The following is a 72,089-nucleotide window of genomic DNA, read 5'->3' as shown; positions in this document are numbered from 1 at the left end:
TATGACAGCAGCTTTCTCATCAGAAATGATGGAGGCCAGAAGGAGGTCCCACAACATTTTAAATGTTGAAAGAAAAGAATTGTCAACAAGAGTCTTATACAAAGCAAAACCCTTCAGAAATGCAGGAGAAAGGAAGACCTTCTCAAGTGAAGAAAAGCTAAGAGAATTTGTCATCAGCCAACTACCTTTACGGAATGGTTAAGGGAAGTTCTCTAAACAAAAAGAAAATGATAAGAGAAAGAACTTTCAAACATCAAGAAGGAAGGGAAAACATGATAAGGAAAAATATAGGTAAGAACAATAGGCTTTTCTTTATCTTTTGAGCTTTCTATATTATTCTTCATGGTTGAAGCAAAAATTATAACACTGTCTGATATGGTTCTAAACGTATGTAGAACAATTAATTTAAAACAAATATATTATAAATAGTGGAGGATAAAGGGACATAAGTGGAGGTAAGTTTTCTATATTTCACCTGAACTGGTAAAGTGACGACATCAGTAGACTGCGATAATTTATATATATATATATATATATAATGTAATACTTAAGGCAGCCATTAAAAAACTATACATAGAGATATATTTAAAAACACTGGAGATAAATCAAAGAGAATTCAAACAAATGTTCAAGTAATTCACAGGAAGATAGGAGAAAGAAAGCAAACAAACAAAAATCAAGGAGAAGAAAAAACAGAAAACAAAAAATAAAGTGACAGACTTAAACCCTAACCTATCAATAATTACATTAGATGTGAATGGGCTAAATACACCAATTAAAATACAGAAAGTGACAACTGGATTAAAAACATGACCCAACTAAATGCTTTCTAGAAGAAAGTCACTGTAGATAGTAAGTTAAAAAGTAAAAATAGAAAGTTAAAAGGTGAGAAAAGATATATCATGTAAATATTACTCAAAGCAAATCAGTAATGGCTATATGCATATCATATAAAGTAGATTTCAGAGCAAAGAAAATTACCAGAGACAGAAAGAGATAGAATATGATGATAAAAGTGTCAATGTATAAATAATACATAGCAATCTTAAATGTATTTACACCAAACAACACAGCTGCAAAATACGTGAAGCAAAACCTGATAGAACCAAAAGAAGAAATAGACAAATATAAATGGAAATTAAAACAAAACTTTCTCAACAATTGATAGAATAACTAGGTAGAAAATTAGCAAGGATAATAGAACCCAACAACATCATCAACTGACAGGATCTAATCTACTTTTATAAGACTCCATCTAACAACAGTAGAGTACACATTCTTTTCAAGTTCTCATTAAATGTATATCAAGATAGGTCTTACACTGGGCAATAAAATAATCTTCAAAAAGTTTAAAAGAATTGAAATCATACAGCGTGTATTCTCTGACCACAATGGAATTAAACTAAAAATCATTAACACAGAAAAAATCTATAAACTCTTGGAAACTAAATAAAACAAGTCTAAATAATCCATGGATTAAAGAAAAAGTACCCAGGAGAATATAAAAAATACATTGAGCTGAATCAAAATGAAAATACAACATATCAAAGTTTGTGTGGCACTAAAGCTGTGCTGAGAGGAAACTGGCAGCACTGAATGTGTGCATTCAAAAAAGAGGAAAGGACTCATATCAATAATTTAAGCTTCCGTTTCAAGAACCTAGAACAAAATAGAGCAAAATATACTCAAAGCAAGCAAAAGGAAAGAATAAAGATAAAAACAGTATTGATGAAATTGAAAACAGAAAAACAACAGAGAATATCAATGAAACAAAAAGCTGGTTTTTGAAAGGATCAATAAAATGACAAACTTCTGCCAAGACTGATACAGAAAAAAAGAAGACACAAATAACTAATGTCAGAAATGGAACAAGGGATAACTGTACCGACTCTGAAAACGTCAAAAGGATAACAAAGGAATGCAACATAGATAAATTTGTTACTGTAGACTAAATGGACCACTTTCTTAGAAAATACAACCTATCACAATTCACCCAATATGAAATAGGTAATATGAATAACCTTATGACTTTTAAGAAAATTGAATTCACAATTTAAAAATTCTCCCCAAAAGAAATCTCCAGGCCCAGATTGTTTCACTGGAGTTCTATCAAATGTTGAAGAATTGATTCTACATAGTCTCTTCCAGAAAACAGAAGAGAAGGCAAAATTTCCCAATTAATTTTATGAAACTAATACTGCTCTACCAAAGCAGTAAAAAAAGAAAACTAAAGACTAATATCCCTCATTAATGTAGGCAAAACAAAATATTTACTAGAATATTAGCAAATATAATTCAGCAATATATATAAAAAATTGTGCATCATGACCAAGTTGGGTTTATTCCAGGGATGCAAGGCTAGTTCAACATTAAAAAAAAAAATCACTGTAACCCACCATATTAAAATGACTCAAGAAAATTCATACGATCCTATCAATTGATGAAAAAAAGCACTTGATAAAATTTAAACCCATTCATGATAAAAAGCTCAGAAAAATAAGAATAAAGGGGAACTTCTTCAACTTGATAGGAACATTTACCAAAAAAATCTACTGCTAACATTATACCTAATGGTGAAAGACAGAATGCTATAATCATGAGTTAGGCAAAGATGTCCACTCTCATCTCTCTTATTTAACACAGTACTGGAAGTTCAAGCCAGTGTAATAAGGCAAGGAAAGGAAACAACAAATATGCAAATTGAAAAAGAAAAAATAAAATGGTCCCCATTTGTAGATGACATGATTGTCTATGTAGAAAAATTCCAAGGAGTCTACAAAAATACTCTTAAATATTATAGGGGAGTTCAGCAAATTCTCATGTCACAAAGTAAACATGCAAAAATCACGTGTTTCTATACACTAGCAATGCACACACAGAGATCAAAATTGGAAATGCAATACCACATCAATAACTCAAAAATAAATTAAATACTTAGGTAGGTATTAATTTATCAAAACATGTACCAAACTTTTATGCTGAAAATTAAACAATGTTGAATGAATTTTTAAAAATCTAAATATATTCAAATGAATGGAGGGACATAACGAGTTTATACATACTGAGTCACAATGAAAGACTTAATATAGGAAATATATCAATTATCCCCAAAAAGATACAAATATTTTACAAGCAAGATACTTTGTAGGTACGTACAAGATTATTTTAAAACTCATATGGAAAGGCAAAGGAGCCAGAATAGCTAAAACAATTTTGAAAAAAAAAATAAAATGAGAGGAATCATTCTACCCAATTTCAAGATATTGAAAGTGTGATATTGGTGGAGGAGGACACATAGATCAATGAAACGGAGTAGAAAATCCAGAGACTGACCTACACAAATATGTCCAAGTGAATTTTAAACAAGAGTGGAATAGCAATTCAGTGGAGGAAATTCAACTTTTTCAACAATTCACATGGAGCAATTGAACATCCATAGTCAAAACAACGAAACTAAGTATCACATCTTATGTGAAAACTAACTCAGAATGGATTACAGATTTAAATGTGAAAGGTAAAATATGAAAATTTTAGAAAAATGTAGGAGAAAATATGTGGTACCTTGGGTTAAGCAGAGAGTCCTTAGACTTAACACCAAAAGCATGATCCATAAAAGGAAAAAATATGTAAATTGGATTTTATCAAAATTAAAGACTTTGTGATAAGCTTGTGAAGAGAAAAAGGCAAGTTACACAGTGGGAGAAAATATTTGTAAACCACATATTCAACAAAATATTATTATCTAGAACACATAAAGAACTCTCGAAACTCAATAGTAAAAATAGAAGCAATACAATTAAAAATGGCGAAAAGATACAGAGGGATATTTCATTAAAGAGAACATTCTCATGACAGAAAAGCACATGAAAAGATGTTTCACATCACAGCCATTAGGCAAATGCAAATTAAAACCACAATGAGGTATCACTGCATGCCTATCCAAACGGCTAATAAAAAAAAATAGTGACAACACCAAAAGCTGGTGAGAATGCAGAGAAACCGCATCACTGACCTGCTGGAGAGAATGTAAAATGGTGCAACTACTTTGGAAAACAACATGGTAGTTTCTTTATTAAAAAAAAAAAAACCCTAAATACGCAACTACAATATAGTCCAACAACTATACTTCCGAACATTTATTCCAGAGCAATAAAAAGCTTACATTTACATAAACGCTCGAACATGAACGTGTCTAGCCTCAAACTGGAAATAGCACAGATGTCCTTCAACAGGTGAGTAGTTAAACAAGTTGTGGTATATCCATATTGTGGGATATTACTCAGCAATAAAAAGACAAACTATTCATAACAGCTTGGATGAATATCCAGAGAATTATGCTGAGGGGAAAAAGCCAATCTCAAAAGATTACATGATCATATTACACGATTCCATTTATATAACATTTTTGATATGACAAAATTATGGAAATGGAGAGTATATTATGGTTGTCAGGGTTTTTAGGAAAGGGGTAAGAGTATGAGAAAAGTTCTCATGGCTATAAAAGGTCAACATGAGGGATCTTTGTGGTGAGGGAAAGGTTTTCTGTCTTGACTGTGTCAATGTCACTATTTTTGCTGTGATATTGTACTACAGTTTTGCAAGGTATTACCATTGAGGTAAACCGGGTAAAGAATACATGTGATCTCTCTGTATTCTTTCTTACAATGCCTATGAATCCACAATTACCTCAAAATAAAGAGATTTAAAAAGAAATCAGACTTCAAAAAAATTAGATGAGATAAATGCAAAATAAATACAAAAAGGGTAGAACTAATGCTAAATTATTGTTATATTAAATATGTAATACCCCATTTTAAAAAATTCTAAAGCTAAATAAAATAAAAACAAAACTCATTTATATACTTCTGATAATAGACATCCTGAAACAGAAAAAACAGAATTTGAAAGAAATAGAATGGTAAAAAAGAACGCACCATGAAACACTAACTAAAAAAAACAGTTGATTTAGTTTTCTTATATCAGACAAAAAAGATTTTAAGGCAAGAAGTCTTACTAGAACTAGAGACGGACATTTTATATGATAAAAGTGAGAAGTTGTAACAATCCTAAATATGTATGCACCTAATAACATAGTTTCAAAGTATAAAAAACAAAACCTGACAGATTTAATAGGATAAACTGATAAATTCATAATTACTGGAGATTTTAACAAGCTATTCTCACTATGTGATAGAACTGTTAGTGAAAAAAAGCAAGTTGCAAATTATGTACAATAATGGTATTTTTTTCCTTTAAAACAGTATACAAATACACACAAAAAAGGGGTATGGAACTGGAAGGCGATTGGGGAGAAATTAATTTATCCTCTAAATTGCTTGAAATGTTCCAGGAAGCATGTATTAATTTCCTCTGAACGTCTAAATATGATTTTCCATTTTTTCCTATTTAATTGTCTCAGAATTTCATTTATGAGTATTACTAGAAACAAACAGTAATGAAAATATTCATTGAATTTTCTTCCCTATCATTACTTACATCCTCCTAATGTTTGTTTGCATCAACTCTTTGTCCAATTTGACAATATGCCAACTGAGTCAGGACCATGTCTAATTCTATAATTGGGCTGTACACACATTATTGCTGCCTAGCAAATGCTGTGATACAATCAGAGTAATAAGATGGGTAGAGTTTCCACATCTGTTAAACAGATACAAGGGATGTTGTAGACATGTGTTTCTGATGCTTTTTAGCTTTAATCTACTATTAGATTAATCACCTACCAAGCTGAACATGTAATGAAAACCATTTTTCTAAACTATCTACAAATCTGGTAGGAAGCTGAATTTGAAATGGGTTCAGCATTGGTGTACTGAAAAAAATAAGAAATGGCTGGGATGGAGAAATTATGCAAAGAGGAGCTCCTAAGCAGATAAGGAGCCCAAACCTTCTTTTCTCAAAGCAAAAATGGATGTTATTTCCATTATTACAGGACTTCCTTTCTGTGTCTTTTTTACTGTTGTGTTCTCAGTGCCTTGACATAATAGGTGCTTGTTTGAGGTTCAGATGTATCCCTGAAAATATACGTTGAGATCCTAAGCTCTGGTAGTTGTGAATGTGACTTTGTTTAGAAAGAAGATATTTACAAGGGCTGGCCCTGTGGCTGAGTGTGGTTAAGTTCCTGTGCTCCCCTTTGGCAGGCCAGGGTTCGCTGGTTCGGATCCTGGGCACGGAGGAACCTATGCACTGCTCATCAAGCCAGTCTGTGGTGGCGTCCCACATAGAGGAACCAGACGGACCTACGACTAGGATATACAACTATATGCTGGGGCTTTGGAGAGAAAAAAAAACAAAAGAGGAAGATTGGCAGCAGATGTTACCTTAGGGCCAATCTTCCTCACCAAAAAACAGCATACCTTTAAAAAAGGGAAAGAAAGAACATATTTGCAGATGTAATTAAATTAAGATGAGGTTTATTAGGGTGGTCCTTAATCCAATATAATGGTGTCCTTTTAAGAAAAGACACAGGCACATGAAGAGAATGTCATGTTATGACGCAGGCAGAAACGGGAGCGACGCAGCTTCAAGCCAAGGCATGTCAAGGATTGATGGTTAGCAACGGAAGCTAGGAAGAGGCAAGAAAGGATTCTACCCAGAGTCTCAGAGGGAACATGGCCCTTTTGAAAACTTGATTTCAGACGTCTAGCGTCCAGAACTGTGAGAGAAGAAATTTCTGTTTTTGTAAGCCTCCCCGATTGTGGTACTTTGCTACGGCAGCCGAAGGAAATTCATACAGTACCTAGTAAGTAGATGTTTAAGAAAATATAGGATAAATTATATTTTCTTGTTAAGACATTTAAAATTTATTAGAATATTATTATCAATAGATATATGATACATTTACTTTGGAGGAAATGAAAATATCTGGGAAAAGTACCCTCTCATGTCATTTGTGTTTTGGGAATTTTCATTTTCCTGGTATGTTCCATAACCAATCCCAAGTTATTTGTATACAGCTTCATAGTGAATTAGCTTCATGGAGACACATTTTGTGGGAGAAACACAGAAAGCTGAAAACACAACAAAATAATTCTGAGATATTTTGTGTGCCTATTTAAAGACAGTATCATTAAAACTTTCTTAAGTGCCATTGGTTGACCAGGCACTATGAGTTGGTGCTTTCACATACAGCATCTCATTTAAATTTGAATTATTAATTTTTCACAGTTTTTGAGGTTCAAGAAGTATAAAGCCTTTCCCCAAACACTGTAATAAGGGACAGTAATTAGATTCAAAATCAGGTGTTCTCAGCTCTAATTCAAGCTTTTATGTTATTGCACAAATACAACCTATTTGGTTAATTAATTCAAATGTTAATATTTCATTAAATAAATACTGATTGGACCTTATGATAATCAATGTAGTTTTCTTTAAATCATTTTACAAACATATTTCATTAGTATCCTCAAATCCTTTTTGAAAAAGTGTTTGATTTTTGAAAAATGTGATAAATTGTCAAATAAATCTTTTTTTTTTTTTTTACCAACATCTCCTATTTACCCCACTCCCCAACCCCTGGTAATCACTTCTACTCTCTGTTTCTATGAGTTAGGCTTTTTTAGATACCACACGTAAGTCATATCATACAGTATTTGTCTTTCTCTATCTAACTTATGTCACTTAACATAATACCCTCAACATCCATCCATGTTGTTGTCACAAATGGCAGAATCCCTTTCTTTCTCATGGCTGAATAACATTCCATTGTGTATATGTACCACATCTTCTTTACCCGTTCATCTTTCAAAGGGTGCTTAGGTTCTTTCCATGTCTTGGCTATTGTAAATAATGCTGCAGTGAACATGGGTATGCAGACATCGCTTTGAGATCCTGTGTTCATTTCCTTTCAATGTTATCCAGAAGTAGGGTTGCTGAATCGTATGGCACTTCTATTTTTAATTTTTTGAGGAACTTCTATACTGTTTTCCAGTGTTTCTATACCAATGGTCATTCCCAGCAATAATGCCCCATGGTTCCCTTTTCTTCACATTCTCACCAACACATCTCTTTTTGATGACTGCCATTTTAACAGATATGAGATGATATCTCATTGTGGTTTTGATTTGCCTTCCTTGATCATTGGTGAAGTTGAGCACCTTTTTATGTACCTGTTGGCCATTTGGATGTCTTTTTTAGAAAAATGTCTATTCAGTCCCTCTGCCCATTTTTAAATAAATTCTTTGTTTTTTTTGCTAATGAGTTGTAAAAGTTCCTTATATATCTTCAATATTAGCTCCTTGTCAGATAAATGATTTGAAAATATTTTCTCCCATTCTGTAGGCTCCCTTTTCATTTTGTTGATAGTTTCTTTTGCTGTACAGAAGCTATTTAGTTTGATGTAGTTGCCCTTATTTATTTTCACTTTTGCTGCCTGTGCTTTTGGAGTTATGACCAAAAAATCATTTCCAAGGCCAACATAAAGGAGCTTTTTCCCTATATTTTCTTCTAGGAGTTTTCCAGTTTGGGGTCTTACATTTAATTCTTTAATTCATTTTGAGTCATTTTCTGTGAGTGGTGTAAGATAAGGGTCCAATTTCATTCCCCTGCGTGTGGTTATCCAGTTTTCCCCACACCATTTATTGAAGAGACTGTCTTTTCCCAGTTGAGTATTCTTGGCTCCCTCGTCACAAATTAGTTGCTTGAATTTGCGAGGGTTTATTTCTAGGCTCTCAATTCCGTAGTGGTATACCATGGATGATATGCTTTTGTCTCCCTTCTCTTTATCTTTTGCTTTATGGTTACCATGGGGCTGACATAAAACATCTTATAGATATAACAGTCTAGTCTATGTTGATAGAAACTTAACTTCGATTGCATATGAAATTTACCCTTTTACTCCCCTGCCTTTCATGTTTTTGATGTCACAATTTACATCTGTTTATACTGTGTATCCATTAACAAATTATTGTAGCTATCACTATTTTTCATACTTCTGCCATTAACCTTTATACTAGAGTTAAGTGGCTAACACGCCACCATATTTCCATATTAGAAAATTCTGAATCTGAGCATATACTTATATTTACCAGTGTGTTGTATATTTTAACATGTTTTCATGGTACTAATTAGCATCCTTTTCTTTCAGCTTGAACAACTTCTTCCAGCATTTCTCGTACGGTAAGTACAATGGTGATGAACTCAGCTTTTGTGTTTTAGGGGAAGTCTCTATCTCATCTTAATTTCTGAGGACATCTTGGCTGGGTTAAGTATTCTTGGTTGCCAGTTTCTTTCTTTCAGCACTTTGCACATATCCCATTCTCTCCTGGCCAGCAAGGTCCCTGCTGAGAAATCTCCTGATAACCATAGGGGGTCCTTTCTATGAAAGAAATATTTTTCTCTTGCTGCTTTTAAAATTCACTCTTTGTCTTTGATTTTAAACAGTTTTATTACGTGTCTTGGAGAAGATCTTTTTGTATTGAAATTTTGTAGTGACCTCCTAGCTTCTTATACTTGCACGTCAAAATCTCTCCCCAGGTTTGAGAAGTTCTCAGCCACTACTTCTTTAACTAAGCTTTCCATCGCTTTTGGCTTCTCTTTCTTCTGAGACTCCAATGATATGTACATTGTTTGATTTAATAATATCACATAAGTCTCATAGAATTCTTCATTCCTTTTCATTCTTCTTTCTTTTTGCTCCTCTGATGAATAATTTCAATTGATCTGTCTCCAAGATCGTTGATTTTTTTCTTCCGTTTGGTCAATTCTGCTATTGAGGTTCTCTATTGAATTCTTCAGTCATTGTATTCTTCAGCCACAAAATTTGTTTGGTTCTTTTTTTGTGTTTTCAATCTTTGTTGAACTTCTCATTTTGTTCTTGTGTTGCTTCTCTGATATCATTAAATTGTTTATCTATGTTCTATTGTAACTCTCTGAACGTCTTTAGAACAGTTATTTTTGAATTCTTTGTCAAGCAGTCCCTGTATCTCCGTTTCTTTGGGGCCAGTTACTGAAGGTTTACTGTGTTCCTTTGCTGGAGCCATGTTTCCCTGATTCTTCGTGATGCCTGCAGCCTTGTGTAGGTGTCTGTACATCCGAAGAAGCTATCAGCTCTTCCCAACTTTACGGACTTGCTTCAGTAGGGGAAGACTTTCAGCTGAGGATGGGGGCACACAGGAGCATGCTGTGACCCCAGGTCTCGTGATTCAGGGCACCAAGTGTGCGGGGGGTGTGGCATCAGCAGGTCCAGAGAAGCATAATATCTCTTTAGCTTAGGCCCCTGAGGCTTACCACATTGACAACCGTATGGTCTATAGCAAGCACTGCAGGGGATCCACAGTGGCTGCAGGGACTGTTGGAATTCTCAGTGGTGCCTCCAAGTCCAGCAGGCTGGGACCAGGGCAGGCAGTGGTGGTGGCTGGAGCTGGTGGTGTGCGTGCACTTGGCTGGGGAAGCCAGCTGCAGGTGCTTGTGTGGTGGTAGGCACTGATTGCAGACACAGATGTAGTGCTGGGGGCCAGGGCAGGCAGCAAGGGTCAGGGCCAACTGCAAGTGCACTGGCAGCTGCAGGGGACATTGGCTGTTAGTGTGCACTACTGTGGCTGCTGGATTTCACCACAGGCACAGGGCAGTGGAGGCCAGTGATAGGGGTTGGGCCAGTAAGTGAACAGCTGGAGGAGCTAGCTGCAGGTGAGTGCAAGGGTGCAGAGCAGTGACGGAAGACAGGGTTTGATCCAGGCCAACAAACAGCTGTGGGAGTCCTGGCTGTTGGCATGCTCTCCCAAGGCTGTAGTCTCCCCGCAGGTGTGCGTATGGAAGTGAAAGTTGGTGACAGGCATCAGGCCAGCAGTGCACAAGTGCACTGCTGGAAGGGCTAGCCTTGGGCACCCCCATGGTGGTGGGGGTTAGCCCCGGGAGTCTGTGCTGGCATCTCGCACTCATGTAGCCGCAGAGGCCTGGGCTGGCTGCCAGTGCACTTCCCAGGCCCCCGCAGCGGCGAGAGGGAGGGATCAAGGAGGGTTAGGGTGGCTGGTTTCAGGGAATATGAATCCCTGGGGAGTGAAAACTGGTGGAATCTGCAGGGGGTCCACGGCAGCTGTGCTGGCCATTGGTTTCTTCAGCAGCAAAGGTTGCTGGGTTTGTGTGTAGAGCGGGTCACTAAGAACCGATCGTGTCCGCTGTGTGGCTGCTACTGGTAGTCCCTGCTTTTCTTCGTTGGTCCTAGCTGTCTATATCTTAGCTTTACCGAGCTGGGCTGAGTGAAACTGAAGCAAGACCTTGGTGTCGTGCCCCAAAAGGCTGGGGAAGCTGGTCGCTCAGCCCGCTCTTCCCCCAGTGGAGGGAGCTCTTTCTAGCTGGAGAATTCCCTCTTGGTGCTCAACAATGCTGGCTCTGGAGGTGGCATGATGCCAGCAAGAGGAAGCTGTCCTTCTTCCCTTTTGGTGCAGTCGTCCTCAGGTTTTTTGTCCTGCTGTGTTGCTGAAGTTTCTTAAGTGGACTCCAGAGGTCTCATAGAGCTCTTTTTGTTTGCGAATAGCTGTCTAATTATTGATCTTTGTGGGAGGAATGGAGGCTGGGGTTTCCTAAGCTGCCATTCAGGGACATCACTCTGATAATTTCAAATAAATCTTCATCAGAAGACAGTCTTTGAGGCAATGTGGTGGCCCAAAGTTGAAGCACATGCAGATCCAGCCTGCAACATGGATTTGGTAGAGACTATAAGCTAAATATTCAAATAACTATAATGCAATGTTGACATTGCTATGGTGCTGGCAAACTGCTTTGGGAATTCTGAGAAGTAATTTGTAAGTCTGAGAAATAGTAATTTGGCTGTAGTAACAACTTGCTCTCTTCTAGGCATTGAAATAATCACTACCAACTTCTGTAGCAGGGACTAATATTGTTCCCATTGCACAGATGAGGCAACTGAAGCTTAGAGAAGTGAAGTAAATTGCCCAAAGTAACATTTCTGTTAAAGGCAGAGCTAAGATTTCAACCCAGACCTGCCTGACTTTAGGGTTCATGCTTTGAACCACATCTTTATTGCTCCTTACTGTAGGAAGCCTTCTCTGAATTCCCCAGTGTCAGGATATGACTTCATGTACGCTGATATTGTTATGGTTGAGTGTAAGTCGAAACTTGTATCTCATAGCTAATACTTCCAGATTGCCCATTGTCATTCTTATTCTCAGTGTATACTGGGTGCAATGAATGTTTGCCACAATCTAGAATGAATCCTTTCTACCGGTTGATCTCAATATATTTGGAAATCTGTTGTATTCCCTCTAAAATGCAATAAATATGAAATTTCTCCATAAATTTATTCTTGTGGTGTTATTGTCTCCAACCTTTATCAACATTTATTCAGTCTCAAAGTCCCTTATTGAGCAAATATCGCTTAGGCTCATATTTTTCACCTTAGTCTGCCTGAGTATCCAAAAAATACAACAGGTACCAAATAAAGGCAGCCTTTATACAGACAAGGCTGGTGAGAATGTCCTGTTGGTGGTAACCGGAGAGTTTCCTAGCACTTTTCCTTCCGTTACCCAAATTTCCAGCTCCAATTTTCTACACTTTGCCCAAACTCATCCGTGAACCCATTACCAAACCACTTGCTGGGGCCAATGCCTGGCTGTCTGTGGAATGGACACAGAAGAGCATGGATCCTGAGGAGTCACTCACCAGTCTTCATCCTCACTGTGCTCAGATCCATATGAAACAGTACCAGGAAGAAACGGCTTCTTAGGGCCCCTTCTACTTTCTAGTTTTCGTTTATCATAGTTTTGATTGTGAGTGACAGGAGACACTGAGACCTGCTTCCCTCACACTGTCTGTTGCTAGGACGTAAAGAAATGGAGAGAGGGATAAGACACTTTAGTTTAGAAAAAGCTGCGTGGGCAAAAGCTTCGAGGTGGGAAAGCTCAGAGAAGGTACCAGGAAGAGTTTTCCTTTCTGTTTTCTTGGACTACAGAGGTTCCATGAAATGAAATTGAAAACTTATTCAGGAGGATAAAAGGCCACTTTAAAAAGAATAATACAACAAATATCAAGGTGATTTTTTCTTTTTATTGATAAATTTTTGTAAAGTTGAAGGATTATCCACTTGTGCTTTAAGTGAAAACTACCTTGTGTAATGCCTTACATATAAAAGACACTTAAGAAACTTTCCTGGAGGAAATGAGTAACTAATGAGAAGAGAGAATTCATGATCAAAAGGGGTCATTTTCTATCACCGTTACTCATCAGGTCACAAAATATGCATCTCTTTTGGAATTTCTCATTGGAATCTGTTTTATGTTTCATGTACAACAAAGGTCATTGAGACCACTTTATATTTCTAGACATACATAACATTTAAAATGTTTCATAAATACTGATAGAATAAGAAAACAAGCAAATTTAAATAGTTCAAAATTTTAAAGAAGAAACTCATTTCCATCGTAAAACAGATATATCTGTTAAAACTGGGTATAATTGGAAGGCTTTCCAGCTTATCCCAACCTCTTATGTATCTAAAGATTGGAAAACTGTCAGATGTCTTATTACATAAAACTAATACATGCTGTATGAATAAAAACTAAAGCATATGGGGCAAGCAAGCATTGCATTCTAGTACCAGAGATCATGCATGAAAGCAAATGAGCATTAATCCGGGATTAATTTGCAGTGGAATGCTATAAAACTTAGTGAATTTCTCCAAGACACATGAGCAAATCTTAATTATTTTTTTCCTAACCAAAAATTAATTAACATTTGAACTGGTTAAACTTTGCTTGTCTACCATGACACTTCAGTCGAGAAAGGGTAACTAGTTGAATAGATACGGTGATATTTTCAAGTATGTAATCATGACTCAAAATATCTGGCAATGCCATAAAATATAAAATACACATGTTTAAAAAAACAGAGTTATTTGCAGGACTTGAGGTGGTTACTTTTAGAGCCACCTAATGCTGAAGACTGATGTAGGATTATAAACACTGAGTCTTTAAATCCCCTAGTCGTTCTCAGCTCCCCAAAGATTTTCTTTAACTTTAGACAGAGATAATTAAAATTCTCCAGAAAAGTAACATTACATTTTTGGCAGGCATTTCTGAGGTACTAAAAATGTACTTTTGGAAAGAATTAATACTAACATATACGATAGTTAAAACTTCCCAATTCCTAGTATAACTAAGGCTAAAAAAGTAATTTTCTTACCGACACAATAATTTAGACTTAATCCCCTTCAGGGGAAATAGATTTTAAATGTAGATGTACAAGAGAATTATACTGCCCTTTTTCGAACTCCTGGAGTCTTTTGTTAGCTGAAAATATTTCTAAGTAGAGTGAATCATTAGATCTTTTTCAACAATTTCACCATTAAAGTGTGTAATAGAAGGGAAGACTGCTAAGGAGTTGCAAGAAAGGAGACCCTGAAGGAATGGAGGGGCGTTGGGTTCAGTAGGTGGAGCTTCCTGGCCAACACATGGCATGATGGGAAAAGAGATATGAGGACTGCAGCAAAGAGACACCCGCTGCCTTCAAGTGAGAGCTCATGGGAGAAAATAAGTCTATATGGGTGGAGAGGGCACCGCGGGCCAGGGGCCTCCAGCACTGGTCCTCTCTCTACTTGCATAATTGCTGTCAGAGATCTCATCATATGTCTTTATACTTCCAGTCAACAAAGAGACACTATCATCTGTGGTTGTCGTAATTCCTGCCGATTTCCTTTATAACACCTGTAGGAGAAATGTATTAATCAATAAGCTTTCTGTAATAATTTTTAGCATTTTAAAATATCTTGTTTTACTGGAAGGAATCTGAGATTCCGCATGAGGAGATAAATAATAGTAGAAGCCTGAGATTGGGGCTCTCTTATTCGGAGTCTTGTTCAATAGCCCAGTAGCACGGCCACAGTCTCAGGTGACCGACAGTTCCCTTGTTAGTAGAATCTCCAGCCTAAACTCTGGCTTCGATAAGTAAACAGTGGGATTTTGCCAGTGGATGATGGGAACTCCCTCATATCAAAGCCTGATGCCATGCTAAGGTTTTTTCAAATAGGATGGAGAGAAAACAACTATAAATCAAGCTGTTCTTTGTGCATCTAATTCAAAATCCCCTTGTGTGGTGAGAAAATAGGAATGTTTATGTCTAATGGAGGTTATAATAGTAGCTGTATCAGATGTAGACTGGCAGAAACTGTTCTATGTGGGAAAAAAATTCTGAAATATTGCTTTTGGAATTTGCAAAAGAAAATAAGCTACTATAAAAAAAACCAATAAACAAAAAACTCCAGCAGAAATAATTAAATTACTATGGGTAATAATGTATTCTTTTTTTTTCATCTAAATTGTATTTGTTCATAAGAACTACTGAGATAAATATATCTATCATGTGTCTACACAGAAATACAAATAGGTCAGCATGATTTGGAGTCTCTTCAAAGCAGAAAATACAAAATAATTATTTTTTCTATCTCCCTGTAACTCGCAGTTCTTACCAGACTTAAAGAGAATTGAACTTGAGTAATAGCTCCATTAGAGCTCTTTTCCAGGAGCCAGTTCCCGTGGTCTCCCTGGGTCCAGCTGCTGATGACTCACAGAGGAAGTGGTAGAGATTAGGGTGTATGGGGGAAAAATCAGAACAGCACAGAAATAAAGCAAATCAACCAACCATTACCTTTTGTGCCAAACAGAACAATGGCTTAACTACTGTGGTTCAGAAGGATCCGTCTTATTCCACTCATTTATGCTATTTCTGTTGGAAGGACCACCAGGAAACCTGTGAACCACTATGGAACACACACCGGAATCCATGGCACATCTCAATTAATATTCCCTCCCAACTCAACTAGAACAATGAAGAACATCAAGCAGTTTAATCTCCGGCAATAATTCCTTTTGTTAGGTTGAGAGGTTTTCCCCTTGAATTAGGTTTTAAGATCGGATTTTCAAAATTAGTTAGTTATTCTCCGTATTGTAAAGCAGAGAGCCCACACTTTATCAACACATGCATACGTCTAGGTAGAAAATAATGAAGTCTGTGTGCTAGTTGTTGCATGGCTGCTATCGGTAATTTTTACTTGCTCTGAAATAAAATCAGCCTTTTATTAGCAAACAATTGTAACTAAACTGCACAGTTGTTAAAACTCTTCTTTCAATTTTCCTTAAAGGGTTGGAAATGTAAATGGGTCCATTATATCACCCAGCAGAATTAAATTTGATCAGGGAGATTTTAAAAGGCTACCTTGCGGAATCTTAGCATAGCAACTGACGAACTGAAACATTTCATGGGTTAAAAAAAAAATGCGTGTTCTCAAACACTTATGAATATATCTAATATATATATGAAAAAATGTATCCTGAGAAGATAAGTAATATTATTATTGTTTTGTTTAACCACAGTGAGCTACAGACACTGGCTGGCATAGAGACTAACTTAACTCTTTGTTGACTGGTTAAAAATAAACAAACAGAAGATCAAAATCATTAGTCTATCCTGAATACCAGCAGATTATTTGTAATTTTGATAATATTTAGAATGCTAATTAAGGGATGACTGTTCTTTTTATGATCAGGTCCATATAGGGGGTAGCTGATAAATTATCTTCAAGTTACACAAATTTTAGAAACTCTGGTTTTAGTGTGTGATGGGTAGTATTTCTCTGATAGAAGTAATGGCAGTTTCCTTATAACGTCATATGCTTAGATTATTTAAAATAAACTTTGTAGGATATTTCCTAAAAATTAGCCTCAAAATGTACTTTCTTGTTGTTTAATGATATAATGAGAGAAATTGTTTTATTGAGGCTCTTATATAAAATGCAAACCTTTTAAATGTATGAAATGATTTATAGATAAAACATTCATGCTTTATTGACACAGAGACAAAACATTCTTGTTTATTGATGTGAATAAACTTAGAAAAATATGTTTTGCCAATTCAAAAAAAGTAATATTAGAATTTTAAACAATGTTTTATTGATCTGATTGAATTCAAGAGATTAACAAATCCACAAAATTTTAATATTAAAAAAATTTATTATTGATGATCTTAAATGACTTTGATTTGTAAATAAGTCTATTTAAGTGGTGTCATTTAAATGGATCGATATTCTTTATCATTTTGGCAACATGATTTGTTGATTGGTTTGTCTTCCTAATGCTATCTCTAAGTACATCGTAGAATCAGCAAAAACTGAAAAGATTATATGTATATATAACATATAATAATATGTATATAATATATATTATACATATGTTATATATATATCAAACAGTATTTACCCATATTCCCTTGGGCAGTGAAAACCATTTGAGAAATTTTCTAAAACTAGAAAACAGCTCAATCACATTTTTAAGTAACGTCTGATTTGATCAGCCACAGAGAAATGTCCTTACACTAGAACATCATTCACTGAAGTTTGAAAATCAAATAGCCAGAGTCTTAAGGCCTCTTCTCTGTCTCTGGACTTCCAGTTGCACTTACTCTGATGCAAAGCATGGACCTAGTGTCTATGGGAATTGGTTTACGCAGGGTGCTATTCATCAGAGTTCTCAAAGCAACATTTACAAAAGCATGTTTAGTCATCCTCACACTCTGAATTTACCAAGTGCTTCACAATCGCAGCCTGGTCTGGGTCCCAAGAGATCTCACCAAGCTTAATGAGATGCTTTGCCCCTGCCTACTCTGAACTGCCAGTTTCTCATTTTAGGCAGAGAGAATTAAACTGGGCAGGTTGTCGGCTGTCCATCAACTGTGGCCACCAAGCCCTAGGTTCTCTAGGAGAGAGGCTGAGAGTGGGGAGAAGGTGATTGTCATGACTGGGTAATAGTGTGTGGGAACTGCTGGGTTAATAATAGTGTGTACTCGACAAATGTTTATTGTGCACCTACCATGGGCAAGGCATTGTTCTGGGCATTTACAGTTTTAGAAAGAAATGGGAGCTGTATAAAACCAAGAGAAATTTTGTTCTGTGAAGTTTAGTGGACATAAATCCCTAATATGACAGTTTTTAACCTGCAAAGATGCTAATTGCATAGACTTAACTATGTTTGTGTTCATACATATATTTTATACTACTAAAGGTATTTTACAGCTATAAATAATTATTATAATTTGTACAGAAAAAATATTTACTTCCTACCACAAGATAATTATCAGATATTTTTTAATACATAGTTTTCACTATTATATTATGACCTTCTGTCCATCATATGTTTCCTTTCAAGTAATTTTGCAACGAACGTATGAGAATTTCACAGTGTGGCTTCTTTGAAGGCAAAACCCACTGTGTATTTTCTAGCCTATTGTTAGTACAGTATCTTAATATTTAATAAAGGTATGTTGAATGAAAGTACATTTCTACACGAGCTTATATATGGGTTCAGGAGTGTGCATTTTTACTCACACGGGTGAGTGTGTTTGAGCTCACATATACATCTAAACACACTTTACAAAACTGAGTACATTGAATGGGCAAAGGCCCCACTGTCTACAGCGGTGGTCTTTAAACTTTTTTGATCAAGCTTTGCTTTGCTTGATTTGTCCAAATACTTGCAAAAGTGACTATTTAGTTTTAATATGTATATTTATCCAATTGAGCTAATATATTTTATTGTTGTGTATGCATTTTCATTTTATTAATGCATGTAGTATACTCAAAGTTAGATTGACATTTATCTAGAATAAACAAAAATTCAAAATATCTACTTTATTAATGTTACAAATCTTATCTCTATCATTCAAATAATATTTGATAGAAGCAACGCCATTCATTATTGTTAACTATTTAAAATTTTTTAGTTTAACAATTTGAAATGTAGGTATTTTAAAGCTCTAGTTTTAAGCTTAATTTATTTTGATATCTGCGTAATGATTGTCAGTACTGAAAAAGATGATACTTCTCAAAGACAAGTAGTCCCAAATGGAAGAAGTGCATTATTGGCCCCTCTTACTAAATCAGGATGCTAATTTTTCAGTCCCGTCTCCAATTATGCAAAGATTTTTGTTGAAATTCATTTGCACTTGCATGTTGAGTATGTTCAGCTGCATTTTCTTTGCAGGACTCTTATAAAGTCACTTGTCAATTTCGAGGGCTAGCTTAATTAAAACTAAATAACTTAGTCCACAAATCCACTTAACTGTGCACTGTATGAAAATACAACAAAAGCAAAGAAATGCCTGATGATTCCTCTGTTGATACCTCCATGCCGTGAGCTCCTCTCTGCCCTAGGACACACTGCACATACATGCCACATGGCCTCTGTGTGAGCTCTTGACACAGGACAACATGAGGACAGGAATGTCGATTACATATTAAATATTAGTAAAGTTTAATGTATTTCTTCTTTTTAAACAAATGTAAATATAATTTAAAGTTCAAATATTTTGTTTTCATATCTAAAGGGGCTGTCTAGCCCTCCAAGGTGGAGGCACCCTTCGCCAAAGACCATGGGCCTTAACCTCTGATAACCGCAAATTCACAAAGCCTACCAAGAAAAAGTGTTAAATTCTTCCTTTATAAACATGACAATTTTTGTCAAAACATTAATTTTCTTCACTTTACTGAACGTGGATAGGTCAAAAGAATCGGTCAAATCTAAAATGTGTCTACTTACTAGGTCCAATAAATGTATTTATAAATCCATCATGGCAAAAGGCATACTCTTACTCTATGAACTGTCATCTCTTAAATTACAGTTGTTCATAATTTGTAAAAATACAATTTCAATTGCTAAACCAACTGTAAATTAAAGTGCTTATTAAAAAAATAATAATTCTCTAATTTGAGGCATTTCTGTACATTTTGTTTAGAAATATTAAATTTGTTTCTAACTCTATCACCATATTATATGGCATATATATTACTGCCATAATTGTTGATATTATCCTTAATTTATAAGTGGTTTCATTGATATAAAATAACTTTCTCCAGTTCTTTTAACCAAAAATTAAATATTTTACTCCCAACCCATTCATCTGCACGTTGTGTTCACTCACACACACACACAAAAACCCCTATGCATGAAATATTTAATTCCTCTAAGTTATCTTCAGTAGCTGCTGTGCTCATTCATGGCAATTTCTAATTAATTTTAAATGGCATTTAATAGCCATTGTCCCAACAAGTACGGATGAATTAGGAGACATAATGCTTGTATTGTACAAAGACTGGCCTATGTAAACTCTCAAATTAAATCCACACTGTCGTCAAAACTCATTTGATGTTTGCATTTCCGACTTTGCAGACGAGATGGTCTCAAAAGGCAGAATAGGCTAAAGATGTGTTGGACAACTCTATAAGTACAGTCTCAAGACTCTTGTCATCTTAGCTGTCTAAATTACTTCAACAGGACTCAAGGGAATTTAAGAGGAGAAATGACATGACAAACAATTATATTCTAACACTCTATTTATAACAATGCCCTTTCAGATTATAGTTCCTCCAGACTGACACATCACTGTAATCCCATGGATGAATCAAGGGACTTATAGTTAGATCGTGCACAGCTTGCAGACAAAGGAAAAAAACACGAATGAAGAGCTGACATTCAGGAAATATAGAGCGACTCTAGGATAAATTCAGCTGGGATGAGCTTAATTTATCAATGTCAATAACAACGGTGAACACATCGCAAGAATACATGCATATTAATTGAAAATAATTCAGATGAAATCACTGCAGTTTGACATTTTGAGATAGGCACTTTATCTTTTCAAGAAAAAGAGCACTATAAAATCTTTAATCTGAAAACACATCTTAATTGCATGTTATCACCTCCTAATTGCTTCTATATTATATTAAACATTTTGCTAATTACTAGCCTGATCGTGGTGTAAATAGCTTGAGGCGAGAGCTCACATCCAGCTGAAGACGACCGGGCACAGGAGGGCCTGGAGGAAGTTCAGCCCCTGGTAGATTCCTGGACTCCCACCTTCTCCAGGGACGGCCCACCTCAGCTCAGGGCTCTGGGGAGACAAAGCCATGAGGAAGCAATGCTGAAGATGAGGGACGTTTACTCCTCCGTCAGAGTCTAATGTTGTTCTTGGAAAAAGTTTGCGTTCTTTCTGCTGTTACAGATATGCTCTTTCAGGTGGTGGCATGTGGGCTTCTGACTTTATGATAAAAACAGGCTCAGAAACAGACAGTATCGTGTCTACTTTTTAACCTTGAACTTGGGGACTTTGTCAGGATAAGATGCTGCTAAATATCAATTCATTGTAGGGAATCTTTGGCCAATATCTATGTATAAACTTTTATGTGTATTAGAATTTAGAGTTCTTCCTCAAAGTAATGAATAATTTAAAATGAGTATAATGTCTGTGACTAAATGGCAAATGTTTCTCTGAGAAAAAAAATTAACGAAAGTAGTTACAACATTTTTCATATCGTAGAAAATACAAGCAAGCAAAAAGATAATAATAGGCTTTCTTGGTAAAAAAAAAAAACAAACAGCAAACCAAAAAATAAAAAGAACAACATTAAAGCAATGAAATAGTGTTTTTGGCACAGATGAGTTCATTAGTTCACAGAGGACACCGGTTAGTTCATTTTTCCTAATGAAGCTTTCGCTTAGGCAGAAGTTACTGCTCACCTCCTGCCAGTTCCCTTTTCCAAGAGCTTGGCCAAAGTTGTCAACTCTTTTTTTTCTGCTTGTCCTCCTCCTTTTATTCTTAGATAATAATGTCTAATGTCTAATGTTCACAAGAATTTAAGGAATTGCGATGATTCTACAATACTTTTCGGGAGAAATATTTGCTGGGACACAATAAAATGTTCAAAATGGTAGAAACTGTTTAATACATCTATTCCACTTACTAAAAATTTTTCTTGTGAAATTTGTACTGGAAGACTACATTTTATTACTCTTAGCATTATTATTATTATTCATAGCATTATTAATTAAATTAGTTACAAAAACCATGATGCAATAGAAAATTGACACATTGTGACAGTCATTTGGGGTATTTTTCAATATTCCAGTTTTCCTGTTTTCAGGAATATCACAGGACGGCATCTCTCTCTCCCCCTTGTGGTTAGGTTATGGTCGTGTGACTTTGGAGACAACAGTTAGGGATTGAATAGTGCCCCCTAGAATTCATATGTTGAAGCCCCAACCCTCAGTGTGACTATATTGGGAGATAGTGTCCCCAGGGTCATATTAAAATTATATGAAGTCATAAGAGTGGGACCCTAATCTGATAGGATTGGGGTCCTCGTAAGAAGAGGAAGAGACACCAGGTCTCTCTCTCTACCCGAGCTTGCACAGCAGAAAGGCCATGCCTGTGAGGATGCAGTGAGAAGGCAGCCGTCTGCAAGCTAGGAAGAGGGGCCTCAGAAGCCAACTCCGCCAACTCCTTGATCCCTGACTTCTGGTCTGGTCTCCAGACTCGTGAGAAAATAACATTCTGGGTTGGAGCCACTCAGGTTGTGGTGTTTTGTTATGGCAGCCCAAGAAGCCTAACACAGCAACTCACAGCAGGCAATACTGCCTGAGGGAGAAAAAGAAAGCTTTTTTATTTGTTTGTGTTAAGCCCCTGAGAATTGGGACTTTTTGTTACCATGGCACACTGCAGCCTAACCCAATTAATACAAAGCTATTTTTGCTTATCTGTATTTGCTTATCTGTTTTACAGAATATTTGCTTTGTAACAAGCAGAAATGTATTTCATAATATAAAAAAGAAAATTTTATTATCATTAAAGAGTTATTAGGAATAAACTAGATTGTTACTCTAACACAGCGTAATAAAATAAATGGCCTAATTATCAGAAAACATTTTAGTTAAATTAAGCCATCTCTTAGTTTCTCCTCCGTGGTGCTTTGCTGCTTCTCTCCTTTGTGTGTGTGTGTGTGTGCACATCCATGCATGCACGCCTGTGCATCATAAGTTCTACTTTCCATGTAAACTTTTGCTGGGATTGCGTGTTCCTGCTCCCACTATTACTGATATAATTGACTCTAAATGTTTGCTTCCTTAATAGTTTGCAAAGACTTTTGGAAGCAATTCTTCTGATTTGTTTTCTTTTTTAATCTGGTTACACTCTCTGCATCTGGGCTTTTGGCTTCCACATTACCATTGATCTTTCTTTAATTATCCAGAGGACAAAGATCGTCTTGAATAAAGAAGGAGAACATAATGAGGGAGAGGAAGTCAGTCCCTCCTCTTTTCGTTGAATGATATCCGCCTGATCTTTCCCAGGTACCTTATTATTTTTTCTCTTTTAGTAACAGCTTAGTGTTGTTCCAAAAGGTCTTTTTTAAAAAATACTGGCTTCTTCTCCTTGGTTTTAATTGTCTATAATACTTATTTTTATGGGAGAAAAAATACCTAGACTAAGATTCTGATTGTTTTTGTTCCATTTGTAAGCAATTTGTTGTCTTTACCCATGTCTGCCTGTATCCCTGCCTCCCTCTGGTCCTAAAATGTGGCTTCCGACAATTTTTGTCACGTCATTCTCTGTTATGTTTAATTTTTGTGTTTTTTTTTTTTTTTGGAGGAAGACTGGCCCTGAGCTAACATCCGTGACCACCTTCCTCTACTTTATATGAGGGACGCCTGCCACAGCATGGCTTGCCAAGTGGTGCCACGTCCACGCCCAGGATCTGAACCGGCAAACCCCGGGCGGCAGAGAAGTGGAACATGTGAACTTGACCACTGCACCACTGGGCCAGCCCCTGTTATGTTTAATTTTAAAAGGAATTGTAATACTGACATCACTGGGTGGTTTGGAGGGTTAAATGAACAGAGCCAAGTCCACAGTGGACTTCAATAAATATTAGTTCTCTTTTGCTTCCATTTCTCCTGTAAAATTATAGGAAATTAATTAGAAAATCATTGTCTGCATTCAATCAAGTGTATCATCTCATCTATTTAATCCATGACTGAATTGTTTCTTTTAACCATCACTCTGTGTGGTTCCTGACAGCCACATCTTTCATTATTGCTCCCGCCTTTTTTTCCTTCCTTTTCCATTTTCTTCCTTTTTTCTTTTTTTGGAGTATACGCTTCGAGATCCTGTGGAATCCTGTGCTGTTTAAGATTTGAGTTTGTGTATTTGACAAACCAAGTAGTTATTCAGAAGTAGTTGGAATTCCTATTTCTGCACACTGAATTTTTCTTCTGATATATCTGAACTTAGATGAGTGGAAGTCTTGCAAATGTTTTTTTTAAATGTAAACAATCGCTCGTGGCTGAGACGTGGACTGATCTTTCAACTCGGCTATTATTAATCGACTGACTCGCCACAGAATGTGGAAGCTTGCAGAAGCTTCTGTTTAACAAGTTTATTTCATATTCCTAGCACTGTAGTGCACGTATTTGCTTGAATATGTTATCTCATCCATATTTAAATGTAATACAATAGCTAGTAGTTCCTGAAAGAAATGATACTAAGTAGTAAAATATGGTCCATTGGTTCTGTTCCAAATATGTAAGTATATATGTATATATATTTATGTAGCAATTTTAATAATAATATAAATTATATTAAATATGTAGCCACAGAGCTATGCCCTTCTGAACAGACAAATTTTCTTCAGAGGACACTGATAGTTCATTTTTCCTAATGAAGCTTTCTCCTTGCCTCCTTCCAGTTCCCTTTTCCAAGAGCTAAAGCCTTTGTTGGCCTTTTTTTTGAAAGAGAGAACAATTTTACTGAGATTACAATTCTGAATCTTTTCAATCTGGCCTGAGAGAAAAGTAAGTGAAGATTTAGTCAATATGGCAAAATGAAGTGAATATCGTTATTTTTCTAGAATCATATAGTTTTAAGGTGGAAAAGGACTTGGTGATCATTAGATCTTCGTATTTGCACATAATAAAGATGAGACAAACAGAGCCCAAGTAACTTGTCTAAGATAGTTCAGCAGAAGTATTGAGGCCTGACTAAACGATTCTGTCACCAATCGTTTAATTTGTCCTGTATACTATCCAAACAGAGGAGCTGGCCTGTTGTCATTTCCCTCCACTACATACAGCTTGCAGAGAAGCCATGCGAGTTGTGTGTAAACAGTAAGATTCAGAAACCAGTTCTGGGAGCATGAAATTGGCAATATACGTGAAAACAAGTTGTTAGCAATTATTCAGAGGTGTTAGGCAGCACAGACTAGAAGTCAAATTACGTTGGCTTTGTTTCGAGCCAAAGAACTTCTGAGGACCTTAATTAGTGGCAGTTTTGCTCTAGCAGTAGAGATATTCCAAACTTTTGGCGATTTTTCTTTTTCTTTGAGGTATGTATGTAAATTGGTGTGTTAAATGCTATAGCTGTGTTTAAAACCTACAGTGATTTTTTTTCTCAATTTTTAAAGCAATGTAACTAATGTTTTCCTACTGCTAAAGTCATTTCTCTTGCCTCATAAATTGGAATTTAATTTTTCTAAAACATTACTTTCATTATATGATTATTCTTTGAAAAGTCAGAAGCTCCTGCTGCACACAATAGAACCAAAATTTCCCCAGGCCACACCAGGCTCTGGAAGAAAATGAGATCACATTACCATGGATAACTGGAATCCCGTGTCTCTTGGCCTCACTCCTTACACAGGACCCGAGCCCCTTGCAAACGACGTACCCCACCCAAGTCTTTCCATGGGTCCCCTCAGGGTGTTTTGCTCTCACTCAAGGCAAGTTCACTCCCACAGGGCACAGTTGCTACCCTGCTCCCTTTATAGTTGCCCTAGTCTGTTACTTTTGCCCCCCAGGCCCACAGGCAGAGCAAACTCGCAGTTCCTTTGGGCACCTCAAGAAGCCAGATGCTCTGACTGCAAACCACAACGCCCTTCTCAAATTAGACCTGCTCTGTCCTCTCTGCCCTGTCACTTTATTCTCCTGCTGGGGGTCTCTGCTGCTCTGAAGGACAGGGAACTCCCCACAGTGCAGGCAGATACCAGTGATGCTCAGATGCCACCGTCACTCTGTTGGGTACCAGCCTTTGCTGGGTACCACCACCAATGTCCTATAGCTGCCAGCAACCCAGGTCTCCAGTAAAGAGTGGCACATGCTACAGCCCTGAAAGAGCTATTAGTATTACTGTCTCCTCCCCAGTAGGCTACAAGGCTTTCTTTCTGTTTTCATTTATTTTTATTTTTTAGGATAGCAACGGTTGTAAGAGAGGAAAAAAGTTGTGTTTCGTATCAGTGAAACTGCTGTTTCCCATAACAGTGGCCAATGACTTCAGTGTGATCTGCTCCAGGCATGGTGTCCCATGGGAGTCACCATGCTGCCTGTGACAGCTGAGCTCCACCCACTGGTCAGGCAAGTTGAGTTTTCAGAGATGCTCTTAGGTTTCCATGCCAACATTGAAAGCCCAGGTCTGAATCTCACCTTGATCCTCAGTACAGAGTGAAGTCCACACATTTGCTTAGTGTCCACAATTTTGCTCAATTCCACTTGTTCAAACTAGTGACCTAATCCCTTTTCGCCTCTGGGATATCCTAGCTGCCAAGCAAACAGCGAGTCATCCCCCACATCAGTCTCTGTTTCGGTCTGCGTCAAACTTAGCCAACCAGTACAGCACTTCTCCGTAGTCTCAAAAATGAATCCACTCACACCAGGGTCCGAAGAGAAGTTTCTTAGAAAATTTCAGATGGTGCAGGCAGGGTTGACTGCAAAGCCCCCGAAAATATCCGACCCCCTCCCTCCTTCCCCTCTCCCCTGGGGCTTCTCTTTCTCATGCTCCTCCGTTTGGCGTAGGCCTCCCAGACTTCTGACTCTACATAAAAATTTGTCTTCTGGCCTTTCCTAGCTCGTTCCCTTCTTATACGGAGCAGTTTTGCTCCCTCTTATTTTTTACCTTCAATAGCATGTACAGTAGTCCCCCCTTATCTGTGATGGTTACGTTCCAAGACCCCTAGCGGACGCCTGAAACTGTGGATAGTACCGAACCCTGTATACACTATGTTTTCCCTATACATACAGACCTATGATAACGTCTAATTTATAAACTAGGCACAGTAGGAGATTAACAACAATAACTAATAATAAAATAGAACAATTCTAACAATATACTGTAATAAAAGTGACTGTAGAGCTTAGCAACATTGGCATATGATTTTTTCTTTCCGTAGTAAGTTGAGAACTTTCCCCTTTTCACCCAAAGGAAGCACTTCATGGCTTCTCTCTGGCATATCCGAATTGCCAGCATCACTACTCTTGCACTTTGGGGCCATTATTAAGTAAAATAAGATTTACTTGAACACAAGCACTGCGATACCACAACAGTCCATCTGATAACCCAGATGGCTACTAAGTGGCTACCGGGCGGGTTGTGTACACAGCGTGGATCCCCCTGACAAAGCGATGAGTCATGTCCTGGGCTGGATGGAGCTGGACAGCAGGAGATTTCAGTACACTACTCCGGACAGTGTGTAATTTAAAACTCATGAATTGTTTATTTCTGGAATTTTCCATTTAATATTTTCAGGTCAAGGTTGACTGTGGGTGACCAAAATGAGGAAAGGGAAATCGCAGATAAGGGGGGACTGCTGTATTTCTATTCACCATGTGCTCAATGTGAGCAAACACTAACTTTATCCTCCTTAGAGGGTAGTGTCCTATCTCACTTTGTCCTCAGAAAATTGTTTGCCGTCTTCTACACTATCCTTGGGTAAATGTAGAGATATAAAATGAAATTTTTTGGAGGCACTTAACCTTATTAGTCTCTTGGATCCTAACGGGTGTAATCAAGCTGCAATAAGGCCCCTTTTGGGGTCCTGCTGTGTTAGTTTGCATGGGCTACCATAACGAAACACCACAGACTGGGTGGCTCAAACAACAGAAATTTATTTTCCCACTATTCTGGAGGCTAGAAGTCCAAGATCAGGGTGTCAACAAGATTGGTTTCTTCTGAGGCCTCTCCCCTTGGTTTGTAGATGGCCGTCTTTTCCACATGTCCTCACATGCTCTTCCCTCCGTGTGTGTCTTTCTCCTATTCTCCTCTTCTGATAAGGACATCAGTCACATAGGATGAGAGCCCACCCTAATGACTTCATTTTAACTTAATTACCTCTTTAAACACCTATCCCCAAATGTAGTCACACTCTGCGGTACTTGGAGTGAGGACTTCAGTGTATGAATTTGGGGGAGAGGACACAATTCAGCCCATAACACCTGCTTTCCTGCCTGACCTGGCTGTTTAGATATTTTTGCATGCTCCCCTCAGGGCATCCTTCCTCCTTACTACACCCCAGCCAGGCAAGGAGCTTTCAAGCATGAGCCGAAATGACTGGTGATTCTCTGGGGCACTGGGGAAGGCATGGCCATCATTGGAGTGAACTTTTTCCTGGGCCATGCCCCATCTCTCTGACTCAAATTCACTGGGGAAAGATTTTCATCAGGAGGACACCCTGCCTCCTTCATGTCACCACTTTGACAAGTTTTTCTCCTGCAAGGAGAGGGATTAAGAAACCTACCCCAGTCTTTGCCACTTTCCCATTTCCCGGTCCAGATTAGAGTAGCTGGTCCTGTTGGTTCCTCAGCTCATTTTCCAGCAAGGAAGGCCAGAGGAGGAGTATCCTCACATGCAAATATTCTTAAGATATCCATTTTTGCCATAATTAAAACCAAAAAGTAGATGTTTCTAAGATACAGGCATTTGAGGAATCCTTTATTTGTCCTGTTATATCTTATTTTCTAAGCATTCATTATACCTCTTTAGAACTTTTGCTCATTCCCTCATTTATAATCCTGTACCCATTCTGCATTCTAATGTCATACCTACCAATCCTTTAAAGCTCAGGTGTTCTATTTGAAGTGTTCTCTGTAACTCTAGTCTCCCTCTTGCACTTCCAATGATAGCTATTAACGATACATTTCAATCACATTACATGAAATTACAATAGTACCCTTTTACTTTTTTTTTTAAAGATTTTATTTTTCCTTCTTCTCCCCAAAGCTCCCCAGTACATAGTTGTATATTTTAGTTGTGGGTCCTTCTAGTTGTGGCATGTGGGACACCGCCTCAGCATGGCCTGATGAGCAGTGCTGGGTCTGCGCCCAAGATCCTAACCAGTGAAACTCTAGCTGCTGAAGCAGAGCACCTGAGCTTAACCACTCGGCCATGGGGCCAGCCTCTAGCACCCCTTTACATTTGAACTTTAATTGTTTATATCCTGTAAAGACCTCTTCTAATGTTTTTCAGTATTGATCTAGTTTTGGTTTAAAGCATTAAACCATAGGAATTATTTTTTTGACAAAGTTAAATTTTATTTCATAATTTAGTTGTATTTTTATTTTTTAAACAATTTCCTTAAAGTCGGAGGAAGAACCTCTTTGAAATCCCTGTAGCATCACCTTATTCAATATTTACTGTCATTAGTAATTTGTTGACTAGTAACATTTGGGAAATCTATTCTGAAAAGAAAAAGAGGACATATTCAGGCCAACTATCTAATACTTAATGACAATCCATTAGTATTTATTGGATAATTACTATGTCCCAGGCATCATACCGGGTGCTGGGATATAAAGATTATTAGTCGTGAAGACTCTATCTAGCAAGTAAGAGATCAAGACCAATCGTGACTTGTCCAGAGTAGAGAAGGAAAGTCATATGTGGAAAAGAAATGAAGAAAACAGGATTTTAGAACCTGTTATAGTAAAACAGTATAAAAGAATGTGATAGTGGAAAGATGAAGGGAAACTTTGTAACACAAATTCCCTTATGATTTTCTCAGGATGATTCTAGATCCTAGGAGGATAGTAGAACTGCCTCTCAGGAAGGACAGAATAACATCCTGTCTCCAGAAGCACCCTTTCCACAGAACTCTACAGGCTTTAGCCACAGACTCTAATGACTTCATCCCACTTCATGCCTTGCTCCACATCTGAATTATTGCCAGCATGCACATGGCGGGTGATTTCACGCTCAGTAGAGGGACGACCGTCCTCCTTGGAACTTTGTGGTAGAGCTTTTAGTTAGTAGAGTTTGTGATATTTTGCCATATCTCTTGACAATGTGGCTATCACTAACCTTTAGGAAAGATGCTCTAGGATACGAGACCCGCTTTCTGGCATGTCTTTCTCTGAGGGCATCCAGATCTTTTATAAACATGAATAGAAAATTTAAATATTAATTTTACAATACTGGGAAATAAATAATAAATGAAATCAGATAAAATCTTTTCCTAACTCCTCTCCAGAGCTTAGAGAATCATAACACAAAGTCAACAATATAAGCAAACACATTGAAACGTTCTAGGGTGGCTAGATGATGAGGAGACAAGAAAATGAAGAAGTAAATGGGGAAGAGAACAATAGGAAGCATGTGTTACAAAGAATAAAGATATCCTTTGGCTGTTGGGACTCTTGAAAGCCTTAAAACACCCCCATAGTCTACAACTGCATACACAGAGTTAAAATCCAAGAGTAGTTCTTGACATGTTTTTATAGATTTCGTAAAATCACATTCAACAAACAGGAAGCTGATGACAACTTTAAGACACAGTGTTGAGTATCTGCCAGAGGAGGGGTCCTAACATTGTTCACCATAGGCCAGTCTACTCTAAGTAAAGTTAGTGAGTTGTATGTGCACATCACTATCCAGATTTGGATAATCTGCAGTTCAGATCTTGCTTCATTTGGATAAGGACCTACCAAGGCAAATTATCTGTTGGTTCTCATTCCCTGAAGGAAAGGATCGTGAACAAAATAGTTTCAAACATGCGAGTAATTTAATTATCACTAAAGATGAGAGCTGCATTGCCACTGTTGGTGATGTAGTTTTATCTCCTTTCAGTTGTCTGGATGTGTCATCAACTTGGATGCCATTTTACAGGATATCTTGTCCTCATTATATGCAAGGTTGAAATAATAAGAGGTCATATTTCCTGAGTGTTATTATGTCAGATATCAGATCCTATCTTTTTTATAGGTACTTTAAAAAAATTAATTTGTAAAGTAGATTGTCTAATTTTACAGTGGGAAAAAAATGGATGCTTAAGGAGGTTATGTAAATTGGCCAAGGTAACACAGACCAAGGTAATATATTTGGGGTTGGTAGTATATCCAAAGTTCTATGCTTACCAACCATATCTTCCCTGATATGCATTCTATAGCCACTGCCGAATTATTTCTGGTGATAAGAAGCTGTTGATGCATAAGATACCAGATGTGGGAGCAATGATGAATTTTAGATTTTTCCTTCTCATGTTAATCATATGTCTTTTTTCTTTCTTATTTTTACCCATGTCTCTTACTACACCTGTGGAGTTACACAGACTAATCTTTCACAAAATGAACTTTACATATATAAAAAGATGACACCAATTTTATAAAACCATGTTTTGATTTTTCTGCAATAATCATCCTTAATTTTTAAAAATTTGTCCTTCTGTGGCAAAATTCCGGGCCTAACAAAATCATGTTTTACACTATTTTTAACATGTTCCAGTCCATAAAAATCTTTCATAAGTGTGCTGTCCAGATATGAGCACAGCCTTTCGGACGGGGTCTGGACCAGGGCAGAACTAGGAGAAACTAATGCTTACCTCCATATGGATTCTCCATATTAATTAATGAAGCCAAGGACTGCAATAGGTTTTTTGATAGACATATGACAAATTGATGTCATATGATGATTCTTTAGAGTATGTTGTTACCAAATCATCACATCTTTTATATATTTACACTTGTTAGTTTTCTTCCACCGGTAATATTTTGAATCTTAAGAAAGTGAATTCCTACTTTTAGCTCCAGATTTACCATGCTTTTTCAGTCTGTTAAGAGCTCTTAATCCATGATTCCGCCACCCAACACATTAGCAATTACATTGGACTTTGGGCCATCCATATATCCACACAAGTCTTCTATATCCTTAGCCAAATTTTTGATTAAAATATCGATTGAGACAGGGTTAGCATCAATAAAGAAGATAAAACAACAATTATTCTTATTCTAGGGAACATTTATGGAGTGCTTTTTATGATCCAAGCACTATGCTAAAGTAGGGTGCATGCGTTATTTCATTTGGTCCTCAAAACATCCATATGAAGTAGGTTCTATTATTTTTTCCTTTTTTTGTTGAGGTGAAATCCACATAAGATAAAATTAACCATTTTAATATGTGCAATTCAGTGGCATTTAATGCATTCACAAAGTTATGCAACTAGCACTTTTCTCAAGTTTTAAAACTTTTTCATCACCTTGGAAGAACACCCCGTAGCCTGAAAGCAATCATTTCCCAAATCTCCTCCTTCTATCCCCTGGCAACTATTAACGTGTTTTCTGTCTCTATGAATTTGCCTATTCTGTATATTTTGTATAAAAGGAGTCATATAACATTTGTACTTTCGTGTCTGGCTTCTTTCACTTAACCCAATGTTTTTGAGGTTCATCCAAGTTGTAACATGTAACAATACTTCATCCCCTTTCTATAGCTAGATCACGTGTATATTTATTTATGCATTCATCTATTGATGGGCATTTGGGTTGATGGACATGTTTATCTATTATGAATAATGCTGCTATAAACATTTCTGTACACGTTTCCTTGTGGACATATGTTTTCATTTCTTTCAGATGTATACCTAGGGGTAGAATTGTTGGGTCATATGGTAATTTATGCTTAAATTTTTGAGCAACTGGTGAACTGTTTTCCACAGTAATAAATGAAGGTCCCAATTTCTCTGCCTCCTTGCCACTACTTATTTTTTGGTTTTCTGATTATAGCTCTCCTAGTGAGTGTGAAATGGTTTCTCATTGTGATTTTGATTTACATTTCATTAATGACCAATGAAGTTGAACACCTTTTCATGTGCTTTTTGTCACAATGTTGTAGAAATGTCTAGTCGGGTCCATTGCCCATTTTTAATTGAGTTGTTTGTCTTTTGTTGTTGCATTGTTAAGTGTTTTTTATGCATTCTAGATATTAAACCTTTCCATAAGTTGTCTTATTATTTTCTTGATAATGTTTGATGCTCAAATATTTTTAATTTTTGTGTGTGTGTGTGTGAGGAAGATTGGGTCTGAGCTAACATCTGTGCCATCTTCCTCTATTTTTTTGTATGTGGGACACCACCTCAGTGTAGCTTGATGAGCTGTGGGTAGGTCTGTGCCTAGGATCTGCACCCACAAACCACAGGCCACTAAAGCAGAGCGTGCGAACTTAACTACTACGCCGCTGGGCCGGCCCCAAAAGTTTTTAATTTTTGTGAAGTCTAATTTATCTATTTTTTTCTTTTGTTGCTTGTACTTTTGATGTCAAATCTAAGAATCTATTGTCAAATCTCAGGTCATGGAGATGTTTTATTCTAATTTATAGTTTTAGCTCTTATATTTAGGTAGTTGATGGATTTTGAGTTAATTTTTATATGTGGATTGAAGAAGAGGTCCAGCGTCATTCTTTAGCACATGGTTATCCATTTATTCTAGCACCATTTGTTGAAGAGATTACACTTTCCAAATAGAATGGTCTCTTCTGTTTAGACAAAGAATTGACGTCTTTGTCTAAATCAATGGAGCATAGATACTGGGTTTATCTCTGGACTCTATTCTGTTCCATTAGTCTATATGTCTATCTTTATTCCAGTATCACATTCTTTTGATTACTGTAGCCTTATAGTAAGTTTTCAAATAAAAAATGTGAGTTCTCCAAGTTTTTTTTTTTTTTTTGAATATTGTGTTTAGCGATTTAGGGTCCGTCGCAATTCAATATGATTTGGATTATAGGTCTTTCCATTTCTGCAGAAAAGAGATTGCAGTGAATCAGTAGATTATTTAGGGGAGAATTGCCATTTTAGCAATCTCAATCCACGAACATTTGATGGTTTTCTATTTAATTAGGTCTTCCCTAATTTCTTTCAATTTTTTTTTGTAGTTTTCAGTGCACAAATCTCACTTCTTGGTTAAATTTATTCCTAGGTATTTTATTTTTTTAGTTCTTTTATAAATTGAATTATTTTGTTTCTTTCTTTCTTTTGAGGAAGATTAGCCCTGAGCTAATATCTGTGCCCATCCTCCTCTACTTTATATGTAGGACACCTGCCACAGCATGGCTTGATGAGCAGTGCATAGGTCCGTGCTCAGGATCCAAAGCAGTAAACCCTGGTCCACCAAAGTAGAGTGCGCAAATTTTACTGCTACACCACCAGGCCAGCCCCTGAATTGTTTTCTTAATTTCCTTTTTGAATTATTCATTGCTGGTGTATAGAAACATGCCTGATTTTTGTATGCTGATCTTGTACCCTGCAACTTTGATTGGTTCTAGTTGTATTTTTGTGATTCTTTAAGATTTTCTCCGTACAGAATCATGCTGTCTGCAAATAGAGGTCGTTTTACTTCTTCCTTTCCGGTTTGGATACCTTTAGCTCTTCTTCTTGCCTAAGCACCCAGAGTAGGTCTTCTGTTACAATGTTGAATGGCAGTGGTGAAAGTGGACACCCTTTTCTTCTTTCAGATCTTGGTGGTAAAGCTTTCAGCCTTCACCACTGAATATGTTATTAGCTGTGGATTTTCATCAATGTCCTATGTTAGGAAATTCCCTTCTATACTCACTTTGCTGAGCATTTTTATCATAAAAGGGTATTGAAATTTTTCAGATGTTTGCTGTATCAATTGAGATGACCACGTGGCAATTTCTTCCTCTTTGTTCTGAGTATATGGTGTATTACATTAATTTGTTTTCTTATGTTCAACCATTCTTATATTCCTGGGGTAAGTCCCAGTTGGTCATGATTTACAACCTTTTTAATGTGCTGTTGGATTTGGTTTGCAGGTATTCTGTTGAGAATTTTTGCCTCAATATTCAGAAGGGAGATTGCTCTATAGTTTTTTTTTTCTTGTGATATCTTTGTCTTTGGTGTCAAGGTAATGCTGGCCGCATAGAATATGCTAGGAAGTATTCCTTCCACCTCTTCTTGTTTTGGAAGAGTTTGAGGAGGTTTGGTGTTCATTCTTCTTTAAATGTCTGGTAGAATTCAGCAATGAAGTTGTCTGGTCTTGAACTTTTTGTGGGGAGGTTTTTAATTACTGCATTCATCTCTTGTTTTATGTCTGTTAAGATTTTCTATTTCTTCTTGAGTCAGTTTGGTAATTTGTGTGTTTCTAGAAATTTGTTTTTTTAATCTAGATTATTAAATTTGTTGGTGTACAATTGTTCACTATTTTCTTAATTCCATTTTTAGTTTCTGTAAGATTGGTAATAAAGTTCCCACTTGCATTTCTGATTTTGGTTATTTGCATCTTCTCTCCTTTTTTCTTAGCCTAGCTAAAGGTTTGCCAATTTTGTTGACCTTTTCGAAGAACCAACTTTTGGTTTTGTTGATTTTTCCTGTTAATCATCTTTGTGATGCTAACGGTGACATTATTTTTCCCAGAAAAATAAGCAAAACTCAGGAGGAGCTTTTGAATAGCTGTTGTATAAATTAATTTAACATTTGGAGCATATCAATTTTGCAGCTGTAGAGACTGAGTCGATTACTTCGATAACTGGTCTAAGATCTATGTTAGTGTTTCTAAGTGGTGACTTTCTTTTTCCATTGAAGCACGCCTCAGTTTCTCTACAACTAGGTCAGCAGATTAGAAGATAGTAAAAAAATGTTCGTGGAACCAAAATGTTATAATTAAATGTACATTGTTATTAGGAAAGGCCCTACAGTCTGATGGTGTCAGGGAGATGTTATAAAACCTGTTGATTTTCCCAGCTCTCTTTAGTATTTCAGCCAAAATGATATTGTACTCTTGGATTCCACTCCTTTGCCAGAGGTAGATAAAACTATTCTAAATAAGTACAAAGCTTATAAAACACAAGGGGAAGAAACCACCCTCAAATACTTGAAACAGAACATAAACAAGAAGCCAAGCCAACTGGTAAAGTAAAATGGAAATTTTACTGATGCAAACTTCTTGGTTTCCGTCCAATTGTAGTTTTACTTTGCTGCCTTAGGTCTGTGGTTGTTGAATGCCCTCCAGCTGTAAGTCTGAAATGGAGATGGGCAATCCAGTAAACTCGCTCTCAAATTGCCCTAAACACAAATCAGATTAGAATCAAGCCTTTTTGGAAATTCAGAGAAAAAGTGAAGAATGGTGTTAAAATATGTAGCTTTCATTTCCATCGAATTCCATTTTCCTGATTCCCATTGGGGTAAGTGTGTTGAAATTCTGAAAGAAAGTGTTCATGTGACACGTTATCCACAGAACTTAGCAAACCAAATGCAACTTTGTAAGATGCCAAAATCATAAGTGCTCTGAAAAGATTCCAGCCCCTACCTTTTATGGAAAACGCAACTGGTTTTAAGTACTACTTGTTCTTTAAAATATCACAAACTTTTGGAAGTTAAACATTTCTAGCTTAAGTTTACTGTAGTGTTATAAGCATATTCTTTCAAAAGAAATGCCAGAAAAACAGAGATATCTATGTTATTTTTTTTCCAGTGTGATTTCTGTGCAATTTTTTGCCTCCCCCAATCCATTATTATATCCAGTAAAACAAGACAAAACAAAACAAAACAAAAATAGATCATACATCTGAAATATAAAGACTTTAAAAACATTCCAGGAAAGAGGCCAGCCTGGTGGCTCAGCAGTTAAGTTCACATGTTCTGCTTCAGCAGCCTGGGGTTCACTGGTTTGGATCCTGGGTATGGACCTACACACCAATAGTCAAGCCACGCTGTGGAAGGCATCCCACATATAAAGTAGAGGAAGATGGGCATGGATGTTAGCTCAGGGCCAGTCTTCCTCAGCAAAAAGAGAAGCATAGGCGGTAGATGTTAGCTCAGGGCTAATCTTCCTCAAAAAAAAGAAAAAGATTCCAGGAAAGAAGTCTTAGAGTTGGAAGAAACCCTACTAAGTCAAATGTATTCATTTACCGATGAGAAAACTGAAATCTCAAAAGGCCAAGACGTGGTCTGTGTCAGCTAACTTGTCAGTGGCACAGTCAGGGTAAGAAGTTGGTTTCTAGTCTTGTGGAAGTGGGGAATTTCTGCTTCTTAATTGATATCACCAATTTTCATTTCATGCCTTATACAATCTAGAGCATTTCTAATTAATAATTTATTCTGTTCTCTTTTTGACTACATATTATTTTAACGGTAATGTGAGTAAATTCCAGTAATAAAGCTGATTTCAACATTCAGGTAAATTCATTTAAATAACAATGGTATTTAAATCTGCAATTTTAACTTAAGGCTAGTTAATTTTTTTTAATTTATCTTACTATTTCCCTTAAAATGTGTTTATTTATTGATGTTTAGTGTGATTTGACAATGATATGATTCATTATTTATCATTTATGTTCTGCTTCCAAATAGGATATAAGAAAACTGGTGACATTAAAGAAGATATAGAATGGTAACCCAAGAAAATATGGGAAAGAACAGAAAAGCCAAGCAGTGAAACAGAATAGAGAAATAATTATGCCAGAAAAAAATAATCTATTCGAGGCTCTTCCAAAAAATTTCTATTTGAGCTTCCTGAGAACCAAGGGAAAAGAGGAACAATGTGGTTTATAGAGCTCTTATTGGACAAAAAGAGATGGTCTACGTTTTTTTGTCTTAAGAAACTCAGCCTGAAAACACACGATTATCACTGTTTTAATGATTTTACTTTTTCCTTTTATCTGTTTTCTTAGTATGAGCCTCCCAAGAAGAATTAATCATGTGAATCTTAAATAAAAGATAATAAATAGCATAAGGCATAGGATCCATTTTTTTAGTCATTTTATTATTTGTCTTTATTTTAAGATTTAAGGTAGATATTTTGTTCATGACTACTTCCTGCATAGATCCTGGGAGAAAGTAGTGGCATTATTTTAAAATCAGATTATTGTACATAATCCCATAAAGGCATTTTTGTGTGGAGCCGTGATAACAGGATGAGGTTCTGCAGCTTTCTGGTGCTGTACTGTAATGATTAGAATGTAGAGAGCAAAGAATAATTATATTTCATAAAATTGCATCCAACAGCATAAGTGTAAAACTACACTTAAAAGTTCTTCTGTGAACAAAAGACATTTTTCTGTCTAAACGCATTATAAAAACTTCTGTTTGATTTTCAAAAGGACAAAGAAACTTTTTCATTAAGAGCTGAATATTTGCAACTTTCTGTGCCTTAACGCATTCAGGTCAATTATTATAAAGTGAGGAAAATAGTTTTTTATAATCTTTGTGCAACTGTGCAACTCAAAAGTGTTCACACATTTTTTTCCAATGTTCAAAAGCAATTATCACAGAGAAACAAAGCAAAGGATTGTAAAGATATTATTTTAAATTGTTAAACCAAAAGGAGCTTATGCCTTCAGGGTCTGCACCCTCCACCAGCGGCCACAATGAGAATAGACCTCTTCCATGCTCCTGAAACGTCAGGTCTGTCCCTCACATGTGCTTTTTGGAACTGGCTCATTTTGGGGACAGAGCTAGAAGTTTTCACTCTCACAAATTCTGCTAAACATTCTCTATTCTCTCTCCTTACGTTTATTACCTAACTCCTGGAACGCAGGCTCTTTACCACCCTCAGCTCGACCCGCGCTGCTCTCCTCCAGGTCCCCAGAGCCTTCTAACACAGGGTCTTCCTTGCCTGAGTCAAAACCAGTCTCCCTCAGCTTTCTTGACACTCACCTGCTGACTCCCCTTCTCTATCTCTATTCATGGTTTTCTTCCCTTACTCTGCCGCCTTCCTCTTGCGGAAGCTCACGTTTCTGTTTTGATACCTGTAATTTCAGCTTAGCAGTCTTATTGAGTCAATCACTTTTATAGCTTTTATTGTTTTTCCTGATTACTTCTAAATGTAGAACTCCGTTCACAACCCACCGCCTTTGTCTCTGTGCCCAATCTCAGTAGCCTACACGACTAGTCCATGTCAGGGGTACTCAAAGGCAATACACCCAGCAGACACATTATCTCTCTCCCAGCAAGGCAAACACTCCTTTCAAATAACTTCATTTGTCAGAAGTGCTAATATTATCAATCTCTTAAACTGGAAAGCCCAGATCATGTTTTTCCTTCATACTTTATATAAACTAATTTTAATATCGCCATCTGTTCCTTCCAAATGTATCAGAAATCAGGAAATCCCACAAAACTGATTTAAACCAAATCACCACGTTGAGCACAGAACTTAATTCTCAAGAGTAATAAGTACTGGTTTACTCAATTCTGACTGACCTCCCCGGGTGCTCACCCAGCCTTTTATTTCCTTTCACGGGGTTCCACTAACATTCCAAATAGAGGTTATTCAGGACTTCTTTCCACACAACCTCATAATCTTCATTCTACCCTATTTTTCAGTGAATGATCTCAGAAACTATTATGTGGAGATGATGAAAACATGGGACCTAATTCTCTTAGTCACTCCATCAGAATTTATTGCTCAAAGATTAGACTTGGAATCAGACTAAATTAAATTCAAATGCTATCATTTATAGAAAGCTTAAGCTTTTTATGCCCAAGGAGAGTTCATTTTCAGTGGTGTTTCTCTTACCTGGAATATCGTGCATCCTTCCATATCTGTTGGAAGGTTTGTGGCAACGAGTAATAGATAACCCAGCTGTGGCACTTTGAACAAATACTGAGTGGGGAGGGGGGTTGTTACACAAAAGGAAGCCTGAAGCCTTGGAGGAGCAGATGCTGGTGCTGGTTGAGCAGCCCTATGAGGTGATCCCGATGCTCTGGACGTTCTGTAGGCAGCCATTAGCACATCTGCATTCCAACAGGAAGAGGCGAAAAAGGAAAAAAGTATGAGGAGGACAACAGCTGACTTTCTCTTAAACGTCTCCGTTAGAGCTCTCATATGAAGTTCCTCCAATGAAAGCTGCCTGGGCAAGGGGATTATGTTAACCAATAACATCCATATGCTGCCCTCTGTTTATCTAAATTATAAAGATTTTTTCAAATCCAAAATTTACCTAGAATCTCACCCCCTTCATGAAAATTTCTCCAACTGCTGCTGACCACACACGTCCCTAATTCCTGCAGATTTCCAGTTGACTTATAGCAGTCCCACGCAGTAAACCACTGATATCTTCATGTCCTGATAATTTTCATTTAATGCGCTGTTTTCTTAAAATTTAAATGTACACTGGGGGCAGAAGCTTTGTGGTGGTCTCTTTTCTGTCCACAGGGCACAGAGCACTGTGCCAGGCCCACTGTGGTACCCCATGTGATTTGAAGATTTACATTCAGGCAAGCTCAAATCTGAAATCGGAAACCACTCATTTTAATTGTGCAATCCTGGCAAGATCTTAAGTTTTCTTTCTTTCTCTTTAAATGTGAAAAAAGCAAAGAATTCACAGGGAAAATATGAGAAATCAATATACTAAAATGTATCAAACATGGTACGTATTTAATAAGTATTATTTTCCTTTAAATGTCTGATTATGGTTGATAGAAAGTATACACATATACATTCTACTTAATATGATATGCAGAACTTACATTGTTAAAAGCCAAAGACTCAACACTTTCGATATTAATCCCTTTAGAATTCCTTCTGTGAAATAACAAACAAACAAACTCTGTTTTCCCTAAGTTAAAATGTATTGCAATTTCATTTAGCACTTAGTTCAAGGCTATTAAATATATATTCACGATTGTTTTCATTTGAGATAGAGATTTAGGTAATCATATCACGGCAACCTTTAAAGATAATATCTTTTCAATAGTTATAGTCTTGCTTTGCTACAGTCAGAGCTCAAGAGGTCTTACCTGACAGAAATCACCCCGTTTTACTCATAGAGCAGCCTCACTGGGGGGACACTGCGATGTGCGAGGTCCTGAAGTCGCTTCCCCAAGCTGCATCTTAGTGTTGTCTCTATTTTACAGCCCTATGTGTTGTTGTTAGTTTGGTTTTTCCATTAATATTTATATCTTGGAAAGTCACTGGAAGATGGTGAGGATAATCCAAACATATCTAAGTAGCAGTGGAGAAAAAATTAGCAAAGGGCTTTGACAGGTCTTTTTTTAAAGAAAAACTAGAAGTTCCTACATTTTAGCTAAAATGTCAATAATTTACACTTAAACTACATCCTTAAAAAATAAAGAAAAATGAAAATGAGTTTTAAAAAGTTATATTTTAGGGGTCGGCCCTGTGGCCTAGTGGTTAAGTTCAGGGCGCTCCACTTCAGCGGCCCTGGGCTCAGCTGTGGCCATGACCCATTAGCAAAATAAAGGAAGACTGGCATGGATTTTAGTTCTGGGCAAATCTCCCTTAGCAAAGGAAAAAAAAAATTATGTTATAGAGTTATTAAACTATACATGAAGGTAGATAAAATATTACAGCCCTTCCTGATTTCATTAGCCAGCATCAAAAACTCGACAGAGAATCTGAATTCGCAGACACTTTGTTAGTTATCTATTGTTGCAAAACAACCACCACCACCACCTAGTAGCTTAAAACAATAAAAATGTATCATCATAGTCTCTGCAGGTCAGAAATTGAGGAGCAGGTTAGCTGGGTGGTCCTGAGAGTCACTCATAAAGTTGCGGAGAAGATGTTGACTTGGACTGCGGGCATCTGCAGGATAACCAGGGCCACAGGATCCACCTGCAAGGGGATGCTGTCACACGGCTATTGGCAGGAGGCCTCAGCTCCTCCAGGGTTCTTGGCAGGAAGGCCCATTTACACACCACATAAGGCTGCTGGAACGTCCTCGCGACATGGCCACTGTTTCCCCACAGAGCAAGAGATGCAAGAGAGAGGGCAAAGAGGAAGTCACAATCCCTCCTATAGCTTCAGGTTGGAAATTGTCACTTCTGCATACTCACTTTGTTAGAAGTCAGTCACTACATTCAGCCCACACGCAAGGAGAGAGGAATCAAGCTCCACATCTTGAAGGGAGGAGTGTTGAAGAATTTTTGAACATATTTTAAAATGACCACATTATGTCCACCCACTTTCTAATTATCACTCCAATTATTTTGAAGGAATTCCAGATGGTACATCGTTTCATCAATAAATACTTTTAAAAAAAAACCCTGAAATCACAATGTCATTCCCACAACTGGAAAAAAATAATTTTTAATATCACCAAATATTCAATGTGTTCAAATTTCTTTGATTGTTTTCATAATTTTTTTATAGTTGGTTTTGTTTGTTTGAATCAGAATCCAAATAAGGACCACCTGTTGCATTTAACACCTTTTGAAGTGGTGTGAAACCCTCTTTTGATCGTCCAATGTGAAATATACTTACAACTAGACAAAAATATAAGATGAGATTCTTTACAAGTGGTCTCTTGAATGATATGCACGCACTGCTTTGTTTCTACATTGCTCATTCTTCTTTTCATAAGGAACTCTCAAGAAGTAACGAGCAGATTTTCATAGGTTACCTTTGAACCTAGAATTTGTGTTACCGCTTTGGTTATGTTCCTAATACGCCACCGGTGTACACTACAGGAGCGAGTGGAAATGGAGGCAAGGATACGATGACAGTTAATTGTCCATAAGCTATTTATCCCGAGGAGCACTTATGCATCTGTTACATATTTAGGTATTTGCTACTTGTAGTCTTTTTCATTTTTGAGGGGAGAAGCATCTATACCTAAAGCACCATAAAAAGGGAAAATGCTATCAAGGGGCTTTAAAGTAGCAAGTCAAAGAAAGTACGGTTTTTTGTGTCTCGGCGATGAATGGCTCCACTCATTTCAATAGGGATTTTGTTTTATATGTACTGTATTAGGTTTGTGCACTAGACACTTGACTCCCATTTCAGAATGAATTACTTTGTTAAATGCAGGTAGTTAAATAGGATAGCTACTTTAAGAACTGAATTCTTCAATAAGTACTTTTATTTTGTTTTATTAAGTATTTTATAGTGTTATCTTTTGTTCTTTCTTTAATATGTGTGTATATGTATGTGTCATACGTGTGTGTATACATGCCCTTTATATATAAATATCCATGTTATATATGTGTATACATATATACTCAGAAAATATAAAAGTAGCACGTAACATTTTTCTCATGCCCTGTTTTTTATTACATTTCAAAATTAATTATGGCTTCAGATACCTATTTGCAACAGTGAATTTTTTAAAAAATACAATTATAGTTAATCCTGCATAAATGATATTCTAAATGTAAAATGTTCAAAATAAAAAAATTTGAAAGGGTCGTAGCTAATTATATCAACTGTATATGAGCAATTTAATCATCACTAAAATTAATATTTACATTAATTTATTTAGGAAACATTTTGAAAGATCTTAAACATTCTTTGCAGGTGAAAATACTGTATTTCTGATATTGTATTTTCACTATGTGCATTTTACATTAATAAATACCAAATTTATAAATTGCTACATTATTCTCTACTATATGAATTTGCAAGAGTTTACTGTGACAAACTTTCTGTAGCTGATTTTTGCCTGTTACTTGATGAAATGGCAAGAATATAATTACTAATAAATTCAAACTACTGTTGAACTTTATTTCACAAGGCACAGCCATTTACACCAAGAAATGTACACAAACAAGATGCCTATTTGCAGCTGGCATTAAACTTTGAGAGCAGTTGACTTTGTTATCTAGATCCAATTTTTAATGCTTACTGTTAAGTTTTCTGTCTTTCTTTTTTTAATTTCCAAACCACCAGAGGATGATTTCCTTAAGAATGTTCTCCCAGGTATGTTCAGAATATTAATTAGGCCCATCTATTTCTGTCGAGTAATAACAATGTCCACAGGCTGAATGGACGCTGTGACCTGTGAAAGAACTATTCAGACGCTTTAGTCTGCCCTAGCGCATTCTTTAACAAGTGAACATAGACCTTTTTCACAGTCATCTTAAATGTTTCAACTGTGTGTTTCAATGTTTGGTTCTTGCATCTACAGCCATATAGCTTTTCTGCCTCTTTTGGGGAAGACTTCCTTGCTCTACTCATTTAAATGCTTCTGCCTTTATGACTATTTTATTGCCATACCTATGGGGCTTCTTACTGTATTTGCCTGTAACCGAAGGAGATTTTAAAGGAATTAAATTTATTCAGACTAAATCTTCTGGGGCATGCAAAGGCATCTTAAACAATTAGCAATAATTAAAAAGCATCTATTCAGACTGGATAAAAGGTAAATAGATTTCATTTAAATATAGTAGCTTGTTGGTACAGTTTTCCCATTTGCACGTTTTTTTTTAAACCTCCTGTTAGTGAATAACTTTGAAATAACAAAAGAAAGCATTGACTTTTGTCAGTTTGTATAATTTTTTACTCATGAGTGCTATTAACAAATTGCTATACTAAAAAATTTAATTATCTTTAATTTAGATGGTGCAACTAATACTGGATATAATAGCACGAGAAGGATGCTTGAGTAAAATCTAGGTTTGCTTTTTTAATTTTTAATCTCAATGTGGAACTGGCTGAAAGATTTATGGGTATTCAACCTCTAATATTTTCCTGTAAATTTTATTCTGATATTTCTGTGCCTCAGTGTACTATTTGCTTTGTATATTGAAAGAGTAGATGGTTGACTGTGCTCTCAAAGTCCTCCTTAAATTGTTTCAAATTAGGACTTGTCTTATGGATAGTTAGACAAGATAGATTATATTTTTATTCAAAAACATTTACAAGCACCTGCTAGAATATGTGTGAATGTGGCGGTGCATAGTCTCCTGTGTGTATATATATATATATGAGTACACACACAGATTTATACAAAAACAAATAAAGTTCTTTTGCTCAAGAAATTTATAGTTTAGTAGATTAAGCAGCCACTTATATGATGTGTTTGAGGGGGCATCAAGGAAGGCATCTAAAATCCAACTCTGTCACTTTATTTTAGTGTTATATTTTCATTCTTTCAGAATTTTGAGTCAAAACATATTTTAAAAAATGTAGTCGGTTAATATATTTAAAAAATGATAACCAGACTGTGACAAATGTGACATGGAATGAAACAGACTGGGACAAAAAGACGTGAAGGACCATAGAAAATACTGAAAAAAATGTGACAGTCCAAAGATACATTTTTTTTTCAAGGACTGTCCAAACTCAGCCTTTCTATGATAGTCAAAAATGTGTCTAATGATTTTTAGTGTAAAAATAGCACCACTAAAATCAGAGCAAGGTGTTACTTAGATTAAATTTAGAGATTTAATCTCACATAAGACAGACAATTTCACTCACGTGTAACTGCCCGCTTGGCCATTTTGCAAATGCATCATAAACAAGAAACTAGAAAGAGAAGAGAGGGAATGCAAAACCACCTCTGGAGAAAAAAAAAACTGAAGATAGATTCACTTTATAGTGATAGTCAGTTGATTACACAATCTTTAGGTATAGAAAAGAGCACATGGCTTGAACGTATTCTCCGTTTTGGAAACAAAGTATGTTTTGCCTCTTGATGAATGGCAAAAAAGATAAACTTCAGTCAGAAAAATATGGGTTTAGAAAATGGTTCTGCTAATACTTTGTCTAAGGGAAATTCACCTCACCTATGTGAGCCTTTACAGGGAGGATAATAATACATTCCTTGAGGACTAGCTGTAGGATTAAGAAACAACCTAAATTTAATAACATAATAACTATCTCGGGGAAGTGAAACACTAAAATTTCCGTGGAATTAATCTCCTGTAATATTACTAGACAGCAAAATTCCTGTCTTCTAAATACAGCAAAATAACACTCTTAGCAAGACGTAATAAAGAAACAATGAACATAAAATACTTTATAACACAAAAATCAAATATAACTGTTAATGACGTTTGGAGACTGAGAATCCTAAGGCTTCCTCAGCGTGTAAAGTGCCTGCGCTTTCCTTCACATCTGCAGGTTGTATTCCTCTCCCGGCTGGCACGGACGATTGTGGTGCACGCTTCCTGCCATCCTGCTCTGTGGTCCGCTGCTTGCGCTCACTTCCGTCCCTCACCTGACTCACGTCAGACAGACCGTCAAGATGCAGCAGGGCTGCCGGGAGAACTTCCGGTCAAGTAACATTTTGTTTTTTCAAAACACTTAACCCCCATTCCCAGTAGTTATTTCATTTCTCAAAAGCCTCATTAATAATTTTAAAATCAGTATATTATTATCAAATAACTCTGCATTTAATAGTTTAGTTTTACATTCTTAACAGTCTAAGCATTTTTTAAATTTACATTAGTGAAAAAAGCACTTACATCTAATTGTACAGTGACATTCTGTAATTTGTACCTGTAGATTTTGAAAATAGATTTAATGTGTGTAAGTATCCTAAAGAGAGTCTCACTATGCTATAATTTAAAAGAATAATTTTAGTATAGCAATACTCTATTAGGATGAGAGGCTTGAAAATATGAATAAAAGAATTGCTAAAATTAAATTATCATTCTATAATATGGCAAAATAAAGCATCTGACTTACAAACTTTTTAGAAAATTACATGTGCAAAATTTCCTGGAGGGAACTAAAAAACGACAGGTTACCAGGCTCATGATGTTGATTAGGTGGAGATTTCCAAGCATGAGTTTATAAGTGAGATGCCCAATAAATAAGGTGACACATAAATTATTGAAACTATTGGTTCAGTTATTGGTTACCAAATTTACCTCATCGCAGATGGGAAAAAATCATGTGAAATAAAAAGGATACTTAGGTACCTGATGAGCTGACTTTTGAAGAATGTTTGAGAGCTAAACACAGAGAGAGTAACTATTTGAGGATGTCCCATATTCTTATAAGCTTGGATAGAGAATATTAGTTTGGCTTTTGGCGATTTCTAGCATTACAGATGACTATCATTACTAATTGACTATATAATTCCTGTGATTTTAGTAAGGCTTGCTTTCAGCTAAAATAATAAAATTTATTTTTAATCTAGAAGTTTCCCTAAAGAGACTTGGCCAAGTGTGAAAAAAGCATGGCTTTATTAATGAGCTTATAGTGACTTACTTTGACTAATCAATAGTTAATATTGTTCCACATCAGGAGTAGATCTCATTCTCTTGATGTCCAGTAATATGATTTAGTAGCTATACTCTGGAACATACAGATTTTTATACTATTTTATTTTGTGTCAGTTTTTTAAAAACTGTTAATGTTCCTGCAAAATAGATATAACATAATACAGATCATAATTCTGAAGATGAGATAAAAAAATGAACACAGCAGCAAGATTGCTTTTAATTTCATCATTTTTTCAAGATCAAGAGAGAAAGTCTATTTTTTATCCTAACTTTTCCTTCTGAATTCCATGAAAACAGGCTGTGCCCAAATGTAAAGAAATCATGTGACATAGAAGAAAGACTCAAGCCAAAGTGGAAATCCTGGTTTGCCATTTATTGATCCTATGATCTTAGAAACATTATTTAAACTCTTTAAGCCTTTTTTTTTCCTCCAAAGAGAATCAATATTACTCACATTTCTCTGACTCTGTGAAAATAAATAAAGTTGTTTAAATGCTGTGTAATATGCAAAGTATATTTATTCATCCTATAGAGTTGTTATAGCTATGCAATAAATGAGGTAACTATAACAGTTCCGAAAAAAAAAAGTTACTCAGTAAATGGCTATGCAAAAATGTTGTAATACTTTTCCTTGTTGATGGAGCTCCAAGGCAAAACAAGCATTTTGAGTAGAAAGACTCAATGTATAAAAATGGAGCGTTTTCAGGGCCAGCCTGGTGGCATAGTGGTCAAGTTCACATACTCTGCTTTGGTAGCCTGGGGTTTGCAGGTTCGGATCCTGGGCTCAGACCTACACACTGCTCATCAAGCCATGCTCTGGCAGCATCCCACATACAAAATAGAAGAGGATTGGCACAGACGTTAGCTTAGGGACACTCTTCCTCAAGCAAAAAGAGGAAAATGGGCAACAGACGTTAGCTCAGGGCCAATCTTCTTCACCAAAAAAAGGAAGTGTTTTTAAACCAAAGCATTCTTCTGAAGAGTCTATCCATTAGGTACCATTTGTGAGATCCTTGGAACTGCCCAAGGCTCTGGCCAATCATAGTTAGTTTCTCTTGTGTATTATCGAAGAACCCTAAACTTTAATTTTAAAATATAATTTACTAAGGAAAAATTTTGCAGATGATCTTACTCTTTTCCCAACTAATAATTCACATACAAGGAAGAGCAGACTGCTGAACATAATCTGTGTTCTTAAGATCTGCACACAGACCCTCTGGACAATCAAGCAAAAACAACTTAAAATTTCCTTGTGAAAAAGAAAATCTTATATGTAGTCTATAAAACTAATACAAATATTAAAAAATTTTCAATAGTGATCAATTCATATTTTGCTTTTGCTTTAAATTTTCATAAGAATGCAAAGAAATATGAATGCAGAACTTCTGCTTCTAACTAATATTAGAATAAGCATCTGGAGGCAACCCTCCCATTGAGAACAGAAAGACTAGATAAAATATTTCTAAAAATCTGCTTCAGTAGATCAGAGAATAAAAAGGCAATGAGGACTCACACAGCCACAATTCAGAAAGATGGATCCCCAGACTGATGGTTGTATAGGAGGGTTTAACACTTTTGCGCTAGAGGCATCTGCTGAAAGGTAAGCAGCTAACAATCTGAGAAAAACTTCTAAAGTCTCCAAACTGGGGGGATCAATGCTGAATTCCAGTGTCTGTCAACAGAGAATGTTTTAGTAAACATGCTCATAAGCACTCTCTGAAATAGGACTCTGAGACACTGTTATCCAAGAATGAAGGGAAGCTGGAAGTGGACTCTCCCTAGCAGATGCTCAAGCCTAGCTTAAAAACATCAAAAACCCTGAGCACAATTAAGTTATTTTGGATGGTGAATGTCCTAGCCATACTCCAGGAGCAAGTATAAATCATATCCAGAAGCATCGATGATTACTCTGATGTTTCATATCAATGATTGATACTCAATCAAAATTACCTGTAAACATATTTAAAAAAACAAACGAATGAAAACCAAGTGAAACAAGAGTCAGTAGAAATACAGTCTCAGGGTAGTAGAGATGCATACTATAACTGTATCTTATTTTCTTGTTTCAAAAGACAAACAAGAAAGCTGAAAATGTTGTCAGGAAACTGAAAACTACAAAAAACAAAATAGAAACTCCAAAACTAAAAATTATAGTAAATTGTGTTAGGAACTCAGTGGAGGGTTTATTAGTAGTTTAAACATAACTAAAGAGAGAGTTCATAAACCAGAAGATAAATCAAAAGGAAATCTCCAGAATGAAATCCTAAGACTTTGATGACCTTACTGTCCATTGCCAAATTTCTTCTGTGGTCAAAGAACAATGTAACAGAACATAAGAAAAAATAGAACAAATATAATATGATTACTGGCCTACGTACAGTCATACACAAGGAGAAAGATAAAAATCCAAATATACATACATGCCACAGTGTCTGTTTTTAATAATGAATTGCCTTCATGACTCAACTGGTATGGAATATTTTTCTCCAGGATTATATTATCAACAGGTATGTGAGAATTATCTAGAATTTCAAACATGCCGTGGCATTTGACATCTTGAAGGAGATTTGTGTTGACTTTCTGTTCATTTGCTTGCTTACTCCACTAGACTACAATCCCCTTGGGGACAAGGCTTTCCCTGTCTTCTTTCCAGTTACATCTTCTACACTTTGCCACATCCCTATCAGATAATAGACTCACAATGAAATTGAATAAATAAATGTTTAAATGAATCAATTAACAAAATCAATCAGTGTGAAAAATATATTCTCTAAGTTATTATCTTTCTTCTGGTTCTTGTCTAATTTCAAATCTATTACTGAGACTACTCAGCATCATGTTTAGTCTTGAGCTCTAAACAGAGAGGTAATTAGGAAAATAGTTGTTCATATATATGACATCATTTTGGTCCCGTTGACTCATGTAACCTGTCAGACAGAGCAGGAGAAATTTTACACTTGATCTATATTTCCAAATACATGCCATTAAAAAAAACCTTATACAATAGCAGACAGCTACTTTACCATAAACCAATACAAGATCTTATTAACTAAAAATAATAGAACAAATTGAAATCTGAAGGTGCCAATGGAAATAGAAAGTAACTAAAATTATAGTATTAATTATATTAACACCAGCTTAAACTATTAAATAGAATATAGGAACTTCCTGAATCACACCTAAACTTACCACTGTCTATGCTGTGGAAACCTGCTCTTTGCACTTCCTTGTACCGTTGGGCCTGAAGAGCATGGTAAGAATCTACTCTGACTCATGGTCATTGAGCCTCCTTTAGGCTCTTTTCTTTACTACTCGCTCATTCCAAGTCCCAGCAGGTTTTGTAATAGATGACAAGTTTAAGCATGACTGTCCATATATTTGGTTAATTCATTATTTTAAACTCAAAAGATTGTTTCACAAACTTCTGTGATCCTCTTTAATAAATGACAGACCATGAATATGGTTGAACTCTATTATATTTGAATGACCTATTAAGAAATTGCTCTAGTTTCTATTGCTGTATAAAAGCTCACCCCAAAACTTAGTTTTATGAATTGACCGAGCTCAGCTGTGTGATTCTTGCTTGGGGATACAACTGTGGTTACAGACAGATGGCACCTGGGAATGGAGTCATCTGAAGGCTCCACTGGGCTCCATGTCCAGGACGGCTTTTTCCCTTTCAGGTCTGGTGCCTCAGCTGAGAAGACCAGAATGCTGCGAAGAGACTGGCATCTCTGTCTCTTCAGGAGGCCACTCCACTTGGTAGGTTGGGCTTACTCAAAGCATGGCAGTCTCAGGATAGTCAGTCTTCTTGCATGATGGCTGGCTTCCCCAAGAGTGGTCCTTCTAAGAGAGAAGGGAGGAAGCTACTAGGCTTCTTGTGATCTTGTCTTTAAAGTCACAGAGTCACTTCCACCACATTCTATTGATTATGCAGGGCCTGTTTATTTCAACACAGGAGAGGACTACACAAAGGTATTAATGCCAAGAGGCATGGCTTACTGGGACCACCTTTGAAGAAGTCCTGCCATCTTTCATACCCTCTTGAGTGAAGAAAAACAAAGACACCATTTACAAGAAATGTGTTTTTGCCTTTGCCTCAATGTTTTCTTATGCCTTTAACTTTGTGTCCGTGTGTGTGTGTGTGTGTGTGTGTGTGTGTGTGAGGAAGATTGACCCTGAGCTAACATCTGTTCCAATCTCCTTCTATTTTATGTGGGATGCCACCATAGTGTGGCTTGACTAGCAATGGTAGGTCAATGCCCAGGATCTGAACCTGCGAATCCCAGGCCACTGAAACAAAGTGCAGGAACTTAACCACTACACCACCAGGCCAGCCCCTGCCTTTAATTTTTAAACCATGGATTGAACACCACGCTCTATCATATATCACAAAGAGCAACTTTCACACTAGGCACTAGGTATGCTATGCAATAGAGACACTCTTTGTGGTCATCTTTAGTTTATACTTGTTGTTCTGTTTAGCACACTCATTTCTGGAAAGGTTCATGGTATCTTAATTAAAATGCCATATGTAACTCAAAGTGGTTCATGATATACTTACTGAATACCTCCTGTATGCTAAGTGCTGGGGATACCCCAGGTAAGAAAATGCTATGTTATCCTCAGAGAGCTTAGGACAAGGACAGGCAGAGCACGTAGTTTCCACATTTCAATTTCCCCTTGCACAGATTCTCATGTAGTTCATCCAAAATTCTTTTTCTCAGATCCTCACATTTTATTTGAAATCTCCCTCATGCTGAAAAGAAACTGTCTTTCGGATTCCAAAAAGAGTTTAGCAAATGAAACAGTACAAGTGATAAATGTTAACTGTTATTCCTTCTTTCTGTCCCCTATATGATTTCAGTTGGGATTTATTAAGAGAAGATGTATTTCTTCTGCTGGGTCACGAAGAACATTTTTTTATCTGTATCCTCCAAGGAAGCTCATGGCGAAATAGATAAAATGTCAGAAATAATTAAGAAAAATGCAGGGGAATCCAACAACCTAAAATTACACCTTTTGGTGATGCCTAGTTTTCATCTCCTTGGTCCCTTGACAGATATAAACTCCAACCTATCACATCCTTTAGATGATGGTGTGTTAAATCACTGAGGATGAACTCACGGTGCTGCAAATGGGAGGATGAGAAAGAAAGTCTCTTAGAACGCAGAGGTCATGGGATCTAGGAGGTCAATATACACTATGCAATAAATATACGATCTAGAATCTTTCAGAATTGTGTCAATCTCTCATCATTTTCACTAGTATCAATTGTACTTCTATTTTATTACTTTTTAACCTACTATTTTCTTTAACCACAAAAATTATTTTTTAAACCTTTGTTTCAGTTTTCCCCCTTACCTTTCATTAAGTGTTTAGATTACTATGGCAGCAAAACCAACATAGAGAGAAAGTGGACCGCCTGTATCAGAAATGTGGTGCCTCACAATCATGGGGTTCTCCTTGAAAACACCAGCACGCATTTTCCTATCTCACTTGGAATACTCTTCCTCTAAATATACAAACTAATTTTAATGAAATGCACCTAAGAATCAGTTTTTCCTGATTGGCAGTAACAAGTAGATATGGATCATTTGTTACTATTCTATTAATTATTTGAAGCACATTCTTTGAAAAAGTAAACAAAATACCTGTAACTACAATAATTTGCCTATCAAAACTTTTGATTACTCATTACTAGTGGTAGCTACAATAGAGCAGATAAAGCTTTTAAGTATACAGTGAGCAAGTTGAGGAAGCTGCCCACAATAAACATAAATTTAGCTCCAATCTTCCAAGCCGTGCATTTTAGACAAGGCAAGACTAACCCTGTCTTTGGATGGGCAAGCATGTCTAATTCTGGGGAATGATATTAGATATTTAATTCTCCATATTAGCTGTATAAATACTAAAGGTCTCTATCTGGCCGTAGCTTTCCTTCTCTGAGAAACTTGGATGGGGAAGAAGTTATTGGCATTCAGGCTTCTAAGGAGGCCAACAAGGCTAAGGCCTTCTCTGAATAGCTAAAAATTCCAATCAATGAAATCTAAAATAACAATATTTTATTGTTTCTAACACGTAAAAGATGTAGTATTTATTTACAAATACACTTTGTATACATCCTATAATATCTTGGATACTTCACAAAAATTCTCATAAGTGAGAAATTAAAAACTATATCCTTGTATCTAGAAAAATATATTTTGGATACATAACTAAGAATATATTTGCAATTAGAAAATCTACTTTGAGGTAATCAAGACCACATTATGGATTCAACATGTCCACCTTCAAATTTTTAATTCAAGTTTTCACTTGGCAACCATGAGATGTAAAAACACTCGGAACATTTTAAACTAAATATATTTTAAATGATTTAAACTAAATGCCTTTAAAAGGCATTTTGGACATTTATTATATATGTGTACTTTAAATAATAATTTATTTTAAAATGTATTTTTGAAAGTTGATTTTCTGTATATGTAAATATGTACACATATGTAAATATTAAGCTTTCTGTTTTATATGCATAAAATTCAATAAATATACTGCTATTTGCTATTTTTTGACAGTAACAATTGCATATACTTAAGGTGCACAATTTGGTGATTTGATATATATATATATATAACACGAAATAATCACCATATTCAAGCTAATTAACATATTCATCACTTCGGATAGTTACCACTTTTTTTATGTGCTGACAGTATTTAAGGTTTACTCTCTTAGCAAGTTTCAAGCATAAAATATTGTTAACTATAGTCACATTGTTGTTCATTGGATCTCCAGAACTTACTCATTTTGCATAACTGAATCTTTTTACCCCTTGATAAACATCTCCCCATTACCCCCCCAGCCCATGGCAGCCACCATTCTTCTCTCTTCTTATATGAGTTTGACTATTTTAGATTCTACATATGAGTGAGATCGTGCAATACTTGCCTTTCTGCATCTGATTATTTCACTTAGCCTAATGTCTGCCACATTCATCAATGTTTTCATAAATGGCAGGATTTCCTTCTTTTTAAAAGTTGAATAATATTCCATTGTATGTATAAAAATTCCATTTGAATTTATATATTCATATATTTATATATGTATATGCATATATATGCATGCCTCATTTTCTTTATGACATTTTCTTTATCTATTTCCCTGTTGTTGGATATTTAGGTTGTTTCCATGTCTTGGCTGTTAGGAATGATGCTGTAATGAACATGGGAGTGCGGGTATCTCTGAGATACTCATTTTGCTTCCTCTGGATATATTCCCAGAAGTGGGATTGCTGGATCATATGGTAGTTACATTTTTAATTTTTTGAAGAAACTCCACCCTGTTTTCCATTATGTGTGTACCACTTTACATTCCCACCAGCAGAGTGCAAGGATTTCCCTTTCCTCCCCCACTTGCTACCTCTTGTTTTGTTGATGTTCTAACAAGTTCTAGCAAGTGTGAGGTGATATTTCATCGTGGTTTTGATTTGCATTTCTCTGATAATTAGAGATGTTGAGTATCTTTTCATGCACCTATTGATCATTTGGATGTCTTCTTTGGAAAAATGTCTATTCAGTTCCTCTGCCCATTTTCAAATCAGATTTATTTTTTGTTATTGTGCTATATAAGTTCTTTATATATTTTGGATATTAATCCCTTATCTGATATATGGTTTGCAAAAATTTTCTCTCATTCTGTAGGTTCTTTTCATTTTGTTAATTGTTTCTTTTGCTGTGCAGAAGCTTTTAAGTTTGATGTAGTTCCCATGTCTGTACTTTTGGTGTCATATCCAAAGAGTCATCACCAGGATCAATGTCAAGGAGCTGTTTCCCTACGTTTTCTTCTAGTAGTCTTATGGTTTCAGGACTTAATGCTTAACTCTTTAATTCATGTTGAGTTGATTTTTGTACATGGTGTAAGAGTCCAATTTCATTCTTCTGCATGGAATACCCAGTTTTCCCAATACTATTTATTGAAGAGACTAACCCTTTGTAGATTCTTGGCACACTTGTCAAAGATCAATTAACCAGAGATACGTAGATTTATTTCTGGACTCTTTTTTATTCTGTTCCATTGGTCTATATGTCTGTTTTTAATCCAGTACCATATTGCTTTGAATGATGTAACTTTGTAACATATTTTCAAATTAGGAAATGTGATGCCTCCAGTTTTATTGTTCTCGTTCAAGATTGCTTTAGCTATTCAGAGTCTTTTGTGGTTTCATATGAATTTTAGGAGTGTTTTTACTACTTCTGTAAATGACATCAGGACTTTGATGGGGATTGTAGTGAATCTGTAGATCACTTTGGGTTGTATGAACATTTTAACAGTGTTAATTTTTCCAATTAGTGAATGCAGAATATCTTTCTATTTATCTGTGTCTTCTTTAATTTCCTCATCAGTGTTTTATAATTTTCAGCATACAAATCTTTCACCCATTTGGTTAACTTTATTCCTAAGTTTTTATTCTTTTTGTTGTTAATGTGTATGGGATTGTCTTCTTAATTTCCATTTCAGATAGTCCATTGTTTCTGTATAGAACTTTAATTGATTCTTGTATGTTGAATTTGGTCGTCTAGTGTTTTATTAAAGATTTATGCATCTATGTTCATCAGGGATATCAATCTGAGATTTTCTTTTCTTGTAGTGTCTTTGGTATCAGGGTGATTCTGACTTCATAAAATGAGTTTAGAATTGTTCCCTCTTGTATATTTTGGAAGAGTTTAAGAAGGGTTGATATTACTTCTTCTTTGAATGGGTGGTAGAATTCACCCATGAAGCCATCAGATTCTGGGCTTTTCTTTATTGGGAGATTTTTAATTACTAATTAAATCTTTTATTTTGTTATTCATCTATTCAGGTTTTCTATTTCTTCTTGATTATGTCTTGGTAGGTTGTACGTTTCTAGGAGATTATCCATTTCTTCTAGGTTATTCAATTTGTTAGCATATGGTTGTATGTAATAGTCCTTTATAACCCTTTTAATTTCTGAGATATTCATTGTAATGTCTCCTTTTTCACTTATGATTTTATTTACTTGAATATTCTCGCTTTCTTAATTAGTCTAGTTAAGGGTTTGTCAATTTTGTTTATCTTTCAAAAAACCGACTCTTAGTTCTGTTGTTTTTTTTCTGTTGCTTTTTGTTCTCTATTTGATTTATTTATGCTCTAATCTTTATTATATTCTTCTGCTAACTTTGGGCTTAATTTTTCTTCTTTTTCTAGTTACTTCAGGTCTAAATTTAGGTTGTTTACTTGAGACTTTCTTTCTTAATATAGGCATTTACTGCTATCAACTTCCCTCTTAAAACAGCTTTTGCATCATCCCGTAGGCTTTTTTTATGTTGCGTTTTTATTTTTATTTGTCTTCAGATACCTTTTAATTTCTCTTTTGATTTCTTCTTTGATCCAGTGGTTGTTCGAGAGTATGTTGTTCATTTTCACGTATGTGTTAGTTTTTCCATCATCTTGCACTTATTGATTTCTAGTTCCATTCCATTGTGGTCAGAAAAGATACTTGGAATGATTTCCACCTTCTTAAATTTAGGTAAGATTTGTTTTGTGACTTAACATGTGATCTATCCTGGAGAATGCTCTGTGTGCTTGGGAAGAATGCATATTCTTCTACTGTTGGGTGGCAAAGTTCTGGGTGTTAGTTCCATTTGGTCTATAGTGTTTTTCAAGTCAATTGTTTCTTTATTGATTTTCTGTCTAGATGTTCCACCTATTATTGTAAGTGCAGTATTGAAGTCTCCTACTATTATTGTATTGCTGCCAATTTCTGCTTTCAGATCTGTCCATATTCACTTTATATATTTAAGTGCTCTGATGTTGGAGTGTATACATTTATAACATTATATCTTTTGATTGAATTGATTCTTTTATCATTATATAATGACCTTCTTTGTCTCTAGAGACAGTGTTAAACTTAAAGTCTGTTTTGTTTGATGTAAGTATAGACACTTCCTCCTTTATTTAAATTACCCTTTGTATGAAACACCTTTTTCCATCCCTTCACTTTCAGTCTATGTGTGTCTTTAATTCTAAAGTGAGTTTTTATAGACAGCATACCAATGAATTTTATTTTTTTATCCATTCAGCCACTCTATGCTTTTTGATACATGAAGAGCTACTATTATCCCTTTTTTCATTGTTTTCTGTTTGTCTTATAGTTGTTTTGTCCCTCTCTTTCTCTCTTGCTGCCTTCCTTTGTTATGTTTTTTTTTTTTTTGTAGTGATTTGCTCTAGTTTTTTTCTCTTTATCTTTTGAGTGTCTATTAAAGGTTTTTTCTTGTGGTTGTCTCAAGGTTTGCATAAAATATCTTGTAGTTATAACCTTCCATTTTAGCTTAATAGCAACTTAACTTCAATCATCTCCAAAAATGCTATCCTTTATTCCCTCCTGCACACATTTTGTATTTTGGTAGTCAAAGTTTACTTCTTTTTATATTGTGTATCCACCAGCAAATTTTTATTTATTACCTTTTTTATTTGGGTTAAAAGTAATTTACGTATCATGTTTCCAGTGTTACATTAATCTGTATATGACTATATATTTACCTTTAATTGCAAGATTTATATTTTCATATACTTTTGTGCTGTTGATTAGTGTGTTTTCATTTCAGTCTGAAGAACTCTCTTAAGCATTTCTTTTTTTTTTTTTTAAGATTGGCACCTGAGCTAACATCTGTTGCCAATCTTTTTTTGTTCTTTTTCCCAAAGCCCCCCAGTATGTAATTGTATATGCTAGTTTTAGGTCCTTCTAGTTGTGCTAAATGGGATGCCGACTCAGCATGGCTTGATGAGTGGTGCTAGATCCACGCCCAGGATCCAAACTGGCAAAACCCTGGGCAGCTGAGCTGGAGTGCGTGTACTTAACCACACTGCCACAGGGGTGGCCCCCTCAAGCGTTTCTTATGGGGCACTTCTAGTGGCGACAAATTCCTTCAGTTTTTGTTTGTCTGGGGATATCTTTATCTTTCCTTCATTTTTAAAGGATAATTTTAAAGGTATAATAATCTTGGTTGGCGTTTTTTTCTCTCAGTGCTTTGAATATATCATCTCACACTCTCCTGGTTTATAAGGTTTCTACTGAGACATCTGCTGATAGGCATATCATGTTTCCCTTTATGTTATGAGTTGCTTTTCTCTTGTTGCTTTCAAAATTTTCTCTTTGTCTTTGACTTTTATTGATTTAATTAAAATGTGTCTCAATGTAGGTCTCTTTAGTTTCAACTTAGTTGGGTTCCCTGGGACTTCATTAATCTGAATGTCCATTTTCCTCGCAAGATTTGGGAAGTTTTCATCCACTATTCCTTCAAATAAGCTTTCTACCCCTTTTTTCATTCTCTCTTCTTTCTGGGACTCCCTAATGTGTATGTTGATTGTTTCCCACAAATCCTATAGTCTTTCTTCACTTTTTTCATTCTTTTTTTCTTTTTTCTCGTCTGACTGGATAATTTTAAATAACTTGTCTTTGAGTTCACAAATTCTTTTTTCTGCTTGATTGGTTTTGCTTTTGAAGCTCTCTATTGTATTTTTTATTTCATTCACTGTATTCTTCAGCACCAGAATTTCTGTTTCATTCTTTTTTATGATCAACCTCTTTGTTGAACTTCTTATTTTGTTCATGTATTGATTTCCTGATTTTGTTGAGTTGTCTATCTGTGTTCTCTTGTGTCTCACTGAGCTTCCTTAAAACAATTATTTTGAATTCTTTGTCACAAAATTTTGTAGGTCTTCAGTTCTTCAATTTCAGTTACTGGAAAATTATTGTGTTCCTTTGACCATGTCACATATCCTTGATTTTTTATGTTTCTCATATCCTTGCATTGACATCTGTACATTTAAGGGAGCAGTCTCCTCTTCCAGACTTTATGGACTGACTTTGGTGGGGAAAGACCTTCATTTATGGGTGGATATGAGGGCACAGGCTGGGTGGGGTGTGGGGGGCCTCTTGCTCCGTGGGGTCTCAGCAGTGGTTCTCAGTTTGGGGAGGGAGCAGTGGCATGGTCCCTGTAGAGCTTTGTCACCTGAGAACAGCATCAGTGAAAACAGGAGGTCTTCAGTCACCAAGGCTGTGGGTGTTTGCAGCAGTGATGAAGGCTGCTGGGGTCTTCCTGGTCTCCTTTTTCCCTGCAAGGGGAAGTCATGGCTGAGGGGCTCTCTCTTGGCATTGAGTCTGGCATGCAAGTGTATATGCAGTGGCAATAGCACCAGGATCCAGGCTGCATGTGTGCTTGCTGCAAAGGTGGCATTGGTATCCAGGGTGCAATCATGTGTTGAGCAGCCAGGAAGTCAGAGTCCAGGATGTGAAAGTATTTGCAGGAGGAGGTGTGTGTCCGTTCCAGCCCCAGGTGTGGGGATGGGGTACAGCAGCAGCTCCTTCTATGGGAGAGGTTTACTACTTACTCTCTCTTTGAAGGGGTTGGGCAAAGTAGCACAGACTTTGGGTAGCTCCTTCAGGTGGGCTCAGCATCAGGGAAGACTGCAGGGGTCCTTAATAATGAATGCTGCAGGTTTCTGTTGTGGTGGCAAGGGCTGCTAGGGTCTTCCTGCTCTCTTTTTCTCCCATGGGAGAAGGTCACAGGGAGGGGATCCTTCTTGGTGCTGAGCTGTGCCAGACTAAGGGATGAAATGACACAGGCAAAAATCTTCCTATGCTTGTCTAAGAGGCCATCCTGGGTTTCTGTGCTTCCCAGTGTTTCTGCAGCTCTCCTGTTACACCCCAGAATCTCCCAAAGCTATTTTCATTGGCATGTAGTTGTTTACTCATGTTTTTTGTGGTTTTTGTTAGGGAGACAAGCATTGGGACCTCTTAGACTGCCATCTTGCTAATGTCCCTCCCCAATATACTGCTATTAATATTGAATTGATGATAAATGCCAATATTCTGCCAGGTTGTTAAGGTTACAGTTAAATATACATATCAGTATTTGCCATTTTTGTTGATTTTACTTTGCCTATTTCTCTGCTATGGGAGGTAGGGGAGGTCAGGGAGTCCAGATATCCTAAAAAGCAAATTCCAAATGAGCCACCGCCTGAGCATATAGTGAAAGGAAATGCTTGCTTGACAACTGGAACAAAATTCATGTTCTCAAACCCTGACTCTTCTACTCAAGGCACATTTTAGTTCAGCAGTTTTCAAATATACTGGGATACTAAAAGTCAGATCTCTTATTACCAGTGGAAATTTTTCAGCTGAACGTTTTTTTCCCCTTATTTATGAGTTGTGTCCCTTGAATTGTATTTTTACTTTGGATACTTGGACCATACAGCAAGACCTTCCATTATCCTGACTGAACAAGTTTCAATATACTTAAATAGCAATTTAATCTGTAAATGAAAGTGTTTGCAAAAGAAAATTTTTAAATTTTGTCTTCTGTGTTTTATTCCAACATGCTTATTAATGCCAATATTTAAATCTTTCCCCCAATTTGAAGATGTAATATAAATTCTTTGTAAAAAATTTGTAAAATGTAGAGAAATTAAAGAAAAAATTATCTGAAAATCCATCAGTGTTATTTTGTTACATTTTATCCTAATCTTTTTCTCATGCATATTTTGGGATGGTGCTGTATTTTTCCTCTTTTTGCCACTTATTCTTTCCCTGAGGAATGTGTTGCTTAATGGTTTATCCTATCACTATAATAGTTTGTAATATAATATAATGTATATATAATGTATAGCGTATACAGTGGCAGTATTACTATTGTACTCATAATGTATTTCAACTATTGTACTATAGTTAATTTGTACTATTGTACTATTTTTTATTTAAAGTATTGTGAAACAATTAAATATAAATCCTTTTCTGTGTCTCTGATTATTTCCTCAGAATAGCATTCTTATAAGTGAAATGCTGGATCAAACAGTGTGCCATTTTGCAGTTTTCCTTACATGTTGTCAAATTATTCTCTAGAGTCTAGAACAAATCTAGAGTCTGAAATGTTTTCACCAACTTATGCTCCTTCCATCAAAGTAAGAAAGCTCCCATATCATCACAACTATCCAACATTGGGATTTGCCAGGAGAATAGTCTCAGTGGGAGAATTTGAAATTCATTTCTTTATTAGTGAGGTAGAATATATTTTTGTACTTTATTGAATATTTATATTGACTTTTAAGTTAATTATATACACTCAGCTCTTATCCTCTTCTTTGTGATGTGTTTTAATTTTCCTTTTTAATATCAAAATTTTTTTTTAATTTGGTGGAAGTCAAATTACATTTCCCTCCTGCTAGTTCCTTATTTCATCTTTATGTTTTGGCAATCCTTCTCAAACCCAAAATTAGAAAAAAATGCTCTCTATAGTTTCTTCTGAGTGCTTCATGGTTTTGTTACATTTAACTTATGTGATTTATTTTAATGATTGGTTAGAGAAGAAGACCTCAACTGGGCCATTGCATTTATTTCATTTAACTACCATACTAATTCCATGAGATAGATTTCATTAATCTTAACAGAAAACTGAGACATATATAGATGTTATTACACATGGTAAAACATATACTAAGTGGTGTGTTTAACTGTTATAATCCACATCAGCATGAAAGTCTCCTCAGCAGCTTTATTGATGTAAATTAGCTTTCCAGGAGAATTTCCTAGAATGCTGCCTCATCAGATTTGATTATGGGACTTTCCGATTATTTAGTTCCATTCTTTGCATCACACCACCAAGATGCTTCCTTTACCTCTGATGAACTTCATGAAAGGACTGCCCCACTATGTACCACTTTTCACTAGAGACTGGTATTGCCATGTCCCCTCTGGTATCAAACACTGATGTTTTCTTATCTACTTCTTTCAAGTATAAAACAGGTCTTTGTCCTTTATTTCACATAGGCTGAGGAGAGCAAAGATCAGAAGATAATTTTTCATGAAACTTTACTGAAGGTTTAGAAATAATGAAAGGGAAGTCTGAAATAGAGAACCATGGTGCACAAGTCCAGATGCTCTCGCTGGAATGACCCTGGACTTCAAGAATCCGGAGGCATTGAGCCCTGACTACTAGAAGAGGCAGCTCAACTTTACCACCTGAAGAGGCAGCTTACCTCCAAGACTACTACCACCAGTAGGGCTCCAGGTGTCTCTGTATTTCACTCTGGACCAAAGTGACTCCTGACCCTAAAAGGAGGAGGTTTTCCATATTCTCACTCACTCACTCACTCTCTTGTTTATTCACTCATTCACGTCTTGAGTCTTGAATTCCTGCCCCAGTGTTGATCTCTCCATAGCATAATTTAAAGTGGGAGTATATATTTCCATCTGAGGAAACTCCAACCCTAGACACACACACACACACACCCAGGTCTGGTCTACCCTGGTCCTATGGCACTGATAAAAGGACCAAATACAGTAGTCCAATATCCTCAAAACTAGGTTAATAAGACAAATAATATATAAATAATACCAGTCATTTAGATGAGGCCGTGCCAAATTTGCTCGGATTTATTTTCATTCTTCTCTAATCAACTATCTAAAATAGTTTGTGATCTATTCTGGCTATCTTAATCTGTATGGAAAAAATAGCCCCCAAATCAGTGACTTTAGAAAAAATTTATTAAGCTGACTAGTTTGTCCATAATTTATGCAGGGCTTGGTGGAGCCAGCTTGTCTCTCCTCTCCATGGCATCAGCAGAGATGTTTTAAGTGCTGGGAAATAGAGTCATCTAAAGGCTTGTTCACTTGCATGTTTGGCAGCTGTTGCTGTTCCTCAGTTGGGGTCTTAGCTGAGGCTACCAGGCAGAAATACTGACAAATAAAAATGGCAAGTAATAGGATATATTGGAATATATGAGGAAGCCATTTGCTGTAAACCTAATTCGGCCTGACCTTGTCTTTCCAAAAGGGCCTGACCGAGGCCATTGAGCATGCATTGTGTGTCTGCTTTAGAGATTCCCTATGGCAAGAGCAAAAGGCCCTTGAGATAAAGGTGCAACTTCCCTCCCCCTCCCAACATTGGCATCTCCTTAAGGATTAAGCATCTTTCCTTAGGCTAGAAGCTGATTGCTGCGCTCACCTGTGACCGCCCAGCTCGAGACAATAGACTTGCCTCCTGCTGCGCCCTCCAAGAGAGCAGACCCACTACCTGCTGTGTCCATCAAGTGCTGTGCAGACAGGGCAATCTTGTGACTATTGTGGGAGGGACACTTCAATCATATGTGAAACGCCCTCTTTGAGGGTATATAACCACCCTTATACCCCCACTTCTTTGGAGTGCTCTGTTCCTTTGTGGAAAGACTCTCCCGGGTTATAATCCTAAGATTTAAGCTCAGAATAAACTCACCCAAATTTTCGTTTATAGATTGGTTATGGATTATTTTCGTCGACAATACATACACATAATGTTGTGACGTGGCCTTGGATTCCTCAGAAAATTTTGTTTGGGTTCAAAGGGTGAGTATCCCAGGAGACAGAGAGCCAAGTGGAAGCCATATTACTTTATGACCTCACATTAAAAAATCATGTAGCATCATTTTCACTACATTTTATTAAACCAAAACAACGCAAAGTTCCATCCAGTTTCAAAGAGATGAGAAATAGATGGTACTTCTTGATGGAGGGATGTCAAGGCTCTGGAAAATCCTGTGGGGCTAGAAATATTACCGTGGCTGATTTTATAGAATACAATCTGCCACAGTCTTCCTCTGGTTACAAAAATCTACATTCCTCCCACCTGTAAAATAATTCACCTCCTCTCTAAGGCCCCCAAAGTCTCATCCCACTATGGTTTCAGGTTCAGGATCAAAATCTAAATTGTGTTCAGTTGCACATGAGGTTCCTCAGTGTGTGGTTCTCAAGTATCAGCTCCTTGAGAAGAGTTCTTCTCAATTAAAGAAACTGTGAACTAAATAGACAGGTTATCACCCAACACACCCAGCATACAATGGCAGGACACGCATAGAATAACCGCTACGAACTCTCTCATTCAAAAGGGAGTGAAAGGAGAGGCCCAGATTAATCAGTGGTGCACAGAACTCCGAAATCCTGGGACGCACATGTTGACAAGTCCCTTGACTGGTGACTACTTAATGAGGATAAAGGGAGTTAAAGGGACTTTTATTCATCTTTTTATTAACCTCTTAATATTTAAAATGTATAGAGTGAACACACATTTATGGATTAATTTTATAATTATAATGATATAAATATGTTTTAATTTGGAAAAACAGATTAAATGAGGAATTCATATGGCAAAAATAGAATTGATAATACAAATAAAGATTTGAAATCAAAATGATAAATCCAATCTAAGTAGATTACAACATAAATAAACTATGAATACAGTATTAAACCTGCTTATAATTCTAACTTTGCATTTTGAAAATTAGTGTGTGAATATAAGATAAAAGCAAACAGCTGTGGTAGTTATGTTTTTTGCTTTGTTTTACTTTGTACTCTCCCGGAATTTACTAAAGGAAGAAGGAACAAATGAAACCAACATCTTTTGTGGGATATGATAGAAGCTATTTACAACCCTTGAGGATTGTGAAGTTCTGGCTAAGCTTATCCTCGGAACAAATGAAAACTCACCATAAAATTATTAACAGTTAAAAATTTACTTTTATTAACTCAAATGAAAATATTTCTAAAATATAAAATGTCTCTAGACTTTTTAAAGGTAGCCTTGCTCTCCTAGGATTATTAGTTTTATTTTACTCAACATAAATAAAAATATTGTTATACAAGAGAGTGATAAGCTCAAAATCTGTTGAAATATGAAGTTCAAGTTTTCCCTTTATCTATTTCTGAGAAGCAATGATTACTATCCTTATTGAATGGTTAAGTAAAGTGAGAAACAGACTAACAACTCCAACGGAGATATGAAAAGAAAAGTGACGAGGACAAGCACCCGTAAGCCTGTAGGACAATGCCAACCTTGTATTTTGAAAATTAACATGTGGACATAAGAAAAAAACAAAGTATGATGGCCAAAATCATTTTACTTTATCCCCTTCTGGAATCTACTGTAGGCAAAATAAATCATCAGAATGAAAGGCTACTGTAACTTTTGAAACTTTGAATGCTATCAATTTCCACTAATATGCATAGACCAGGTGCTGGAAGTTCCTGTTGTCATTTGCTATTTCTCATTTTGACTTCGAAGCTGGATAACTAAGTTCAGGGCATTGTGAATTAAGCAAAAGTAAATCATTTCAATAAAATAAGTGAAATAAGTCATCTTTGAGCAGGAGCTCCAGAGCTTTTTTCATAAGTAAAAGTCAAATTGAACTTTACCTAATTAGTTTTCTTCTCAGGGGTCTTACTTGCTTGATTCATGTTTTGTACCGTGTTCCAAACAGGTAGTATTGCAAAGCGGTTGGGGCTAGAATTCTGGGTATGGGATCTTGTGATTACATATTTTTGTAAAATATTTGTGGCAGAGTTTTTAAAGCAGCCTTTTGTGGTGAAAGTAGTGACAGTAGGAAATAAACTGGTATTCATCCTTTGAAATTCACTTCCCCAAATGTTTTATTCTGGAAGGGAACTGAAGCCTGCATTTTGTTCCTGAGGTTTCCAAATTCTTTTTTGAAAATCTACCCTCCCAATGACACACTGGAGAGTAATGGTCGGTACATCTTGTTGCAAATGTACATTACTCAACCCTTCCGTGCCCACTGCATATCTTCCAGCCTTGCTTCAAAGAACACTAAAGCAGAAAAACGGCCAACCTGCATGATCCTGGGAAACCTTAAAAACAACAATGGGTAAGATGGTAATTTATGTACTGAATGCCCCTCTGTCCTATTCAGCACATTTTGTAGAGTATCTCATTTTCTAAAGCACTTTGACAGGTCATCTTTAATGAAATCAAAGCTTTTAAGGGGAAAGGACTGATGATATTGCAGCCCTGATATTCTCTCTCTACCAGATGGGCATGGTGTTCGATGCTTAACTTAGCACAGTGTTAGCTGCAAGATGCATGAGTTCCAAAATGATTCTAAGTGTTCATTTAACATGAGGCTTCCTTTGAGAGAAGGCTGCCAGTGGTGCATAATTGTGCCAAATGTGCAGTAGTTTCATAATGTGGGCTGTAATCCACTAGGAGCTAAATCCTGCTATTACTCTCTTTAGGGAGACTTCTAAAATTCTGCTCTTCTTATTGTGAATAGTAACCTGGAGTAGTTAGAGGTTACTGGAAATCTCCTTAAAAAATTGCTGCACATGTGTTGAAGCTCTCTTAATGGAAGTCACAGTAATGTGCTTATCTATCGGGCTATCCCCAGAGCCACAAGATGGGGCTTCCAACATATCATTTCTTCTCCTCTAATAAGTTATTCTTTTATTTTATGTATTATGGCTTGAGTTGTAATATAAATGGATCTTCAAAATTAAATAATCATTGCCTCTTCAAGACTGGACTATTTTTTTCTGTCCTGACAGAGACTCTATTTCCATGGTATTGGTGATACAATGGGATCCGGCTGTATGAAAATGTAGACGTGCAGGAGCACACCTTTCACATGGTGATTTCCATTCACCTTTCACATTTGTGTGTGTGTGAGTGTGTGGGTGTGTGTTTCAGTGTTGAAGTTCACCCATCTAAAGCGCAACCCCAGCAACCGTCTCCCAGAGCACTGCGGCATTCTGTAACTGTTTAGGCAGGAAGGGAAGAGTTCCTTATCGAACTGAACCAACCAGGGGCCTTTAAAGGAAGCAGAATGCAATTACCCAAATGGAAATTTGGCCAGGACACTAGAACTAGTGGCTCTACTCTTCCAGAAAGTAGCAGGACTCTGGTTTTACGTCTTATCTGAAGTTGATGCCTATGGCCGAAAAGTGTCTTGCTTTCATATGCTGCTTTGCAATCCAGAGCTGAAGCTTTCATTTTTGAAAAGACAAACAAACAAACAAAACCCCAGGAATCAGACAGACAGTGGATTGGTGCAACCAGTCTTCACTGGGGTAGTTGTTTTATTTTTTTAAAAGAGAAAAGCAAGGACTGTGTTTTTCTCCTCAGACCAGCTCACAGATCCCTTTCTTACTTCAATGACCAAAAAACATATTGCATCTAAATGCCTATGATTTATCATGAAAATTAACCCTGTCTCTTATCAAAATAAACAAAGATAATTTCATCTGTGTCTTTTCACATAATTTGTATCTAGGGAGAGGACAAGTTAAATGCTTGAAATTGGTAGAGTGTCCATATACCATCAGATAATTAAAATATTAATGAATTTAAATGCAAAGATTGTAGTAAAACAGATTCAAGATAATAATTCAGAATGATCAATATTAATAGAAATAAGCTGCATGGTAGGTGTCTAACGACAGATTGAAGTGGGTCTTCACAATATCTAGTGCAAAAGAATTATTTGACATTATTCAATCGTAATCTAAATATATCTCTATTGATGGAAACAGTATTTTAAAATTTCTAAAAATAGAACAATTTCAGTATTTGTTTCAAATAGACCTAATAAATAGATAATAAATGCATCTTTTAAAAAGAAAAAGGCTTAAAAGCATTTGTAGAAGCCTTAATTATTATAATAAGATTTGGTACTTATTAACTAAGGAAATATTAAAGGAGAGGTAATTCTGATGTTAGTTAAAAGGAACGATAATGTAGTGCAATTTACGAGTGTAATAGTTTTCAGTTTAAGTTTTATGTTTCAAATACCATGCAATTATCCAACTCTCTCTACTTGTGAGAGGAATTTATTTTCTCATTTGTCTTTATACTCACAGAACTAATCTCAAAGTTACTTTTAAACAGACTACTCAAGCTTTTCTATTTCCATTTGGGGCAGGGGGTCAGAACACTGTTCTCGTGAGGTCAGGGTCATCCTCATTAATGTTGCTCTGTTCTGAGGCCCCCGATTACGCCTTGCGTTCTGAAAAGCCTCGGGTGCCTGGAAGGAAAAGCAGACGGATCCAGAAAAATCTATCATAGACATAAATGCCCCGACTAATGGCAGGTCAGGACTGCCATTTTCATATACAAAGAATAGCATATTAGTACTCTTCTGCCTCTATAGTCTTCGTAAATTTGTCAAGGATAAAACGAAAAGAAGTTAACATATTTTAATTTAAAAAGTAATGTTCAGGGGCCCGACCGGTGGCGCAACAGTTAAGCGCGTACATTCTGCTTCGACAGACGGGGGTTGCCAGTGTCCCACACAGAAAGTAGAGGAGGATGGGCACTGATGTTAGCTCAGGGCCAGTCTTCCTCAGCAAAAAGAGGAGGATTGGCAGCAGTTAGCTCAGGGCTAATCGTCATCAAAAAAAAAAAAAGTGTAATGTTCCTCCAATCATAAAGGAAGAGGTTTTTTTTTAAAGCATTACATTTATAAGATGGGTCTAATTAAAAATTTTTCACAGAAAACTTAGTGGCCTGAAGAATTCTGATAATGTAATTTTACTTAAATAATGCTCATAATACAATGTCAAATTGGGTAGAAAATTTTATAACAAATATATATTATAACATATAATTATACTGCTATATATTAATATATATTATTTTTATTTAAATATTTCTATTATTAATTGTATAATAGTATATATTATAATATCACATATTAATTGTGAATAAATTAAATATATTACAATATATGATTATAATATTATAATTCCAAAACTACTATGTATCATATCCCCGAAGGAAACAGTCTTCACAAAGATCAAGACCAACAAACAAAAGGCAGCAGAATCCAGGGACAGGATGAAAGGAGAAAAAGGGAGAAACAGAAGATAGGGGAAGTCAGAAGTGACTGCAAATGACCTAATTTGCCACCCTGGATCTAGCTGTGCCTGAAGTAGGCATCATTTACTTCTAGAATCTTAATTACATGAAATTATAAATTTCGTTTTTTGTCCTTAAGTTTATTTGAGTTAAAGGCCCAAAAAATTCCTTACTAATACATCTGATATTGCTTCAATTAATAACTAAAGACATAAACTGTTCAATACTTCACAACTGAAAACGTGTGCTCGTGTTTACACAATGTTTTGAGATTCCAGTGTATATGTACATATAATAGGTGAAAAAAGGAGCTTATCTCACTTAAAAAAGAGAAAAAAGATATAGTCAATATTTTTAGGACTATAACATTTTAAAACATGTTTAACAATTAATACAAAATATAATGGGAAAGTCAACCAACAGAAGAGGAGAAAATATTTGCAAATCATATATCTGATAAGGCGCTAATATCCAAAATACATAAGGAACTCATACAAATCAATAGCAAAAAAAGGATAATTGGATTAAAAATTGGGCAAAGGACTTGAATAGAACTTTTTCCAAAGAAGTCATACAACAAGTATATGAAAAGATTGCTCAATATTGCTAATTATCAAGGAAATGCAAATCAAAAGGACAAGAAGTATCACTTCACACCTGTTAGAATGTCTTTTATCACAAAGACAAGAGACAAGTCTTGCCGAGGATGTGGAGTTCGAAGGAAATGAATTCACTATCTCAAAGAGGTAATCTGCACTCCCATGGTCATTCAGCATTATTCACAATATCTAAGATATGAAAACAACTTGAGTGTCCATTGACAGATGAAAGGATAAAAAAGATGTGATATATATATGATGGAATATTATTCAGCCATGAGAAAGAAGGAAATCCTGCCATTTGTAACAACATGGATGAACCTGGAGAACATTATGCTCAGTGAAATGAGCCAGACAGAGAAAGACAAATACTATATTATCTCACTTATATGTGGAATCTAAAAAAAAAGTTGAACTCATAGAAACAGATAATAAAATGACAGTTACCAGGTGATGGGGGAGGGGGAAATGAGGAGATGCTGGTCAAAGCATGGAAGTCTTTAGTTACAATAGGGAATAGGTTGTGAGGATATCATGTATACCATGGTAAGTGTAGTTAATAATACGTGTTACATACTTTCGATTTGCTAAGAGAATAGATCTTAAGCATTTTCACCACATACACACAAAAAAGTAGTTATGTGAGATGGTGGATGTGTTAATTAAGCTCATTGTGGTAATCATTTCATGATGTATACATCTAACAAATCACCGTGTTGTAAACTTTAAATATGTACAACTTTCTTTGTCAATTGTACCTCAATAAAGCCAGGAAAAAATATAATAGAGGCATTTTATACACTACTCTTGTTCATTCGAAATACAAATAACAGTTCAAAAATTACTCATTTATTTAGTAAATGTACTGAACTCTTACTGTGTGACAGATATTGTAGACATTGGAGGTACAAGGATAAGTTAGAGACCTGTGACAGCACAGTAGGAAGCACAACTTAGAGTGGTGGACACTGAAAAGGGAGGGTCAAGGAATAAGGAAGTTGCCCCCAAGAGCTGACACTGACAGGCATCTTAATTATGATAGAGACGATAGATAGGTAGGTAGGTAGGTAGCTACATAGATAGATAGATAGGTAGATAGATAGATAGATAGATAGATAGATAGATAGATAGGATAGATAGAAAGATGGATGGGTGGATGGATGGGTGGATGGATGGATAGATAGACAGATGGATAGATAGATATAGCCATGTCCATTTGATACATATGTTTTAAAGTACGTTGTTATTGGTCTTTCTAAATAGATATTTCGGTAATGGCTCTTTCCTCCCACTTCAAAAGTAATTTAAAATCCAAATATTCTTTACTTGGAGCCTTAAACAGGTTTCACATACTGTTATATTCCAAAGTGAAGTTTCCATGAAAAGAAACTTTTCTTTTCCTCCTTCTCCTTGACTGGATATGGTAAAGATCAGGATAAGCCCCAAACAGAGAAAACATGGAGAAAGGTAAGTTTGAGAGAGGCAGGCAGCTGTGGAAGTCATCTCAGGTCACTCCTGCCTGCTGCCTTGCATGAACTGTCACAATTCTGAAAGACGCCTGGAGAGTGAAGCAGTTTTCCTCAGCTGTGTCTGGAAGCATATGTTGTCTCCAGTGTGAAGGACTAAAGGACATCTCTCTTCAGAACTTTGAGCTCATTCCTCAATATAAGACTATCTGAATTCACAAATTGAATCGCGAGAGGGTCCATGATAGAGCAGATCTCTCTGCTGCCATTTTCACTCCAAAAACATCAGCCAACATTTGGGATCAGGCTTACAGGTTCCTTCTCCCTGCTTGATGAACCCATCCAGTCTTTTTCTCTTTTAATCCCTCCTGCTGCTTAGGTACCAACAGATCATGACAGTACGTGGATGCCCGGCTTCCGAAACCACCAAACTGGGGCCCCAACTCTTTAACTTTCAAAGCTCAGGCTGAGCTTACAGAATCGTCATTGTATGTTAAAGAAAACTTCCAGGAAAACTGTTCTCCAGAGGATTCCTGTAAAATACTGGACTTAGTTCTACTTAAAGGGAAGGTAACCCAAGCAAACATAACAGACCATTAGAATGACGAAAATGAATTCTAGAAATCATAGTCAAGGAAATCCCTTCAGACTGTAAACTCTGCTATTTTAGTAAGTTTCGTAGAAAACATGATTGAGTTGATCAAAAACTGAGTCGCAGAAAGGGGTGGACCCAGGCTATGTGTGGGCTGATGCTCATATAATCGGGGTAGATCCTTTCTAAGAAAAGTCATACAAAATTAAAAATACAAAACTAGGAATTAATGTATATTTATTTATAATGAGAAAAGAAATCAAAACAGATTAAAAGTTTTCAAAAAGCTGTCCAAAAAGATAACACATACCACGAGTAAACGGACCCATGCAAGCTTCAACAGCATCTCACTAATGCACTTCTGATTCCAAAGGGTTTTCCAAGATCACTCTAAGCAGCTCTCCATTCTCAGTTCCATTCTCTATTTATCCTAGTGCTGCCTCTCAAGCACATCTTCTCTATTCGTGTTTAAATGTGCTCATGTCTCTGCTAGCTTAATTTTTAATAATTTCCCTATGACCAGTGTCCCCCTCCTAGTATTACCCTAACACTCTGCAACCAAACTCCTGTCTGACCTTTTCTGATCCCCTCTGATTCAAAAACCCCCAGAAAGCTGGCCTCTACCCTCACCAAAACAGCTCTAGCTAAGAACTACCTAAGGTTAACAGTGGTCTTACCATCCAAATCAGTCCTTGTCTTCCCCTAACGCTCAGCACGATCTCATTCTGTTAACCTGCTCTCTTTATTGGAAGCACTGTTCGCGTCTTTGATGGTGCCACACTTTACTTGTCGTTCTCTTTTCTCTCATTTTCATTATCTTTTTCAAAATCATCTTCCTCTACTTGGTTATTAAATAAGCGAATTTTTTAAGACTCAGTCTTAAGCCTTCTTTTTTTCTAATTCCATTGTCTAAGAAATCTTATTCAGGCCCGTGGTTTCAATTTACATCCACAGAGAAAAGACTCACAGATTAACACCTCCAGGCCA

General features: G+C 36.3%; 1 long non-coding RNA gene across 1 annotated transcript; it reads left to right on the top strand.

Annotated features, from left to right (window-relative positions):
* The first annotated feature begins 43,717 nt into the window (after window positions 1-43,717).
* Window positions 43,718-47,251, top strand: LOC138918132 (uncharacterized). The gene is made up of 3 exons (XR_011427128.1): window positions 43,718-43,938; window positions 45,642-45,794; window positions 47,048-47,251. It is a non-coding gene; the product is annotated as an uncharacterized lncRNA (long non-coding RNA).
* The last annotated feature ends 24,838 nt before the right edge of the window (window positions 47,252-72,089 follow it).

Source organism: Equus caballus, chromosome 16, assembly GCF_041296265.1.
Source record: "Equus caballus isolate H_3958 breed thoroughbred chromosome 16, TB-T2T, whole genome shotgun sequence".
Classification (NCBI taxonomy): Eukaryota; Metazoa; Chordata; class Mammalia; order Perissodactyla; family Equidae; genus Equus; species Equus caballus.
The sequence above is the reverse complement of the archived record's forward strand: the minus strand, read 5'-3'. Positions and strand labels throughout refer to the sequence as shown.